The sequence below is a fragment of the Peromyscus californicus genome, unplaced genomic scaffold, assembly GCF_007827085.1.
Source record: "Peromyscus californicus insignis strain IS unplaced genomic scaffold, ASM782708v3 Scaffold_14__1_contigs__length_90479793_seg_2, whole genome shotgun sequence".
NCBI lineage: Eukaryota > Metazoa > Chordata > Mammalia > Rodentia > Cricetidae > Peromyscus > Peromyscus californicus.
In genome coordinates, this window is record NW_026294436.1 from 29,060,814 (window position 1) to 29,132,902 (window position 72,089).

The window sequence follows — 72,089 nt, forward strand, 5'->3', positions numbered from 1 at the left end:
ATGTAAGATCTAGACTTTCAAGGCTGCCTTTATTCTGAGTAAAGCACAAGGGACAGTGAAGACACTGACAAAACACATATGATTTTATGTGCATATGCATACATACAAATGTGTATATGTATAACTCTACACATATATATGCATACATACAAATGTGTGTATGTATAACTCTACACATACATATATGCATACATATACATGTGTATATGTATAACTCTACACATGCATATATATGCAAACATACAAATGTGTAGATGTATAACTCTACACATACATATATGTGTATACATACAAATGTATATATGTATAACTCTACACATACATATATATGCATACATACAAATGTGTAGATGTATAACTCTACACATACATATATATGCATACATACAAATGTGTAGATGTATAACTCTATATATACTTGTGTCCACAGCAGTATAATATCTAAAAAATTATTGGCTGCCTAATTAGCATGGTATTCAGTAATTCCTTATTTATTACAGACAAACATACCCATGTTTACATAATACACAAATCACCAGAACTTTTTCAATATTTGTTAGGTGGTGTCAAATGGAAGCTACTTAGAACAAAAACATCAGTTCTGCACAATTTGTTCATATATTGCATTCATGTTATCTATAAATAAAAGATCACAGTGAACAGATAACAGTAACAAAGACAGTCCATCAAGTATCTCACCTATTCAGATCACATATTATACTTCCAAACAGAGGGAAACAGTTTGCTTATATAACTATCATCCAATTTTACAAAGATATTAAAACATTCACTTATAAGGTAGAAGGTATGATTTGAGCAAGTTAACAAATTTGGGGGTATTAGAAATGGTTGGAGCATCCCCATTCAAAGTCGAGGACAAAGAAAGGAAGAGGAAATGGAAGGAAGGAAAGGAGTAAAAGAAACAGGTGACACCTTTGCAACTTCAAAAGCACAAGTAGTGATTTGTAGTTACCTCTGTTCTGTTTGGGCTCCTTCTGGATGAGTGTTTCTCAACCTGTGGGTCGCAACCCCTTTGTAGACTGATCAACCCTTTCACATGGGTCACCTAAGACCATCAAAACACACATATTTACATTATGGTACATAACAGTATCAAAATTACAGTTATGGAGTAGCAATGAAAATAATTTTATGGGTGAGGGGTCACCACAACATTAGGAACTGTATTAAAGGGTCACAGCATTAGGAAGTTTGAGAATCACTGATATAGAAATATTTTAATGAATTTTCACTAAGTGGAAAAAACTTGCCAAGGGCACCAATATTTACCAGGGTAAATAAAATTATCCCTTATCTCTCTGTGTTCATATTTTTGTGGGGAGGGGTGGTCTTTTTGTTTTGTTTTGGGACTTGTTTGCTTGTTTGTTTTCAAGACAGGGTTTCTGTGTGTAGCAGCTCTAGTTGTCCTGGAACTCAATTTGTAGACCAGGCTGGCCTCAAACTCACTTTTCAGTGCATTCATGATTTCAATTCCAACATAATCACATGAAATACACTTCATCTTCTACACAATTTTGACAATCCAGAATCTGTGAAGACTTAAGCTTCTCTCTTAATTGTAGCTGAAAGTTTTCCTGTGTCCCACCTGGCCTACAGTCAGGAAAAAATCTTTCCCACTCATGTGCCCCAAGTAAACACACAGAGGCTTATATTAATTAAAACTACTCAGCCATTAGATCAGCCCTATCACTGACTAGCTCTTACATTTAAACACAGCCCGTCTTTGTTAATGTATATATTGCCACGTGTTCCGTGGCTTTACCTGCGTGCCATTACATGCTGCTCTTTGGACAGCAGGCTGGCTTCTCCTCACTCAGCCTTCCTCTTCTCAGAATTCGATTTGTCTGTTCACCCTGCCTATACTTCCTGCTTGTCTACTGGCCAATCAGTGTTTTATTAAACCAATGTGCAAAAGCATTATCCCACAGCATTTCCCCTCTTCTGTTTAATTAAAAAAGGTTTTAACTTAACATAGTAAAATTACATATAAGAGAAGAGTTATCAAGCAAGAATTACAGTTGCAATATCTAGTCCATTCATATTTGGCAAAATTAAATAAAATATTCTATCTATCCTATATTTGTGAGTCTAAAGTTTTATATCTAATTTATCTTTTATCATAACCAAGGAAAATTATAACTATCTAGTCTTCAGCTACATCAAAGACCTCAGAAGAATACAATAGTACCTAAGTAAACAGGAAGAGCATTGTAAGCAACTTCCAAAAATCTAGAATGACAGAGACAGCTTGCTGCCTCGACAGTCATCCAAAGTTCCTCTGTAATGTTGGGGCATCCATCTTCAGCCCATAGGCCTAGTCCCTCAGTCATTTTTTTTCTGTGTCCTGTAGAATGTCTGGCAGCTTCTTATGTGAAGCAGGAACCTAAAGGACCATCTCGCCCTGCAAAGTTCAGTGATCACCTTCCTATGAGTCCTGCATGTCCAGTTGATACAACATTTTGTCGAGCAGTCCAGGCAAGGACAGTTTCTTGCCCAAATAGCCATTTTTGCCAAGAGGAAGATAAACTCCATATGGAGTGTCTTCAATGCCCATCTTTCTCTTTGAAATAAATCAGTGCTGCCAGGAGCAGATGTGTCTCACTGTCCAGAAAGTCTAAGTTTTTAAAACATTTTAAATGCCATATTCTGTAGATCTTTGAAGTGTTTGAGGATTGCCTACCTGATTGAAATATATCTATATTTACCTAGAAAACTTAACATGAATATAAGTTTGACTATCATAGAAGACTAATTATTAATCTGTATTTTTAATTATCGATCAAAATTTAAATGAGTTACATAAACATAATACCTTAAATAAGAGTAGAAATATACATACAGTATAACAAAATCAACTTTAAATTTGTATCAATAAGCTAAAATCTATACCAGCGTAAAACATTTTAAACAAGTTGCTCTTTAAAAGTGGATTCAATAATCTATCCTTTCATCTTATCATATCTGTATCATATCCCCCTTCCCCCCTTTTTTCTTTAGAAAGATACTGACCAACAACAATTTGTAACCAACAACCTAAACAAAGGCAAATATCCATAATCCATTTTTTGGAAATGTGGGCACATATTTTTAGGCTAATTCCTGCTGATAGATGGTGGTGGTAGTCTTATGGGGAGCCTGAGAAAATTTGAGATAATGGTCAAGTCCTGGGAAAACCATCTATAACCTTTGTTGATATGTACCATCTGTTAAGGTCTGGCTTGATCAAATCTGATCCATCTTAACCTGGAACAAATCCATAGCCTCTTGCTTCTTGTGGAAACAAAAACAGAGCCTCCTTTCCAAAGCAGCATATCCTTAGATCCAAATTTTGAAGTTAAAATACCTTTAAAACATACATATACATTAATCTAACTGAATAGCCTTTACAATCAAATGTCCTTCTGCAGTTAAAAATATCAAAGACAACACAATCCAGATTCTCTGTGTATCCATCTTTACATGGCTTATTTTTTGTATTACCTTTACTTTCTCTTTAAAGACATTTTATTTTATTTTTATTTATTTGAGGGGGGATTTTTTAAATTTTTTTTCTTTTTGAATTTTTTTCTTTATTAAGAAATTTTCTACTCACTCCACGTACCATCCACAGATCCTCCCTCCTTGCTCCCCCATCCCCCAGCCCTCTTTCCCAAGCCACCCCGCATCCCCACATCCCCCAAATCGAGGTCTCCCATTGCAGAGATGAGCTCTGGGTATCCAACTGATGAGAGAGAGGAGGGATTCTGGATTCTGCAGGCGAGGAACGTGGAGATCAGGATGGGAGGACGTGCAGAGATGACCGGCCACATGAGTGGAAGGAAGACCATGAACTGTGGACTCGTGGCTGTGGAGCCCCCGTGGGACTGTACTAGGCCCTCTGGATACGGAAGACAGTTGTTTGACTCGAGCTGTTTGGGGAGCACTCAGGCAGGGGGATCGGGATCTGTCCCTGGTCTATGGGCAGGCTTCTAGGAATTCAGTGCCTGCGGTGTGATGTCTTGCACAGCCTTTGTGCAGTGGGAAGGGGCTTGGACCTGCCTAGGCTCAGTGTAAAGATATTTATTTTAAAACCATTTATTTATATAACTGTCTATATTCATTTGTTCTCCCCTTCCAAGCCTATGTACATTTTCACACACACTGTGAACCATTTAAAGTTTTATTCCATCTGAATCTGCCGTATTGTGAATCGATTGCTTTAAACTGCAGTGGCTAAGACTGAAATGGCAGCTTTGGCTGCTGGCTCCGCCCACCTCAGCTTCCCAGCATGGCAGAACGGTGTTTACCGCCAGCTCTGGGAACCATGCTCACTGCTGACTCTGGGAATCAGTGGGCCCAGGCTTCCATCCAGTAGTGTGTGTTCCAAAAGTCTCTTTTTTGTTCCGTTTTTGTACTAGCCAAAGCGTACAGTGCGCTGTGCGGCTGGCAGACTCCCCTGTGTACAGTGGCAGGAATCTACCACGCTGCACTCAAGCCATACTGCGAACCCATCATACTGTAGCTCACGGCTGGCCTGCGAGACACAACTAGGAAGCTGTTTTTAGCTCCGTTTTAGAATCTTTTTTTCCTTAAAGCTTTCTCAGGTTTTAGGTGGAAACTCTTGCCCCACGTTTTGGTGCTATTTATTCAGCTACACTTAATGGATTATGTTTGTCTTTTTTTCACTATTAGGAAGGCTTACATTGCCAGGCAAGGCTCCTTCTCCACTTTACCTGTAAAGTATCTCACACCCAATCAGAAAGAAGTTGGCTACCACCACAAAGAGCCATGGAACTATTATATGAGTGGGCATGCCTTGCCTGTCAAGCCATGTTTGGGGAAGCTGTAGGCCTAGGAGGGGAATTTATTTCTGGTGTTTAAACTGTCAATCAGAAAACTGCCTTTCAAATATCTATGCTTATTTCTATAATCAAAACTCACAGTCAACCTTACTCGGAAAATACTATCCCTTACAATGAACAGTAAATGTAGAGACATATTCCCATGATGCTGAGAATAAGTGATGGTCATGAGCTCAGGACTAAATTAGACAATTACACCACCTCCTCCAAGGCCTGGAAAATATAAATAAGAAGAGGTTAGAAGTGTGGTTAAAAAGATAGGGTGAAGGGCTACAAAAGGTCATTCTCTAGGCTCCTAATAATCATTGCAACAATTTACTTCCAAAAAGTAGTTACCTGCACTGGGCTCTCACAAGTCAGGCTCTATCAACATTCAGTCATGAGGGGCTGGAGAGATAGCTCAGTGGTTAAGAGCACTGGCTATTATTCCAAAAGACCAGGCATTGTTTCCCATCACCAACATGGCAGTTCACAGTGAGATATAATTCCAGTCACAGGGGAACTGATGCCTCTTCTGACCTCCATGGACACCAGCAAATACATGGTGCACAGACATACATACATACATACATTAAAAACATTCATACACAAAATAAAAATAATTAGAAAATGAAAAAAACAATTGTGAAAAGAAGGGCTCACAGGGTCGAGGTGTTACTGTTGAACTATATAAGCTACTGAGAGCTTACAAAAGAGACTGGGAATACCCATCTTTAGTTGTGTGCTCACTGCTGAGCCCACCAGGCTGGAGTGAATAGTTCCAAACTCAGTGGGTCATAAAACAAACATACGTGAATATGAAAGAGATATTTTTGTGGCCAGACTCAGATAATAGAAATATGAAAGAGAAATGGGGTGAGAATGATCAGTCCAAATTGTGTATATAGGTGACATTGTCTAAGAGTAAAATCATATATATACATGTATATAATTTATATATATATATATGTATATATATATATATCCTAGTTGTATGTGTATAATTTCAAATTGAAACAATTTTATTCAAATTAACACATTTTCTCCTTTAAAAACATGAATGAATGATAGGCATGATTTGAGTGAAAGCAATTTGCAAATCTACAGAGCAATTCCCATTAGCTATGAGAACACAGTTAGGAAATACAGATACATTGGTCTCTCAGACAACAATATTTACTCTTAAATCCAATTCTAGCAGGCATGAGCTAGTTGTATACCCTATTTTAAAAGGAAAGTTACTTCATACATGGTATTATTTGATCATAAAGTTATATTTGAAAAGGAGCTTACCTAATCCCTCTATTGATTTAACCTTAGGAAAAACATTGAGTCATCTCTGCCTCTCAGACCCTACAAATTTAGTGATGGATCATTTTTTTAATGGCTGAGTATTTTCTTTATCCATTTTTCTGTTGAGGGACATCTATGTTGATTCTAATTTCTGGCTATTATAAAGAAAGCATCAATGAACATGATTAAGTGTCTTTATGGTAGGAGAAAACATCCTTTGGGTATATGCCCAAGAGTAGTATAGCTGGATCTTGCGATAGACTGATTCCCATCTTCCAGGGGAACTACCACACTGTTTTCCATAGTGGCCGTATGAGTCTGCACTCCCAGCAGCAAAACGGATAAGTGTTCCTCTAACTCCACACCCTCACCAGCATGAGCTGTCACTTGCTTCATTGATTTTAGTCATTCTGACAGGTTTAAGATGAAATCTCAAAGTCATTTTGGATTTCATTTCCATGATGGCTGAGGGTGTTGAGCATTTCATAAGTGTTTCTCAATCATTTGGATGTATGTGTAAAGGTGCCCTCGTGACATTCACATATTGGTAGTAACCAACAGTAATCTAAACAGACTTAAGGCCCAATCAACAGGAGGGAAATCGTAGCTAGTGTTAGAAACCTAGACACCCTCTGAATGGGTGAGATAGTCGATTGGCTTGATCTGTTTGGGAGGCCTCCAGGCAGTGGGACCAGGTCCTGTGCTCATTGCATGAGTTGGCCTTTTGAAACCTGGGGCTTATACAGGGTCGCTTGGCTCAGCCTGGGAAGAGGGGACTGGACCTGCCTGGACTGAGTCTACCAGGTTGATCTCAGTCTGCGGGGGAGGCTTTGCCCTGGAGGAGGTGGGAATAGGGGGTAGGCTGGGGGGAAGGGGAGGGGAGCAGGAGGGGGGAGAACAAAGGAATCCATGGCTAATATGTAGAACTGAATTGTATTATAAAATAAAATAAAATAAAATTTAAAAAAAGAAAAAAGAAACCTAGACACCTTTCCCAAGGCTAGTGAAATCATGGATGTTAGAAGAGAATGTACGACTACAACTTTGCTATACCAACATAATACTTTGACTACATTCTAAATCTCATATTTACACCTACAGATTCATGTAGCTACCATCCAACATTATAGATTCTCTTTATAGCCAACAGTCAGCATCACAGAAAACTAGAGGTGAATACAGTGCAAAGAACAATAGATTTGGGTAAGCCAGGCCAAGTGGATACATTCTTCGCATAATTTCTGCATTTATGGCTCAAAGAACAACACATAAGAGGCAGCAGAGAAACTGTAAGAACCAGGGTAACAGGGAGTCTGTTTTGTAACTGCCTGTCTTAGAAATGGCTACATAAACAAGAATGGAACAATGAAAATATCAATAGAATTACTAAGACAGAAGGGGGAAAATCTCCTGAGTTTCCACCTGTATACAAAAGTACAGGTAAGTAATGACTGCTGAGAGAGGTAGAAATATATAGATATATATAAAGAAAATGGGGCGAACAATTTGAGAGTAGCTATGCAATTTGAGAGAGGGTACATGGGAGGGGCTGGAGGGAAGAAGGGTGAATGATATAATTATATTCCAATATAAAATATAAAAATTAATTTGAAAACAACAAAATAAATGCTATAAAAATAATAGGAAAAAATCAGGTAAACGAAGGTCAAGGGTACAATTCCTGATCTCAAACAAGTCGTTTCTTATAGGAGAAAAAAAAAAAAACCACAGAAACACCACAAAGGAATACAAACACAGGTTATTAGGATTGTACAGAAATGACTTTTTATTCCTGTGAGTGTCTTTACTCTCAAATCCTTTGAATTTCAGCAGCACCACTGCTACTGAAGTACCTGAACTTCACTCTCACTCATAAAGGCATACTTGTCATTTCTGCGGTAATCATTCCTTACCAGTCACTAAATCTCAGCTAGCACTGCTCTCCTGCTCTGACCCAGGTGGACCCAACCATATAATACCATGACAGGATCTGTCTGCTCAACAAGTTGGTTTTCACTGCTTTGCAATATGGAGCAACTAGACCATGAACTTGACGACAGCAAGGCAAAGACAGCAAAAGGTCTGCATGGAGCAGTCTAGACTGGCAGAGTGCTACCAGAGCACAGTATAGATGATACAGACTGGAGAGGGTGGTTAAGCACCCTGGAGAGAGGTGTGAGAGGAACAAATGCATGAAAGAAGGGGAAATTTTACAACTTTGTCTACACTGACATTTCCCCCAATACTGTGATTTGGATAATATTACTTATGAATATAACCAAGTGTTTTGCTGGTATAAAATCCTCAACTATCTGCAATGTACTTTGAGAGACAGAAAAACTCCTCATTAATGATCATCAGTTAGGATACTTTGTAGAATTCTGTAAGAGATTACTATTAAATTGAAACATTGTTATCTAAGAAAATAATGTACTATTGTTTTTCTTAGACTATTAGTTTATCTCAAGTAATCACAGAGAATGGGAAAGGGATCCAGTACATAATTTCCTAGGCATTTCGCAGAGATAGAAAGGACAACAGAAGATTCAAACTCAAGTAAGTGAAGTTTCAATGTTCTAGAGATATACAAAAATAGGAGAAGATCATTTCCTGCTATGAAGAAATCTGAAATTTAATTTCTACACAGAGCATTATGTACCATTTCACACAGAAATCTAGAGGAAACCCGATCCTGAAGCACTTACAAAATTATTTTCAATAGCTGAACAGTTGTTGAAAACCCTCACTATTTAATTAAAGGATCCTTTCTTCATTCCTTTCCCCCCTGCTCCTTTTAGCACTGGAACAACATCCTTAGAAAATAGCCTTCTGCCACCACTATAATTTCCAAATTATCAGCACTTAAAATTATTTCATGTTTCTTTCAAGTGGTTTGCTAGTCTTAATTATGAACACATATTGTTCTTTTATTACTCTTTCTATTAAGATGTAGCTTGGATTTCAAGTTCAGAATACTTACAAATAATATATGAAAATTACTTGCATAAGGATTTGTTTGCTGCTTCAAATTTAATTTTAGCGTTGATGGTAATGTCAGTGATTAGCTATGTAGAGTACTAGTAAGTACAGCAAGCTCATTGCAAACATCTCCTAAAGGATAAAAGCAGAAATACTAAAATGAATTATTTAACCCAAGAATTATGATGCAAGGGGCCTTTCTTTGATGATCATCAGTACATATAGTCAGATTCACCTCAATTCTCATGAATAAATTTACTTGAATTGACATTGCAATAGTTTTAAATGACAGTCATAAAATTGAGAAAATAATTTGTATCAGACATATTTTTACCTTTTCTTCAGGAAGATGAACTTAAAAAATCAAGACATATAATCACTTAAGGTATATTCTTGACAAGAACAAACATTTAGGACCAGAATTCTGTACCAGAAAAGAAGCACCAATTTCAATTTGCAAAAACCCACTCAGGTGTGAAATGTGACTTTCTCCCAGAAGCCTCTATTCCACTGGTGTGGAGCTCACTCAGAGTCATATTCCCTGCCTCATCTCAAATAAAACAATAAAATGTAAACAAATCCTCTATACTTTAAAATTATCCAGCCATGACTACATTAATTGTGAAGCTTCAGTGACTTTATTTTCATTTTGAGTATTTTCTTAAATTATCAGTCCAGGTGTTTTCATTTGGTGCTTTCTTATTAGTCATATTCTTAACCATAAATCTCTGAAATGCTGCTTTCAGAGAGAAAATGGCATGAATATTTCACAAATTTACTCAGCAGCCAGTTGACAGGTCTGGTAATTTCATCAGTATTTACAGTATATTTTTCTGCATGAGACAAAATAAATTTGTTTTTCCCATTCAGTATAATTTAGTTTCATATGAATGCAGTCTTATGAACTATCATAGGATAGTTTATGGCAAAAAGTACAGAAGAAAATAAACCTTTCCTCACTCAGGCTTATTAACTCACAAACACCAAAGGAAGGAAAGGATTAAGAGCATACAATCAAGAAGAGGGTTAAAAAGAAAAATGATTGAGAAATAGTCACAAATTGTTGATGAATGGGAGAAAAGCACTCAACTTATTATGGCTTTCATTTATATGATGAAATATCGTACAGAAAAATGAAGCATCTTGCAACTCAAAAACTCTTCTTTATCATGTCTGCATCAGAAAACTTTTAGAAATAATAACCATTTTAAGCAAAGTGGCAGGATATAAACTAGCACATACACATCAGTATTCATATTTGTCAATAACAAACTCACTAAGGAAAAAACATCAGGAAAAAATCCCACTCACAATTCCTTTGAAAAATAAATAACTTGAAATAAAGATAGTCAAGGAAGTTAAAGACTTACAAGGCAAAGTTTAAAATATTGAAGAACGTAATTCAAGACAGCAGTAAAAGATGAAAAGACCACTCATGTGCATGGATTGAAAGAATTAACATAGTGAACATGGCTATCTTATTAAAAATAAAAAACCTATAGATTCAGTACAGTCCCCATCAAAATCCCAGCATAGCTATTTCCAGATGTAGAATAAAACAATACTAAAATTCATATAGGACCACAAAAGATCCTGCATTGCCAAAGCACTTCTGAACAAACTATGTGTGATGTTGAACATGTTACTGTAATGATTTAAAGTTTTACTATACACACATAACAAAAACATTATGACACTAACACAGAAACACAGGTAGATCAATTAGTTATTGAAATATTGACAAATATTTCAAAAATGCACATTAGAGAAAGACAATCTCTCTAACAAATGGTATTAAGAAAACTGGATATCCATATGTAGAGAAACCAAACTAGCTCCTTAGCCCTTAGTCTGCATATAAATCAACTAAAAGGACCGAATACCTAAATATAAGACCTCAAACTCTAAAATTGTCAGGGGAAAATGTTGAAAATATCTTAGGATATATGCATAGGCACAAGCATTCTAACAGGGATCTGGTGTCTTGGAAAATAAGAACAAATCCACAAACGGGACTGTGAGAGATTAAAAAGCTTTTTCCCCACAGGAAAATAGTTAATCAAGAAATACTCAACAAGATGAGAGAAATTTTTGCTATATTTAATAAATGATTGTTATCTAGAGTGTACAAAGAATTCAGAAACCCAAACAAGAAAGCAAACAACCCAGTCAATAAGCTGGCTAATTGAATAAACAAGTAGTTCTCAAAGGATGAGGAACAAAAGAGAAATAACAAACAAACAAACAAAATGTTTACCCTTAGTCATACTATGCAACAAACTGTGACTTAAAAGAATGAATCAGGGGAAGTCAGGGGACTATGGAGATCCAGAAAGGGTAGCTCCGCAACTAACAATGTACAGAAGGTTTCTAGTGGGAGCTATCAGAGGAGTTACCTGAGCCAAGGAATAGTAATGTAGGAGAGGCATTTCCTGTGTTATTTTCAGACTTGTGCAAATGCATTCTTTTATTATCTCAAAAACAAGAAAATGTCAACATACAATGAACAGGTCCTATATCCTGCTACTTCCAAATCCATGGAAAATGTCCACAGTTTTATTTACATAGCATGGTAATCTATTATGCAAATGGACATGATAATAAAACTATTATCTCATTGATAAACATCCAGGTGATCTTACACTATTGAAAAAAAATGTTTTCTTAATGAAAACAATTCAACATCACTAGTCATTGGAGAAATGCAAATCAAGGTGCATAAAGATTACATCTTCCCCAGTCAGAATAGGGAGGGAAGCTATTAGGAAAACAAATAACAAATTCTGGCAAGGAGATAGAGTAAAAGAAACCCTTTACAATGCTGATCAGAAGATAAACTCTTCCAGATACTACAGATGTCAATGTAAAGGTTTCTTTTAAAAATGAAAATAGATTTAACGAAGGGTCCAGGTATAGCAATCCTGGGTACATATCATAAAGGACTCCAAGTCAACATATCATGGACATAATTGAAAGTCAGTAATTGTGTAAGATACATCATTATAGTTAAATGATGAAAGCAACCTAGGCATTCATCAAAACAGAAACAGATAATGCACTGTTATGCACATGCAACAGTAGTTCTTCCATCTCTTCCCTAAAGAAGGATGAGGTCAGCGGCTGGTGGGAAAATGGATGTAACTGGAGATAACCATATTAAGTTAGCATTAAGGCAGTCTCAAAAAACAAATATTGCATTTTTCCCCATTTGTGGTTTCTACATTTTGAATATAATCCTAAAATTTGTGTGTCCATACATGGCATAAAAGAAATAAAACTGTTTAGTAGGTCAAAAGAAACTAATAGAAGAGATAATATGAGTCTGAGTCATTGGGGAAATATGGTCAACATGTAATATACTCTATAAAAACATTTATGGAACAAGACATTTTTTAAATTGTGTGGTTGGATAGTAGGTTCAACATTTGCTCCCGTAAGGGCAATATATAAGCTACAACCCTTTACTGGGATTTAGATTCACAAAATATAAAGTATCTGAACATATTTGTTTGATGGTTCTATGATACTACAATGTATACTGACACACACTGAGCCCAATAAAATATGTATTTATATATGAGTATTTCTCCTCTAATTTTTCAGTTTATTTTACTTTTTCCTTCTATTAAAGCCAGTATGTATATGTATGTGTATGTTTATGTATTCCTATATATATAATGTTAGTGACTACATACAGGAGACAACTGTAAATATGTTTTGGCTTATCAGTAATAGTTTTCTTTAAGAGTTATTCCCAGTTGATTTTATACACTTATTTCTATCAATGAATTCTGGGTTTAAAATTTTTGTATTCTGACTTACAGCCATGCTTCTGCAAACCTTGGTGATTAGCCAGGTCTAAAAGATGGCACTTGACCAAAAGAATCTATAAATTTCCGTGTAAGCCAAAAATAGTAATAAACTATGCTTATAGTTGCCTACTATGAATGTATACTAGTTAAATTACTGACCAATCTTAGATATTATATGTGAGGATAAGATGAAGATAAAAATGAAAACTAGCCGGGCGGTGGTGGCGCACGCCTTTAATCCCAGCACTCGGGAGGCAGAGCCAGGCGGATCTCTGTGAGTTCAAGGCCAGCCTGGGCTACCAAGTGAGTTCCAGGAAAGGCGCAAAGCTACACAGAGAAACCCTGTCTCGAAAAACCAAAGAAAAAAAAAAATGAAAACTAAACAAATCCAAAAGCCATATATAACATCATCCTAAAAACCTGTGCCAAAATGATCCACCAAGACAGTAGAAAATTAATAGCTTCTCTTCAAATTTCATAATTATCCTGATACCATAGAAATTAATCAATATAGAGTTATGTTAGTTTGAACTTAGTATTTTCTACTGGCATATAAACTTAGTTAACTCTCTTAATATTTTGCAAATTAATTTTCATAGAATATAAAATGGAAATAACCATAGGAGTTGTGACTATCATACAGTTGTAATATGCTGAGAGATAATATTAGGGGCTTGAAATGATATACTACAACCAGGTAGTTCATAATGAAAATTATGTAGTATTCGGTACTGCTGATGTTTAAAAGATTTTCCCTAGGAAAGATAACACGGCCTTCTGTCATTCATGAGTGTACTCCCACAACTGAAAACATCATGGAAGAAGAATCAAGATGTTCTAAAAGACCCTGACACTAACACTACCATGTGCAATTCTCTTAAAACTATTTTTTTCATTTGCAAGTTAAGAAAGTTTATCATAATTTAATAAGGTAATAAATTATAATTGAAGTATCCCATCATTAATGTTTTACCAGGGTGACAATTACACTTAACAGTCTCTCTCATTGCTCCCATTTTCATGTACAGGGCTAAAGCCAAGGCCAATGTTAGACAAAGCAATGAAGGACCTAGTCTTCAGTGACCCAATTCTCCCTTCACTCCTCTCACATTACTCATACACTTATATGACCCTTTCATAATCAATCTGCCTTCTGTATTCAAATCTGTTTAGGCATCATTCAACATTTATGGAATATATATTAAAAGCCAAGCACCCAAAGAATAAACTACCTCCTGCCCAATAAAAATCAGAGTTGCCGTACCAGCACATTCTAGACAGAGAATAAAGCGCTCAGTCAAAGCAGGACAAACACTAGGAGAAGGAGGCAGCGGGCGATGCCGTTCAGCTGTGACATAGCATCTGGCTAGCAGACAACCAAATACTAGGAGAAGGAGGCAGCGGGCGATGCCGTTCAGCTGTGATATAGCATCTGGCTAGCAGACAACCAAAGAACTTCCCGTTGATACATGTTTCCTCCTGCTTCTGATGATAATCAAAAATGAATTTTGCTCATATTTCAGTCGCAAGTGCTAATAGGAGAATCTGTCCTATTGCTAAACCTCATGTAAGTGCTTGATTTTGATGGTCAAGGCAGCTCTCTGCTCAGCCGTAAAAAAAAGGGAACATGTGTAGCAAGGAAGAGGATTATCAATGTTAACAATATGATGAGGGTCAGGTTTCACCAATTTCAAAGCTCTAATAGTCCTCCTGATTGCTGAGATTATAAATATACCTGCATTTCACTCATTTTCTATATAAGGAAGAATGTTGAATGTATAATTTTAGTCATTGTCAACATTTTAACGGCCCCGATAGTTAATTTTGCTACATGTTTAAATAAAAAGTTTTGCAAAATTGTAAAGCAGATGAAAAAAGAAATATGGAAGAGATGGCATTTAACTCTAAATGTTTGAAGTATATACTATACTGGAAAAGATATACATTGATGGGTAAATGTGAGGAATTAGAGTTGCATCGCAAGTGACAGAATGATTTAAAATAATACTAGGCTACTTTAAAGCTTCATAAATTGAACAATGGCAAAATACAGGTGCTTTGACTTTAAATAGAATTAATTTAGGATAACATGAAGAAAATGCATGCATGAAAGTGCATTTTGTTAAAAATATATTACCATAGCATTCAAATTCTGACATAGAACTATTAAAATACTACTAAGTTCACTCCATTGTATCAGCATAAATTACATTTCAGTTGAGTCTATATCACAAAAGTAAAGTCTGAAAAGAATGTGGTTAAGATGTGTCAAGACACAGCTTAACTATATCATAAAATACTTTTAAATTTAATATACATACATAATTCATACAGTTATATATTAGAGCCAAGTATGTAAATCTTTACTGCTTGGCATATATACAAACAGAATTTATTAGCACATAATATTATTTTCAAATCTTCATTGGTTCCAACGAATTTAATCTTCATAATGTGTGTGTTTTTGTGTTTTCTTGTGCATATGCATGTGTATCTGATTGTTGGCATATATCTGATATACAATGAACATGGAGATCAGAGGACAATCTCCCTTATCAGTACTTTGTGGGTGATATATTGTGCACCCTAATAAGGCTTTCCTGGGGATCAGAAAACAGAACAGCTACTAGATTAGACATAGAGGCCAGACAGTGGTGGCACACAAACCTTTAATCCTTTCACTCAGGAGGCAGAGATCCCTTTGGATCTCTGTAAATTCAAGGCTATGCTGGGAACAGAGCCAGGCATGGTGACACACATCTTAATCCCAGCACTTGAGATCTCATGTCTTGCTTGGGAAGGACACACGCCTTTAATCTCAGGAAGTGATGGCAGGAAGCAGAAAGGTATACAAGGCATGAGGACGGGGAACTAGAAGCTTTTGAGCAGTTCAACTGAGACCTTCAGTCTGAGGATTCTCGGAAACAGGATTGGCTGAGGAGTTGGCGAGGTGAGGTTGACTGTGGCTTGTTCTATTTCTCTGACCTTTTGGCCATCACCCCAATATGTGGCTCTGGGTTGTTTTTTTGTTTTGTTTTTTGTTTTTTGTTGTTGTTGTTGTTGTTGTTTTTAAATTAATAAGACTTTAGCAATTCGTCTTACAGTCCTTGCCTTCTAGTATTTGATGCAAAGTCTCTTGTTTACCACAGCTGTGCAAACTAGGCTAACTAGCCTCAGAACTTCTGGGACCTTTACTGTCTCTGCCTCCCATGTCCCATTGGACCAATGGGATACAGATGTGCAGCGCTGGATCCGGCTTTTACATGAGTTGTGAGGATCCAAGCTCTAGTCTTCACTGAGCCATCTCCACAAACAGAATTTTGAGATAATACATATCTCAATTATATCATTTTACTTCATTGGCCCTTCTCTTTCTAATTTTAGTAATGGTGCTTTTAATAAAATAGAAATATTTTCTCATTCACTTAATTACAAATAAAGTTATAGGACTTAGGTTTCAAATATATTCACACTCAAATAAAACTATAAACACAGCAAGGAAGGAGAGAACACTGTTCCGCAACTTAAATCTGATACAGGTACCAAGATTTCAACAAGGATGATTTTGGTACTGGTTCTGAATAATGACAGTCATTTCTACAGCAACATCTTTAGATGTCTCACCATTCTTCAGTTCAGCTATGACTCTAATATTTCATCTAAAGCTACAGTTCTAGTCTCACTCTAATATTTCTCCTATACTTACACTCAGTGCTCACATTTGATTTGTCCAACTGCTTCTCTATTCTTCCTCATGGTTTGGATCCAAAGAAAACTTGTCTAGACCACTGCCATTCCCAATCTCAAGGGAAAAACATCCAGGAAAATTATGCTTGTTACCACAGTTTTTCATAGGTTGAAGTTGCTGCGATGTCTCCAAGGCTTTGCTCTTTAAACTCTAGACATTAAGCAAAATCCTAGGGTCTTATCCACCCTTACTCACTCTGATATGGCCCCTTTCTTTCCATGTTTTTCTATGATATACACCTCCTTTTGCAATGGCTATAAGTAGAAACACAGAAATTAGTCCTTCTCTTTGTTCATCCAGCCATTTAACACAATCTCCTGTCCTGGTGACAGTGATTGGAGCGTATGGTTCTGTTTCTTTTTATTGAATATTTGTTGGAGCTTTTCCCCTAATTTTAATGTTTCAATGAAGTATAACTGAAGTACAATGAATTTCCCCCTCCCCCTGTATGTTCATGTATTTGTGTGTTCGTGAACAATTGATGCATTTCACACAGATTTTCATCCATGAAACAATCACACAGTAGTGCTTGAGAAACATTCCTCTGTAATAATCCCTAGTCTCTTAATTTCATTTGTCAATTAGAGAGTAAGGCTGAAAGCAGAAACTTTCATGGAAAGGCTCATTTTTTAATTCTTTTCTGATATTAATTCTCAATTCATAATCTTACTTGAGTTAAAAAAAAAACATTTTCAGGAAATCAAACTTCTCGGCTTCTCAAGTACTCAAGTCTTGCCCACTGGGGAAATAATCTTAATGAAAAGATTATCTAAAACAAATGGAGTAGTTGAATCTTATGATATATTGTTAGTGTGTAAACACAGTCACCTGATGTATTCTTTCCCATTTCAAATGGATATATTCTAAAAAGGAAATCTAAATGAATTTCCATCAAAAGATAGTTAGAACTAAATGGTTCAAATATTTCCTCTGCTTAGGATAGCTCCAAAATTGATCCTACAAAAAATAACTACGTCTTTGTTTGTTTGTTTTTTTTTAATGTCCCAATTGAGACATTTAGTCATCTTCTACTACATTCGCTGATTTCAGTAAACTGTTTTTCCTAATTATTGTCACTAGTCATGGGTATAAATTTTAAGTACATATATGTGACTAAACAGGTTCATGCATCACAAAGATCACCTCCAAAGTAGAAGATCTCTTGATATTCTTTGTTTCAATATGTAAGAAAAATACTACTTTAAAGTATGTTAACAATATTTGTCTTATGATACCATTATTCAAACCCCAAATTCTTCCTACAATTAAAAAAAATGTGTAAAGTATAATCTCAAAACATGCTTAATCAAAAAAGGAAAGAACTGTTTAGTAAAATCTCCTGTGTCTTCATTGTATTTAAAGCTCTATGTAACAGACTAAGGGGGAACAGAAATGTGATTGTGGAATGGGGACTATGTGTCACCAAGTCTCAAAATTTAAGAGAAATAGGAGTGATGACTCTTCACATTCAAAGCTGACATCAGTTCAGAGGTTAAAATTTACTTGGAAATGTCAACTTGTTTGCTAAGCACAGTCTTCAAGACTTTATGAATTCTAGCAGGATTGATTATTTCTTCAGTTATTATCATTTTCCAAAACTGTCATCATACATGAACTATTGTTAGGCATCTGTCAATTTTCTTTGCAAATGCAATTCTCCAGACAGCTCCTGCTGAAGCCCCAGAATGTTTAGAACTTTGGAGTTGAGTATTAGGTGTCATCTATACTGATGGCGACAACAGACAGAAAACCCAACAAACATCTCTCTTTTGTCTTGCTTTACTTTGATACAAGGTCTTACTCTCATGTTTAGGCTGGCCTGGAACTCTCACTGAATAGTCTAGGCTCGTGATAAACTCACTTCAAATCTCCTGCCTCAGCCTTCTACTAAACCTGGATATACTTTTTAAATTAATGATATTAATATGATAATTAGCACTGATTAAATTCCTACAATATTTAAAAAATTATTCCTTTCCTTATTTCACTTTAAGCAGAACCTAATGAATTAATGTATATTTACCTGTCCTATAAAGAGAACTAAGCTCCATGGAGAAGAACCATCTCATTTGCCTTTTACATAGATTAGCCAAAATTAAAACTTGGCTGCCTTGCTCTACCTACTCATTTTATTAACTATCATATAACTTGTCTTCCTTCAAAGTCTGTGCCACATACTCCATTAGAGATCACAAAGGAAGAAAAAAATGTCTGTTAAATAAACTATCCATCTTTAAACACACAATCACAGTTCTTTGAATTTGTGGTTTGGCTTGTGTGAATATGTTTCCGTAACAAAAAATGTAGGGGTAATCTCTCCAGTTTCCACTCTGCTTAAATAAAACCTATAGGGTTTTGTTCTGTCATATCAACTATCTCCTAAATCCAAGTTCACTGTAATCAAAAGGCTGGTAGACAGATGACAGCACTATAGGCATCAAGTTTTCAGTTGAACAGGTACTAGGTGTCATTAACAGCACAGCTCTCTGTGTACTGAACAATTATGTGAGTGACAGAGGAAACAGTTCTCTTAAATACTTGCATACTAAGTGTAGTGTCTTTATATTAACTAAATACTTCACATGATATATTGTTTAACTGTCTATGGTGAGAGCAGATACCTAGAAGTAGTCAGCTAATGAAGATCAAAGCTCAAAGCCCATGATTGGTTGAACATATTGTAATGGAGCTTGTGGTGAGGGAACAAATGACATTGCAAGGGAAGGACCCCAGATCCCATCCACAATGCAAAAATGAGTAAAGAGGGGTCTGGAGATCCAAAATCCTCTCAAGAATATACCTCCAATGTCTGAAATACCATCTAAGAGGATCCAACCCATATTGCTCTACCATTTCTTAAAGTGCCCCGTTAATAAGACTAATTCTTTATCAAGCAGACCTCAGGCTTTGGGGAGACATTAAATAAATATTCAGACTGTAGCACAGGAACATCACAACAAGATGACAGATGGCTGCACACCAGCTCCTCTTCTAGTGTGGTGACAAAAGGCAAAGATTTTGTTACCCCAGAATTTAATTACTTGGAACAATAACAGCAACAACAAAAAGTGTGTTTTTCATATAGTTGAAAGAAAGGATAGTGACAAGAAAGAAAGTTAAAAATAGAAAGGAAGGAGAAAAGGAAGGAAGGAAGAAAGGAAGGAGAGAGAGAAAGATAGAAGGAAAGAAAGAAAGAAAGAAAGAAAGAAAGAAAGAAAGAAAGAAAGAAAGAAAGAAAGAAAGAAAGAAAGAAAGAAAGAAAGAAAGAAAGAGACAGACAGGAGACAGAGAAGGGGAAAAGGAAGGAAAGAAGGAAGGAAAGAAAGAAAAGAAAAAGAGAAAGAAAAAGTTAGTTCTCTGTACATTTTCTTATATTACATAGAGGAAGACTGGTGTGAGGTGCACACCTATACACACACACACCAGGAAAGGGAAGCTTTTATAGTCCTACTTGACATCCAGTGAACTAGGGACACGTCTTAAGTGACTAGGCAGAGACACGTTCAAAAGTCCCTGTCAAGAAGCAACTGAAGATATGAGGCCTCTAGAAAAGGTTTATGTTTAAATCCGAGAAGACAGAGAGAAGTAAAAATAAACAAATGAATACCAATAAAAAGTAAACATGAACCATAGCCATAGAGAACTGAGCAGACACATAGATTTGGGTCAGTATTAATGATGAGCTCTTCTATGCAGTCTCCTATTTGAAATTCAAGAGGTGTCTCAGTGTGGCCTAATGTTCCAGGAAACAGCAGCCACGCTGCATGAAACCAGCTTGAAGCATGGAAGACTGGAGAAGGCTGACTTCAAATGAAGAAGGGTTTTTAGGCCAGACCACTTATGATATCCTGAGAATTTTTTTCACAGAACTACAAATAATCAAAGATCACATTACACTATTTATAAATGGGGTCCCCAGCTCCCTCAATCTCCACCCCACCTCTGCTGCTACCGACTCTTCAACCTCCATCTAAAGAAGTGGGGCCACCAAATAGCAGAAAAGGACTCATCTGGAGCGGAGGTGCCCTCAGTGTCTCGTGCACGTTTTGTGCGTAATGATACTTTTCAGACTTGTGGATCCTTGATGACACACTTTCTTGTGATGGAGCATTTGCAGTAATGTCTGGCTTAAGTGAGATGCCTACTCACTGGGACTACATCCGGTTTTATCTGTAGCTCTTTAATGCCCTGGTTTATGTATCTTAAGGCACTATGGCCATTACTCGGAAAAGTAACTGGCAAAATATGTCATACAAATTAGCTGTGTCACGGATTCTCTTCCTGTAAATAGTGACTGGCACAGAATCTATGTTGCATTAAAGGAAACAGCAGACAAGGAAAATCTCCTGCTCTGCGACTTTAATAAATGATTACTCAGAAAGTGTTTTATCAGTCTTACACTTGTTTTTGTTTCATGCGGCATCAATACCGAATCACACCTTTCCAACACAAATGCACATTTTATGTAAGAATAAGGGCCCATTTAAGACAGGGCTTTTCATGGAAAATTACTATCCAGTTTTTTAAGCCTAGTTTAATATCTTAAGGGAAAATGTAGTAGGTAACTTGTTAATATAACCTTGTTAAGAGTGCAGTTGACAGGAGACTTTATATTTTTCCTTTACCTGGAAGATAATTATTTTTATTTCCTTAGGAAGATTTATTTCAAAGTATTAATCTGGGTTTAAAAATGATGATTAAAATTTTTAACAGGTATTTTTCAATCAAAATTGGTTTGATTTATATAAATTTTCCTGTGGCTATAGACTTATACAGAGTGTAATCTTTGGAAGCTAGCTATCTAAAGATATACATAGTAATAGAAAAAAATCTTAGACTCACATTCCATCCAATTAAAGTCACTAATTCTGTCACTTTGACAGTCAAAGGGTGTTTCTGTGGCTCTTCCTTTATTCAAGCTCTTCTTGTAAGACTGCTCAGATCCTATAGAAATAAACCACACAGTTCTTTACACTCTTAAATTTGGTTGCATGACCTTGATTGTCTGCCTCATAGTGCTTGTAAGAAGGTCAGGCAAGAAAATATGTCTATAAACCTTTAAAAGTAGATAATGTAATGAGAATTCCAGAAAGAGCTAAAATCTACATCACACCCTAAATATGTGTCCCAAATGTACCAGTGTGAATTATATTGCTAATCCTCACAATAACCAGGACCAACAGAGTACCTTAACAGCCCCATTTTTACACATCACACCTAAGCCATATGAAGTATTAATGTGTAGGGATGGAGAAAGGGCTTGATGGTTAAGAGCACTGTTCTTTCTTCCAGAAAACAGAAATTAGATTCCCAACCTCATGTAACTCAAGCTCCAGGGAATCTGATGAACTCCTCTGGTTTCTGTGGGCAAAGCAATACCTGCAGATAAAATACCCATACACATAAAACAATAAAATATTCCTTAAGAAATTTCCTTTTTATGTAATCAAGAGGGAAATGCCCCTTAACTAGTGTTATCATTCCTAAGTACATTCTAGCTACATGGCCGCACATGCACTGTCCAGCAGCCACGCAAAATGCTTAATCACTCCAGGGCCTTACATCCTACGTTATAATTCATGTGCCTCATGGTCACATAATTAGAGCAAAGCATGATCATGTAATCTATGTGCATGCTTGGCATAGCTATGTAAGCCCATATGCGCATGCACAAGGTGACCCAATAAAAGCAGGCTCCACCTACTCCCTGACCCTCTTGCACTAATTCATTTCCCATAGGCCTATTCACATTCTCCCTTGCCCTCTCCTAATTAAACTGTTATAGTGGGTTCCATTGTACCTGGTGTTCTCTCTAGCCTGGTAAATAACACCGCAAATAAATAACAACTAGTCCCATAAAACAGTCATTAAAAAATATATTTAAAATGTGAAATTGGAATCATTAATTTTTACCATAAATGTACATCTTATCTAAGAATAAGAAACCACTTAAGATAGAACTTTCTATGGAAAATCATTATCGAGTCTTAAGCCTATTTATTAATATTTACTAAATAGATAAAACTGTGTTATTCTTGAAGTTTGGATATTTGGTCAGCAACATTACCTTGGAAATTCCACTTAAATTGGAGAAAATTATCCCAAAGATTGGTAACTGGAAGAGGTCTTGACTATCAAAGTGCTGATGAATAAGGAGAATGTGTTTATCCACAGGTGTAATTCAGCATAAGAACGTTGTTGTGTAGTCATTTCATGAGAAATGAAACACTATTATACAGCTTAAGACTCAGGTAATGAAATCAAAGTCTCAGGAAGCCCAGGACACATATAAGAACCTCCAGAGGTTCAAAAAGGAAAGATTCCCAGTTTCCTTGCCAAAGTACTCAGCAATCACTGGGGAAAAAAGACTATGAAGCTGCCTGTAAGTTGGAGAAAACTGTCTGTTTGTTTGGTCAGCAGTTCCCCATAGTGTATAGACATTTGTTCACATCGCCCCAGGAAATGTTATAGGAGGAGAGACACACAATTGACAGTCCTCAAAGAAGCAAATAGGAATTCCAGCTCCCAAAGCACCAACAAAGAACATGACTATAGACAAAAAGGTAAGGCAACAAAAACAGACGAGTATGGGCAGCAACGGGGGAAGATTAACATGGCAGACAAAGGTCACCTATTAAAACGTCTTCATCCAAATTCCCAAGAATGATGAGAGTCTAAAGACTTCCTAGGTGATTGGTTTTGGTTCTCCCTGTTCGTGGCACGACTGAGGTTGCTTAGCTCACATGTTTTTCTCTCTATTCTGTTTTTAGGAGGATTAGTATTGTGGGCAGGGAGAGACTAGGATTTAGCTCTTGCTTGTCTTTGTCACTAATTCTTTGTGTTTGGGGAAGCATATTGCAGTCTCCTAGACAGTGATATAAATGAAAATAGTCGTTTAGTTTATTCAGTGGGTAAACCATATTATATTAATAACCTCTAACATAAAATTTCAATATAGCTGCATTAAGAAAATTAATGAATAGTGTATAGACTTCATGCTGAGAAATGAGGAAGACAGAAAATCTGCTTTCATCATTTTAAATATAGTGTGAGCACAGATTGCAACTCACAGAATGCCAAAGAAATAATGTGAGATTACAAACTAAAACAATTGAGGACGATATGTGGGGGTGAGAGTGTGGAATGGTACCTTCTTGATGCAGACTGTTTTCCCAGGAGCTTGTTGTCATTTTGACTTTTAAATGCCACTATCAGAGTAGTCTTCCAAATGCAACTCCAAACCTTGTTGACCTTCTGTGACAAAGTATGCCAATAATCAGCATTTGAAAAGAGAAGATCTACTGTCTCTTGTGTTTTCAGTCCATAGTCACTTGGGCTACTGGTTTGGGGCCTGTGGCAGCACACAGCCCATGTGTTAGGAAACTCTGCACAGGAGCTTAACCACAGATGACAGTAAGAAAGCAAAGAGAAAGAGGAAGGGCCTGATTCTCAATAATAACACTCCTTTGAGGTAGGCTCCCTGTGACTTAAGTTCCTTCCATTAGGCTCTACCTGTAGAAGGTTGTTGACAGCACTATGGGTTGTTGACCAGACACTTATATCAGCCTTGGAAAGTATTGAAACCTTGCTCTTTACAGAAAGGTCATTTAAAGTAATGTGCGATATAGATAGATAGATAGATAGATAGATAGATAGATAGATAGATAGATATAGATATATATAAAATAAGTAACTGCTCTGTTTTCTCCAACTTTTAATCTTTTTTATTAAATAGCTCTAATTATCATTCTATATTCACACAAGGTAATAAATAGATTCTTCAAATACCCTTAAATGAGATTTTGCAAATTGCTTGGCTAAATTCCTTCATTTTTCTTCCTTACCTTTTGCACTAACTACAAGCAAACTCAACTTCAAAAGATTTTTCACATTTTCAGAAAGAGCAAAAAGATTGTATTTTCCATGTTGATGAAGAGTTCACAGGCTGTAAGAACTGGAGATCTGAGAACAGAGTCCTGCTGTTTTGAAAATTGTGTGGGAACCCCAAACAAGGCATGCCATCTGATCTTATCTACTGTGGTGTTTCTTATTGCTATGTATAATACTTTGGTTCATTTTGTAACCCCTTCCTTCACACTGTCCGACAACCCTGACATCCCGACCATACATTCTCACACAGCCCATGTAAGCATGGGTAGAAGAACTAGCAGGTCCTACTGGGTCGAAGACAGACCATTATAACCCTCCAGTAGAGATGTCAATGTTCAGTAAGTACCAAAGACACAGATAGGGAAATTATGCCCATGATGAAAATGGAATTATCTGTTTTCAGGTCAATATCTGAGATTCAAAGTAGATGAACATGGTGATCTCATTGATCCATACTAAGACGACAAACAAAATGAGCAGAGAGCATAGGCAGAGGATTGACTTTCTGCAGGCCAATCCAGCATTTCTTTGCTAAAATGTCAAACATACTATTCTAAGCTTCAAACATAGGGCTAATTCTTATGGATTTCACTTCAGCGGTATTACTAGTTTCAGGATTATAATTAAGCTGGAACAGTAGGGCATGGGATATATCATCACCCATACAGATTTCAAAAAGCCTCTACATATACTGCTAGTTGCTAGAGGCTTATCACCTTGGTATCACTGGGTTTTATATCATTTCAAAGAGAAAAGTAATACATTTTGTGAGTTGTTAAAATTTCACTTTCAAGAAAGTTTTCATAATAAACACCCATAAAATATATTAACAGAGCCTACTTCATATTACCACATGAACACAGCTTTCCTGCTCATATTCAATATCTATATGGCTAGGTAGTGAGGTTCTAGAATAGTTTAAAAGCCTCCAAAAAACACACACTAATCATTCAGAGTACTGTGTTCCATTATTGCTATTATTATCATGGAAAGTCATTACGTGTGTGTATGTGTGTGTGTGTGTGTGTGTGTGTGTGTGTGTGTGTGTGTGTGTGTGTATGTAAAAGTTCATGTTGCATGGTAGCATCTCATGTATAGGATGTGAGCTCCTTCCTTTGTGATTTAACACAAGGAGGGATGTGTGTGGATCTGGCCATTACGTGAGTGACTTAGCACAACAGGAAGTTCCTCAGCTGATAAAGGAAATAATTTAAGTTCTAGGCTTTGACCTGGGATTCTCAGTTCTCAAATATTACAGGCATTGTGCTGATTGAAATAAAGCCAGCACAAAGTTAGCAAAGAAAAATACGAGAGGAAGAACAGGAGAGGTTCTAATAGTCTCCTCATTTATAACAAAGGAAAGTTCAGTCTCCAATTTTAAGTGATGCAACAACAGTCAGTGACTACTTTCCTGAGAGAAATAAAACAGACTATCCTTGTACCACAAGAAATGGGCTTTGTAGTATGCCTATTAAATGGTTGTGTTTTATTAAGCCATCATGTTTGGGCAATGGTTTCTTGGGCAGGATTATGATGAAATGGAAGAAGGAACCTCAACAGATGTAGGTATAAAGGAAGTTAAGAACTGTGGGTGGCTCCTAGATTTGGCTAAGATATAGAGACCCATAGTTTTGGAGATAGTCCTTAATGTTCTTTAGCCATGGTGGAAAAATAATATCAATATCTCCATCCCCTTCCTTCCCTATCCTTCCTTCTTTTCCTCTTCTTTAAATTTTCTTCTCTGGAGGTTTTGTTAGAAACAAATAACCAGAAACAATGATTGGGCAGAATGGGGAGGCTGGGGCTGTTGCATCACAAATTCAAATCCAGCCTAGTCTACAAAGTGAAATCATGCATTCCTGTGCTTTTACAAAAATGATAAAACAAAAAGCTATAAATTATTTCATTAAAAAATATGAAGCATTGTCATCTGAGTGGAATTAGAGAACAGGTGTGATCTATGTGGATGCCTTGGACACATCATAACCATACAGTTCACATTCATCTAGTGATGCCTGCCATGATGCTTTACTAGGAATATTTTGCATCTCTAAACATACTGAGAAATGTGTACATACTTCATATGCACAACTTCATGCCATGTGTTTGAATCTTTCTTACTCAGTCTTCATAAAACCTGTGAAAAGAGCTGCTATTGGAAATTTATATTAGTGATCCAATACAACATAAGTCACAAGACAACATTACAAAACTGATTGCAAATACAGGTTTTTGTACTCATCCCTTAACAGATGAAATTTGTTACAGCTTGCTGATAGGTTTCACAAATGAAATGTTCCCTCAATACAACAAAAATTATACTTTTAAATAAATAACATAGACACAGATACATATACTCCTTTCCTCTAGCTACTGTTATTTACATCGCTTCTTTTATCTTCTTACCTCTTCCTTTAGACAGTATGTAACTCTCACTCATGGGCAGTAAGTTTCTCTTTTCAGTTTTCAAAATACATGCCTTAATATATTGTAGATATAGTTACTTATGATGTAATTTGGTTGATTTTATTGTTGTAGAAGAATTGTGCTGCTTTATATTGCAAAAGACTTGGTGTGTATATAAAAGCAAATGAAAATCACAGAGAGGAATGGCTGTGTGTGTCTGGCTATATGACAATGAATATTTAGAAACATTCCAATCTGTGTAGAGCATAGCAAAACAGAAATATTCCTGGCCTAGAATCTGTCTTAAAACCATCTTCTATCAACCATATTAAACTTCCTCTGAAATATCATTTGTTACTCTCAAATTCTATTCCACATAAAAAGCAACAGTGCTATTAAGGACAATCCTACATTAATAATTCTATTATAAAAATACACTAGTATTTTTAATGCCACTGGCCTTTGATAATTAATTCTAACACAATTAAACTTATCATCCTAACAACCTATTCTGCAAAATAGCAAAGATATGATATTTACATCAATGGTGCTTTGAAACTAAAATTTTTCCTTCAGGGATAAATAGTCACAGTTTCTAGTCTATTTTCTTGACAGGTTATAAATATTCTCAGAAGTAACTGCTTTGATCTTGCCTTAAAAACTAGGGGCAAATAAAAGGGAAAGAATACTGGGGCTACATGCATTGTCACATGAATTGTGCTATCACACTTGACAGTTTAATTACACTCTTGTTATTTGCATTTCTCCTGTTACTTCATTCTTTAGAATCCTAGCTAACAGCTTTCTACAAAATGATATTTTGCAGCCGATTTGGACTTTTTTTCTGAATAAAATCTTATCTTACTTTCTTATTGAGCTAGATAAATTCAATCAACAACAACCATATGCCAAAAGTTTTGAAGTTCGTTTGAATCAACAACTTCTCAATGTCTCCATTCTTGGTTATGCATAATGCATGTCTACAAATCAAAGAACATTCCATAACAGACAGGGAATTCAAGGGAATGTCTATGGAAATGCATTGGGGGAAATAATCAAATTGTGTTCAGCAGACTTAGAAAATGGTTATATACCATTTCCTCTACCATCACCTACCTAACGATAAGAAAAATGTCATCCAATCAATGTGCAATTTCCCACACAGGCATTCATTGATGCATAAATTATTTGAATACTGTATGTTCTGTGCCCTTTAATAAATGTTAACTACTTTCACATTGTAACCAATATGAAACATGTTATTTTAGTCCTGTTTAAGGACAAGCAGAACCACCTCTGCTTGTCACATGGTACAACACAGATGAATCTAAACTGGCAAAACCCCACTTTCTAATTTTTCCATATGATCAACTATTCCAGTTACATTTCCACCATACTCTGGAGGACTTCTGTGATGCTGAGGAAATGAAGCCAAGTGCCACGTAACATGAGTCTGTGTAGATTCTCTATTCTGGCCAAAATCCCCACATAATCCATATTCTAGAACTGAAGTGTGGATGCCAAACCACCAAGCAAAGTCACAGACTCAAGAAGCTGTGTTCTACGGTTAGCAAATTATTCAATCAGTAGCTCTGGGTGAGGTGTTTGTTCTGTGAATTTCTGATAAACATCCTTTCTAACAAAGGCAATGCTGCTTATGGGTCAAGACCACTGAATGAGAAGGATTCCCTGGGGAAAACTGGACCCTTCTTAAGAGTGTTTTGACAAAACTACCTGTCTACTATTAGGGAAGAGAGAATTTCTGGGTTTTATTCTCCCTCCTGTTAACTGAAGAATTACATAACTTCTGAGACTAAGTCAAGAAGCAATTTTCTTTTCTTAGTCAAGGATTAAGGAAGAGATGAGGGGAAATAAAGAAAATAGAAAATAAAGAGCTTCGAGGTCTTCTGGAAGATGAACTGTCTTGGTGTGATAGCAAATACATGCATTTTTTTTTTCCTGAAAAGAATGAGAGACAGCTTCACTCTGCTGTTTCTACTAATTTGCCCTTCAATATGTTTTTTTCTCAATTTTAGGGGCCATATATAATTGTACAATTAGGGTAATTTGTGAAAAGATTGACGGGCAGTTTCTCTTGGGGACTTACAATTAAGTTCCTTATTCAAATGTAAACAGAAAGTCCCTACAATTCCTGTTTTCCTATGAATGCTCCAATAAGTAAACAATTATGATGCTACTTTTAAGAAGAACCTTTCTACAAATTTAGAACAGTTCACAGAATACTATCCTAATTGTTAAGTTTATTTTACTTATGGCAGAGTGTTTGATACAAATGCGTTTTAGCTACAACTGCAAGTCACCTGTCAAGATCTAATCAGTCCTTAAAGTAAAACCATCAAGATACTATTAAAGTTATCAAAAATGCTTGGCAGCTCACAACAAATTCAAGGCTTTCTATATATGTGGTTACTCTTTGTCAAGCCACAGGGGAATCTCAGATCACAGAAAGAAATGGAAATTTTTCTGATCCACATGTTAGTTATTTATGTACCTGAAATCCCCTAGCTTTGGCATAGCATACATATATAATTCAACATGAAGAACTATATGTAATAGTTAGTGATCATGATAGCAAGATGACTATGTGAGGTCAGGAAAGATAAACAAAGTACCAGGCCCTAGAACAAGTAATGTTGGTATGAGTAACAGAAATGGTTATCCTTAACATGAATAAATGGGCCTGCCTCAATGATACAGTTAGCTTAGAGAATAGTGTATTAGGTAGAACACCACACATTTAGTCTCCAGGATCAGCATAGAGCAGGGGTTGAGAAAGGCAGGCCGGGCGGTGGTGGCGCACGCCTTTAATCCCAGCACTCGGGAGGCAGAGCCAGGCGGATCTCTGTGAGTTCGAGGCCAGCCTGGACTACCAAGTGAGTTCCAGGAAAAGGCGCAAAGCTACACAGAGAAACCCTGTCTCAAAAAACCGAAAAAAAAAAAAAAAAAGAGAGAAAGGAGCTGTGTGTCTCACCATTACAAGACAGTGACACATATTTCCTACCCTGTTACCTCAGAATCATGGATTTTGAATGTGTTAGCTTTCAAATGATCACAACATATTACTGGTCAAATAAAATTATTTAAGCAGCAAATAAAATGGCATGTCTATATGAAATGCTGACAGGTTATTAAACTATTTTTGTATTTTAAATGAACATTATCTAAAAGCACTTCTATCCAGTTAAAATGGGTAGTTCATGTTCATTCCCATCTTCATACAATAATTTTTTTATCATATCCTTCTTATACAAAGCTCCCACCTGAACACTCTGCAGCGTTCTTGTTTGAGTGATTTGATATGTTACTGTTCTATCATTGCTAGATAGAATGCTTTGCAACTTAACATCTAGTTATTTAAGGTAAAACACTAATGCATTCATATATAGTATTTATGAAGCTAGCTAAAATCTCACTTTCAAAATGTTACATATAGAGTATTAAAATGTAAATATATTCTATAACCATAAATGTGGTATGTATGCCAGTGAAAAAAACACACACCAATGAAGCGCAGTTTTAATATGATTGAAGAAGAAGTTGTTATTCCATTTTGTGTGTCCCTGGCAGTCTCCATACAGAATAAGAAGTTCACATAACCACTGGCCATTTTTCACTGAAGGATTCTGCAGATGATGACAAAGAGATAGTGTCCCTCAAAAGGGACAAAAGTGCACTGTAAAATATATGTAGAGAGATGTGGCCTCAGCAGGCCCAGCAATGGGACAATTTTCAAAAGAGTAATGACTCTGATTGTTCTGCCAAAGCCAAAGAGAGTGAGAATATCTAGTAAACTAAATGTCTTCTTCTGAATGGTTGGTCTTTAAATATGCCTTTATACAATCTACACCCTTTCACTGTCTAGAGGAAAGCACGTGACAGTCTGAAAGGACACAATATATGTATCTGCACCTTGGCATCTCAAAAATCATTATATTTTAAATAAATTGGACATGTGTTAATCTCTAAGCAACTCATTATAGCTAAGAGCTGTTTTGGAGACTATCAATATTCCAAATCAACATTTTACAGCTTTATCTCCACTGGTTAGCTTTGATAGTTCTAGAAGGAGGCAAAAAGTCATGATCCTTCTTATCCCGGTTGTAAACCCTCTGACATACTACACATCACATCACAGCACAACACAATACAAGACTGGCTGTCTTGGAAAGACATGACCACTGTAGCAATAGTGGAACAACACCAAGGTAATAACCAACCACTTTGAATGGATTTAAGGTCTACTCCACAAGATGAAATGAATACCTGGCACCATTGTTGAGCCAAGAACCCTTAGCTATACAGGTAACCTACATCTATTATTCTGCTAAATGGTCAAAGTACTAAAATGACTTCTAGTGATTTATTGTTGTACTTAATGAATAATTCATGGCTCAATGTTCATCAAAGAAGTTTCTATCTGCAATACATGTTTAACACAGAAAACCAGAATTGGCCAAGGAGCAGAGAATAAGAACCAGTAGAATTCTCAGTCCTAAATGGAACATACATATTATATTCCCTCTTCTTAAGGTTCAGGGATCTTTGAGGAAGATGGAGTGAAGAGACTGTATGAGCTATAAGTAGTAAATAAACAGAAGGAAAAGTGTCCTGCAGACCCAATAGGGCAGCTGTCCTTTTGAACTCACAGTGTGCATGACAGAATTCACAAGCCCATTATTAATTCACTTCCAAGCACAGAAAAAAAAATGAGCTCCCTACATTAGATGAAAGAGTAAGTAGAGGAATGATTCAATTTTGAGCTTATCCAGGCTAAGGCGAGCATTGTTTGAACTATCAGGATAAATTAAGGTCAGAGAATTGCAGCAATAGTTGACTAAAGCTTTTATCTTGTACATAGGTAAAATGAGCCTTTGTTTTAGTAACATCAAACCCAATCCTGCAGGAACAGAGTTAATATTAAGTTAAAATTCTATCTCATAAAAACACAGGGGACTTTAGTGGGCATGTTTTCTACTATCTCAGTTAGGCAGCCATGGATATAAAATCATGAGCACACAAACCTGTTTACACAGATTGCATCTGTGACCAAAATAACTTCATTTCCACAAAGAGAGAAATACAAATGCACATATAAGCTGAAAGAGCCAGACTTTCATCCTGCAAACTTTTAAAATAAGTTTTCAAAAATTTGGATGAAATATACCATCTATTATTCTTGTATATACATACAGCTAGTAAACAGTCTTTCCTAAGTTAAATTAGGGCTACTTTAAGATCGTAGGAATTATTGTAAAGCCTTGTGTCACATCAATATCACTCAAAATACAAGAATAGAATAGGATTCTTGAAAAGCAGCTGTAAAAAAAGACATTTTTTACAATGAATTTTGTGATTGCACTTTACTAGACATTTTGATTCAACATAGCTCTAATTCTAGGAATTGATATAGAAGGGATGGGATGTTTAAGTCACTGGAGTTAACACGCACAATGCCTACTTAATACAATAAGGTGTCATTAAAATAGCTGCTGTCTTTCTAAGGACATTCTAATTTTAGTATTTTGTAGTCTAATAAATGAAAGACACTTAAAGCTATAAGATTAGCAAAAGTCAAAATTTGCCAATTCAAATAGTCTTTAACCCAAAATCCAAATCTTTTTTTTTTTGAGTTCTGATATGACAACACAAGTAGAAAATTCCATACCATACCTCATTTGTAGACCAAACATAGATGCACACATATATACAAATAGAAAAATAGGATATAACATGTACTCTAAGTTTTTTCCCATCCTTACCCCTGCACATTTCCTTAGCTCACTGCTTACCCTTTGGCTACTCCTTTTTGTTCCCCAAGGCAGTTTCTATTCTACTTAGTGTTATTATATATACATGATCTTATTTATCTATAAAAACCCTTGGACCCACAAATGAGAGTAAGTATGCGGTGTTGGTTTTGTTGAGGCTGCCTTAATTTGTTTAATATGAGCAAATTCATTTGCTTCTGCTTTTATGCAAATAATGTAGCTTTATTCTCTTTTACAACTGAAAATTTTCATATATATTTTTTTCTTTATCCATTTCTCTGTTGACAGACACTTATGTTGGTTCCATAATTTAGCTATTGTGAATAATGCTGTAACAAATATTTATACGCAAATATCCCTATGACATGTTGACCTCTATAGACTTATGGGTAAATATCCAGGACAAGCAAAGCTAGGTAATATGGGAAATCCATCTGGGGGTTTGTGAGAAACTATAGACTCATTCTGTAGTGCCTGCAATAGATTACATTCCCATCAGCAGCATATGAAGGTTCCCTTTTGTCCGCACCCTCACCAGCAGTTATTCTCCTAATGACTAGCATTCTGACTGAAATACGGAATCTCAATACAGTGTTAGCTTGCATTCCTTTCACAGGTAATGGGGTTACCAGGTTTTGATATGTTTACTGACCATTTGTACCTTATCTTTTGTTTCTTTTGCCAGGCAGAAGCTTCTTAATTTTACGAGGCCCCATTTGTTGACTCCTGTCATTATTTCATCAATGATTTAAAACCTAGTAAAGAAGTCCTTGCTGACACCTGTATCTTGAAGTATTTCTGACACTCCCTTCCATAAATTTGAGTCTTAATAAATAACTATTGGATTTGTGTTTTGTGTAGAGTGCTTGTAGAAGTCCAGTGTTTCCAGAACCATCCACTGAAGAGGTTCTTTCCACAACCACATAGTTTTGGCATCTGTCATAAAGAATGTGCCTATGGTTGCATTGGGTTTGAATTTTTGTGACAGTATCAGGCTGATTTTTGCTAATAGGGCTCTATATTTTAGGTGGAAATCAGGTAAGGTGATATATCCAGCATTGCCTATTTTGCTTAGATGGTTTCGGCTATGTTGGATCTTTTCTGATTCTATATTAGTTTTAACATCTTTTTCATATTTCTGTGGAAGTGGAATTGGGATTATGATTGATATTATATTGAATCTGCAAATGTTGTATGGCCATTTTTACAATGTTAATGCTTCTAATCAATGGACATGAGGTTATTTCCATCTTTTAATAAATTTAATTTTTTTCTACACATTAAAGTTGTCAATAGAGGTCTTCCTCTTCCCTAGCTGACTATTTCAAGGTATACTTTTTTTTTTTTTTTTTTTTTTTTTTTTTTTTTTTTTGGTTTTTCGAGACAGGGTTTCTCTGTGTAGCTTTGCGCCTTTCCTGGGACTCACTTGGTAGCCCAGGCTGGCCTCGAACTCACAGAGATCCGCCTGGCTCTGCCTCCCGAGTGCTGGGATTAAAGGCGTGCGCCACCACCGCCCGGCCAAGGTATACTTTTTTGAGGTAACTGTAAACTGGATTATTTTTCAGACGATTTCATCAGGATGTTTATTATTAGTATATAGTAAGGCCATTTATTTGTATATATTAATGATGTATCCTGCAACACCAGTTACAGAGTTCACCAAATTTAAGAGCTTTCTGGTGATGTCTCTAGACTCTCTTATGAACAGAATCAAATCACTGGCAAGTTCTTGCCTCTATTTCTTTGTTTCCTATTTATATCTCATTTATTTCCTTTCTTGTCTTATTACTCTTGATAAGACTTCAAGCTTTATGTTGAATATGAGTGGAGAGGATGGAGACCCTAGTTTGTTTTTCCAAATTTTACATTGCTATAAAAACTAGAGCTATTTAGGCATCACCTACTACTCCCGATAGCATTTATCCCAATTTCCCTGGTTTATTCCCCAGAAATTCTAACAGACCATGGCTGTCAGTCACACACTACCTTTCTAGTCTTCCACAATACTTTCTTTTTGAAATATAAAAATTCTGAGAGCTAAATGCTTTTGCCTTGTGAAATTCAGACAATACTTGTAAACAGTATTGGAACTTATAAAGAGAAATTAGTAGAGCCACTATATTTGAAAACTACTCTCTAATAAAATATAAAATACATGTCAAAAGTCTAAACACATACAACCTTGACACAGAATTTTGTTATAGTCTATATTAAATGCCTAAAACAGTGATATATCTTTGTGCTTGTACAACAATAATATGCATATAAAGATATTTACCACAAATTATTCATCCTATCAAAAGTCTAGACAAATTACCATCTTTTAACATTGTGACAGCTAATAACATAACCTAGTAAGAAGAAATAGTAGATGACTATTAGAAATAGGAAAGTGGAGCTCTTTATGGAGGAGGAGGAATTTGGAAAAAAAGTCTTTCAATCAGAATGGGAGAAAACAGTTGATGTTACATCTCAGAAGGATTGGCATCATTAGGGTAACTTTCCCTTCCCAGGGAGAGGGAGTTATTGCTTAAGACAGATATTTATACAATTTGCACTGTGCTTTCAGAAACAGACTGTGTTTGCATGTTTGTTTTGATTGATACTCTCCACTTCATATATCATGGCAGGATCTCCCACTTGAACACAGAGATTGCCGAATTAGGTAGCCCAGTTTGCTGTTTTGTTCCAGGGGTTTCTAGTCTCTGCCTCCCACTGCTACAATCACAGGCAACATGATATGTCCACCCAGACTTTACGTATGTGCTAGGAATCTATATTGTGATCTTTAAACTGTATAACAATCACTTTACAAACATCATTAAACAAGACCGCTCATTGTGATCATACTGTCTTCATTTGAAGGCAAGCAAGGAGTGACATATGGGATCATTTGGAGGAAGGGAAGGGAAGGGATAAATGTAATTATATTATAATCTCAAAAAAAGAAAAGAAAAAATGTCTAAATGATAGCTACTGTTAAACATGGTGGTAAATGACCCAGTGCTCTGCAATTTTGAGGCAAGAGGAACATGAGTTTGTGCAAGGATCAACTATGTAGTGAGAGGTAAAGTTTGGCAATGTAGTGAGCATCTGTCTTGATAGAAGTGGGCCTGGGATGTAGTTCAGTGGTAGAACAGCTTGCCCTTGCATAGCATAAACAAAACCCTAGGTTTGATTTCAATAATGCTAAAATTTACATATGCATTATATATTATAGACAGTACATATATACTTTAAGCATACAAGGTTTAAATGGTTTCTAAGACATAAAGTGATAATTTAGCCTAGGGTGAAGTATAGTTAATGCTCCCCTAGTTATCATTCTATATTAAGGCAGCATCTACACAGTGGTATATCTGGCTAGTACTGGAATATTTGGTATGTAGATCCTAGGGGAAAGCTGTTAGATCACTGTGGATATGGCTTTGCAAGATAGTTCTCGTAAGGCTAATATACAATGAACAAACCTAGTCCTAAGCATTCTCTTTCCCTCGTCTCCTGAGGGAGGAGAAGGCATATAGTGCACTATGTATTACTGTGTTTGTCATTGGCTCTCAACAGTTTTAAACTACTATAGATTCTAGGCCCTTAAGCTTCTAAAACTGTAGGCTTAAGAAGACTTTTCTCTCTGTGTCTAATCCATTAGATTCTAATGTATTTTGTCACGTAGTACAAAGCTCATACACAATACATATCAGATATAACAATTTAAATTTCATGAGTGTGTAAATAAAATGCATCTGTAAGTCTATAAATCCATAACAAGCCTTGGAAATACACATATGGACTGGCTTTTGAACTTAATCAGAGAGCATTAGCGAGGCTGCAGGTGGAGCGGTGGGTCTAGTAAAGAAAGATCTTGCTTTTCTCAAACTTCCTTGCATAAATATACATCCAAAAATTGAGAGAGACAAAAATTTTCCTTAGTGTCTCTCCCAGACACACCAGTGAGGTACTCAGTGATAAGAAAGAATTTCCTTCACACATAATATGTATAGTATCCATGTATATGAACTGATGTAGAACCTACCTTTAGTATACAGAGGAAAAGAAACCTTAGACAAAAAGGGCAATTTGAAAGCAGGGCCAATATTTGTGTTCAGTTATATTTACCTTCAAAGCCTGTGGTCTAACTTCTGTATGACACATGCTCTTTAGAGGCTAGATACTAATATGTATTTCTACACTTTGTTTTGAACTTTTGAACAGATGTTTAGTGTTGAATTTAGCCCTCCCCCAACAATTTCTAAATGGATGGTGCCCTTCGTAACAAGGACTCCTGTGGTGATATTTTATTTGTGCTGAAATGTGATATTTTATTTGTATGTTAATAAATAAAGTTTGCCTGGAGATCAGAGGTCATAGCAAGTCCTAGGCAGAAGTCAGGCAATGGTGGCACATGCCCTTAATCTGATCACATGCCAAGCAGAGTCTCCATGTGTTCAAGGACACAGCCAAGCGTGGTGACATACTCCTTTAATCCCAGTACCAACCATAGAGACCCATTGGCTGAATTACTACTTTGTTAATTGCTCTTAGGTCTGTTACCATTCGCCATTTACCATATTTTTTAAAATAACAAATAAAGGAGAATTCCAAGGGCTGGTTGATTCTTCAATGTGCTGAGCATTTAACTGCTCTTGTACCAGCTCTTCTAAAGCCTGCAGTTCCTCTGTTGTTAAAGGGCATTGCTGAAACCATACAGGCTTGTCTTATAGTATCCATGTATATGAACTGATGTAGAACCTATCTCTACTATACAGAGGAAAAGAAACCTTAGACAAAAAGGGCAATTTGAAAGCAGGGCCAATATTTGTATTCAATTATATTTACCTTCAAAGCCTGTGGTCTAACTTCTGTATGACGCATGCTCTTTAGAGGCTAGTTACAAATATGTACCTCTACACTTTGTTTTGAACTTTTGAACAGATAGTTAGTGTTGAATTTAGCCCTCCCACAACAATTTCTAAATGGATGGTGCCCTTCATAACAAAGACTCCATTTCTGGTAAGAAAGAATGAAAAGCCAGAGAATGGGAAAGAGTGCTGGGAAATGCTGTTTTCCAGACATGCCACTGTAGCCAGATTTCCTGTGTCGCAGCCTGCCTGCAGTCTGGACAAATCTCTCCCACTCGAATCCCCCAAGTAAACACACAGAGGCTTATATTAATTATAACTGCATGGCCATGGCTCAAGCCTTTTGCTAGCTAGCTCTTATACATTAAATTAGCCCCTAAAACTATTCATCTACGTATCGCCACATGTTCGGTGGCTTTACCCACATCTCATTACATGTAGCTCCTTGGGTGGCTCCTGGCATCTCTCCCAGCCTTCTTCCTGTCTCTTTCTTTGATTTCCCGCCTGCCTCTAAGGGGCCTTGCCATAGGCCAAATCTTTATTTATCAACCAATCAGAGCAACACACATTCACGGCGTACAGAAAGACATTCTCCCATCATGCCATAGCAGTAGCACTCAGGAACTTACAACAACTGTGATTACCTGTACAAGACTAGGGAAGTTAAAAATTCCAGCACTATGTGTGGGAGAAACTGATCAGTAGTTAAAAGAATTTACCCTTAAGGACCTGAATTTGTTTCCCAGTACTCACATTTGGCAACTCATTATTGCCTGTAACTCCAGGTTTGACCAACACTCTCTTCTGGCCTCTCTGGGCACCTGTACATGCACACACACACACACACACACACACACACACACACACATACACAAATAAAAGTAAAAAAAAATAGTTTTTCTTTTTTTGTTTGTTTTTGTTTTTGTTTTTCGAGACAGGGTTTCTCTGTGTAGCTTTGCGCCTTTCCTGGAACTCACTCTGTAGTACAGGCTGGCCTTGAACTCACAGAGATCCGCCTGCCTCTGCCTCCCGAGTGCTGGGATTAAAGGCGTGCGCCACCACCGCCTGGTCAAATGGCTCAGCATTAAAGGCTAGGCTCACAACCAAAAATATAAAAAATAGTTTTTAAAATTGTAGCATAGCTCTCAACGTCCCACCCCGAGCTGAGGACCCTACTGGCCTTGGGTAGCTAAGGGAAAGTGTGAATCATTTCCTGTAGTGGTGGTAGCCACTGGTACATTGCCTGTGCCTCAGGAGATGAATCTACCCCAGTTCATATATGGGAAGCATTGCAGGACTCAGTGGGATAGAAACATACTATTAAAATTCAAAACTAAAGCACATAGGAAATGCAGTGGGAAAGGATAAGTCCTGGAGTGGTCCTAGATGAGACTAGAGGGATAGAGTGAGGGATGGAGCTTATCAGCATTTATTGTCTAAATGGGTGTCATTTTCAAAGCATGCATGAAGATAAAAATAATTTTCAAATAGACCTCCCTTGTTCTTGTTGGTTATTTGGGGGGCTTTTTTTCCATTCTTTTGTTTTCTGGGTTTTGTTTATGTTTTCTTATTGCTGTTGTTGTTCAACTCTTTCTTCATTGGGTTGGAAGTAAGAGCCATTATCAGCCCTGTGTAGAAAGCTTTTCTGAAGCGCAGGACTATTCACATCCTGCATTGTGCTACTTTTGTTTTAAAGCTCTCAAAAATAAATAAATAAATAAATAAATAAATAAATCAATCGAACAGGGTCAACAATTATTGTGATTATTTACACACAGTAAGAGGTAGTGAATCATGGTTGATATAGCTAGTAAGTAATAATGTAGAATCCAACCTCTGTTTATAGCTTCACAAATGCTTTTGAAGTATGACTTTACTGAGCCTCTTAACCTCTGCAAATCTTCTCTTGAAAAGGACAGCTACAAAATGTACCATCCTCTGTGGGATATTATGAGCTGTCATTAATTAATGTTTTGTAGAGCACTTTTAGATTTGCTTTGAATGATGCTACATCAATGCAAAGTATCAGTGAGCCACTTCAAAATCAAATTGTCACCTGCTCCAGGGACTCAGGCAAAGCCTGTACTTGGCTGATAATGAAGCCAGTTCATTGTGCATGTTCTGTTTTTGTGTTTTGTTTTTGTTTTTGTTTTCCTGAAGTTAGTCAGGGTGGAGTTTATCATACTTGCATTTTAATGAGGCTATTTGCAAGTCTAAGAATTATATAAGTAAATACTTTTAATTCTCAGTTACTTGAGCTGAAAAGTTAATTCATGGATTAACTGTGGTGCAAATGGGCAGGGTCCTTGATGCTTGCTCAATGCTCTTCAGTAGCCAGGCAGTGACTGACTGACCTTGTAGGCCCTGGTCAGGGGGCAGAGTAAGAACAAGGATGCCTAGAGAGTCTCTCTGACAGTGAGGGGAGGTCTAGGCTTTCTGACTGTTCTTTCTCTGTATATGATTCTTCTGTCTTTAAGAACCCCGAGGCTCAGCCTTAGCATCTCCATAAGCAGCCAGCACAGAGAGAAAGAGAACAATCACATCATCTCAACTGTAGTCAACTCTAATAACTCTGACTGTGCCCTAAAAGACAACACTGCTGTACCTCAGTGGAAAACAGAGGCACAAATTCAGTAGTCCATCCAATCATATCATCTGAAAATAGATCACTGACTTATTTTAGTCACTCTATAGCCTGAGGTCACCTGTCTACTCACTGAACAAAACTTCACACTTCTGTATTCACTAGTATTAACAGAGGCATATATTCTTCTGTGTGTAGGGGGAAAATTAAAGCAATTTACTTCAATAACATTAGAGAGAAAATAGTGAATTAAAGTCACTGTCTACTGCTCTTACCCTGCTATGGTTTCGTGTGTATCATACAGTCCCTCCAAGTTAATATCCCTGGCGAACTGACATTCATCATAGTTCATCGAGCTGAAGAGTCTACTTCCTATCACAATTGTTTACAAAGCTCATTGCTCACCACTTTTGAAAAAACAGGGTAATTTATGTAAACTAGAACAAAAAAACATTCAAATTAGGTTTTATCATATAAATAACATTTCCCAGCAACTTACCAAGTTTTAACAAAATATTTTGCATGTAATTTCAGGAAAAACTTAAAATACAGCAGGAAGTGAAAAAAATGTGTTTAGCCTCAAAGGTAAGAAGTTATGCAAATCAGATAAATAGTGATGAACTATTTATGGCAAAATTTCTTTAATGAAATCTAAAAGAAACTGCATTATAATTATATGTTGCTGTTATTTGAATTTTCTTTCAACATGAGAAAATTAGATATTTAGTATTAAAATATAATTAGAGAAAATTAACACTAGAAATTCCATTAGAATTTGGGTCATATTTCCATTAAGTTTATTATGAAAATAATATAGGTTTAAGTATGAATATTTGCTAGTCAGTATCAAACAAAGTTTTGTTTATACAGTTTTTGTACTGTACAACCAAAGTTAATGGTTGTATTGATTGAAAGTATTTCTACATTTTTATATATTTCCTATTAGAAAGAATATAGGTTGAATTCAAGAACAAAAGTAGTGTAGACTATCATTCTGCCCAGCACAATCAGAGTTTACAATTACAGGCAATCTAAGCAACAAAAACAAAGTAAATCTCATAACATTCAAAAACAAAGTAAATTCTATAACATACAAATGAAAATGTCCATGTGAATACTGATAAGTAAGCAAGAAACTAGATAGTATCTATCACCATAAATAATAACAAAGCAAAATGGACAGACTTAAATACGACTCAAAACTATGAAGTCACCAAAAATAAAAAAATAAGGAAAATGGTTCATGACATAAAAGTAGGCAACAAATTTTTACAAAAGAACTCAAAACCTAGGGTAACAAAATTCAAAGCTAACAAGCCATAGGTATGAATCAAATTGAAGGGCTTTTGTACAGCTAAAAGAAGAATTAGCAGTGAGGGGATAACCCATAGCACAAGAAACAGTAATTCACCTAACCAGAAGTTAATATCCAGAATCTCTCTCATCTCTCTCTCTCTCTCTCTCTCTCTCTCTCTCTCTCTCTCTCTCTCTCTCTCTCTCTCTCTCTCTCTCTTAAGAAGGAATCTTAAGAATGGTAAACAAGAGAGGATGATATAGTATGTGTGATATGAAAACATAAAAGAAGACTTTCTGTGGAAAGAAAAACCAGAAAGAATGATGGAAGGGGGGTGTGAGAGGTCAATGAAAGAGAAAATTAATAAGGAAAATAGAACAATGATATAAATTGATGAAAAGATTCTAGTGAAACACATCAGTTTGTGTGCTAACTTTAAACAAATAATAAAAACAACTATTTCTTTCTTTTATTAAATTTTCTATTAATTTTACATACTAACCACAGATCCCACTCTCCTCCTTCCTCTTGCTCCCCAGTTAACTTTTTTTTTTTTTTTTTTTTTTTGGTTTTTCGAGACAGGGTTTCTCTGTGTAGCTTTGCGCCTTTCCTGGAACTCACTTGGTAGTCCAGGCTGGCCTCGAACTCACAGAGATCCGCCTGGCTCTGCCTCCCGAGTGCTGGGATTAAAGGCGTGCGCCACCATCGCCATATTTTTTAAAGACCTGAATAACACATTCTCAAAAGAAGATAAGATAAGAGGACCAAAATCACACAGAAAATATACATTAGTAATTTTTAAAAATGTAAATCAAAACCACAAAGAGATATCATTTCACTATAATTCAAATGACTATTTTGAACACCCAAAGATAATTTGTCATGGGAATGTGGAGCAAATAAAATCCTCATATACTGTCAGTGGGAGTACTAATTAGTAAGGCCATCATAGAGAATGAAAATGAATTTGGAGGGCATTAAGTAGAATAAGCTGATATTAATATGTTTTCACCTTAAGAAACAGTTGGACATGTATTGAAATTTTCAGAAAGTATCTGTACAAGTAAAAGTATTTGCATATGTTAATGAACCTGTTTTGATCATTATATACAACATGCAAATATAAAAATATCATACCTGGCTCTAAAAGTAAATGCAATTATTGTGCATTGATGAAAAGACAACCTTAAAAGTTGTGTTCTAGCATCTAAACTAGTTCATAGTACAAAATAAGAAAAAAGAATGTTTAAAGACTTTAAGGTTATTAAATTTTTAAAAGACAAACATTTTGTATGGATTCAGAAAAATATACTATTTAAAGCAGAAAAATTTTAAATGACTGAGACATCAATTATTTTTTAAAATATTCTTTTCCCCCAAACTTTATTTATTATGTATATAGGGTTCTCCCTGCATGTATGCCTGCAGGCCCGAAGAGGGCACCAGATTTCATTACAGATGGCTGTAAGCCACCACATGATTGCTGGGAATTGAACTCAGGACCTCTGGAAGAGCAGCCAGTGCTCTTAACCTCTGAGTCATCTCTCCACCCCAACATCAATTATTTATTGGTGAAAATTTAAACATTAAATAATTATATATGTTGCTAACATTAGTGGAGACTTGAGAACAAAAAGCTGCACATGCTATAGTAGGTAGAGATCATCATAATTTCAAGTTTTTTAATTGGTAGAAACACACTCCTCTCTATCTTATAACTGTTCTTGTATCCTACATGCAAAATGAAAATTAAACTTTATCTTTTTCTTCACCAGAGGATTGATCAGATTTTTATAAACTTGCTTTTAACACAGTAGTTCTCAAGCTTTCTAATACTGCAACCCTTTAATACAGTTCTGTATGCTGTGGTGACCCCAACCAGAAATTATTTTCATTGCTACTTCATTACTATAATTTTGTTACTGTTATGATTTATAATGTAAATATGTGAAATACAGCATATCTGACATACAACCCCACTGAAAGGGTTGTTAGACCCTCAAATACGTGGCAGCCCACAGGTTGAAAACCATTGCTTTAGGGAAACATGTATATTTTGCACTCTGTAGTTGGTTGTTCTTTACTCTTTACTCTTTGGGGGATCCATCACCCAGCTCCCAAATAAATACACATGGAGACTTACTATTACTTATGAATGCCTGGCTGAAGCATGGCTTGTTTCTTGTCAGCTTTTCTTAAATTCTCCTGTCTTCCTCTTACCTCTGGGCTTTTATCTTTATTTCTATAGTTCTGCTTCTTACTCCGTGGTTTGCTGTGTAGCTGGGTGGCTGGCACCTGATGTTCTCCTTTTCTTGCTCCTGTTTGATCTTCTCCTCCCAGATTTCTCTTCCTATTTATTCTCTCTGCCAGCCAGTCCCATCTATCCTTTCTCCTGCCCCACTATTGTCCATCATGGTGAAGAAAGGCTGGAAGCAGCATGTCATATTATACCCACAGTTGAGAACAGCAAGCAATTAATGCATAAGGTTCTCAGTTCCCCTTCTTAGTTGATACATTCCAAGATCCCAGTCAGGAAATGGTGCCATGATACTGGGCAGGTTTTCCTAACTCACTTGAACTAATCAAGATAATCCTCCATAGGAATGCTCAGACCTGTCTCCTAGATAATTTCAGATTCTGTAAGTTGACAATGAACACTATCATAACTCTCCATCACTCTCTTCACACTATAGGTGTCTCACTCTTCCCAGACTCTGGCAACATTTCCATGATCTATGTTTATAGGATCAAGATTTTAAGCCTCTACGTGTCTGATCTGGACACTACATTTAACATACTGCCCTTCAGGTCTACTGATGGCACAAAAAAGATATTATTATTTTATAACTAAATTATACAGCATTGTATACACAGGAGAATAGACAAAGATACAGAGGTAAGTAGCTATAAATATATTTACATCAATGTATATATAGGCATCTCACATTTTTAATCAATTGTCACCTAGAATAAGTTCCTGTCTCGGCTTCTGTTAAATGTACTCTAATAAGACAGGAACGTGATCTCTTAATAGACTGAGCTCCTTTCATTAACATATAATATACACATTAGTGGTATTACTGGGTCATATTGCAGGGGTTCTAGTTTCTCATTTTGGGGGGATGAGAGAGAGAGAGAGAAACAGAATAGATATGCATATGAATGGCTTCCATGTGGAGGTCAGAAAACAGTTTTGGGATAATCAGTTCTCTCCTTCCATTATGGATTCCAGGTTACATGCTGAGTCCGTCCACCAAATTTATTTTATTTTGTTTCACTGAGGCAAGGATAGCCTCTAGTGAATGTTTTTCTGATTTTGCCTCCCCATTATAATGTTTAAATGTATGTACCACTGTACCCAGCTCAGTGCATCTTGGATTTCAGTTCCCAAATGACTAATGATATGTAACATTGTACTTTGGATGCTTAATCACCAGAGAATGTAACTATTTGATAGGAATAGAAGGATTATGAGATATGGTCTGTTGGAGGAGGTGTGTCACTGGGGGTAGGCTTTTAGGGTTCAAAAGCCCAAGTCAGGTCCAAGCTCTTTCTCTGCCTGTGGATCAGGATGTTGCCCTTCAGCAAGTTCTCCAGCACCATGCTGCCATGCCAGTCACTCACCATGTTCCCCACCACGATGTCAATGGACGAAGGCTGTGAAAATGTAAGCAAGCCCCAAATTAAGCATTTTCCTTTTTAAGAGTTGCCTTGGTCACAGTATCTTTTCACAGCTATAGAACACTAAGAAAGATCATATACTATTCTCTAATAAATAGTTCTATTCCTGCTTGTGCAGATGGATGTGGTTCAACTCAGTAGGTCACAGAACAAAGTAAAGAGATGCAAATATGGGAAAGAGACTTTTAGGAAAGAAATGTGAAGACTAACAGGGTGGGAAGGAGACAAGAAAGATGAGGATGAGAGTAATCAGAATTCATTATATAGTTATATATGATATTAATGTATATGAAACTGTGAAGGAATAAATTTAATAAAGATATAGAATTAAAATAACTCACTTTAAAAATGACAGATGATAATAAATACACCTCATTTTACTACTTCAATAAAATTTACTTATACACTAATGAGAGTAACTCTTTTTGATAAATATATATGCTCCATTTTGATACTACTGGCTATTCTTCCAGAAGATACAGGTTCATCTACAGAAGTCATGTGGTATCTCATAACTATCTATAGTTCCAGTTCCAAGAGGCTCATAATTCTCTATAACTCTAGTTGCGGGGTATCTTGCCCCTATGCATCCCCTCCAGGAATGGCACTAGGAAGAAGAGTTGTAAAGAGTCCAACATGTAGGAAAAGTCACCATAGACATAAAATAAAAATCTTTAAATATTTTAAATAAACTCATGACATTGAATTTAATGAGTGAATACAGTGAAAAATTGCTCTAAGATTTATGACTAGGACAATTTGAGGAATGAACTGACAATAAAAGGAAAGTTTAAGCTTAGAAACATTAAGAAATAATCAAATTTCAACATTATAAACATTTATAGTGTTGAAAGATTTATAATGTATGAAAGTTTATCTTATATAGCTTTCGTTTAAAATCCCAACTTTCAAGTAACTAGGAATCTAAAAAGTAGTATAATTTAAAATAAAAATGTTGGAAAAAAGGTATAACATTTATCATTTACTATCTATTAAAATAGAAAAGAACTGGAAAGTATTCATTTTCTTACTTAAATACAAGGCACATCAGTTTTCTTTATAAAACTTTAGGTTTTCTGTCAGGGTAAATAACATGAACAAGAAATGATAATGACTAAACAAATTACAGGAATATATGAAGTTTGACCCCCATATAACAATTCAAAGAAAATAGAATATGAAAATATTATTAGCTAAATTACCAACTGGCTATAAGTTCATTTTTAGGTATTTTGTCCAAATAAGTCATATTCTATTACCAAAAATTTCATAATCTTGAATAAAGTGAATGAACATTTCATATAAGGAAAAACAGCATCAGAGTATATAAATGTATTCTCTGATTTTCTGATACTGGACTTTTAAAAGGTCTGCACGTAACTGTACACACTGATATGCATACTCTCATTCTTATATTCAGTTTTGAAGATACAAAGACATAGCTGGTGAGATGACTTAGTGGGTAAAGGCTCTTGTTTCCAAGTCCCAGGACCCACATGAGAAAAGAGAAAACCAACTCCTGTGAGTTGTTCTCTGACCTCCACACATACACACAAACTATGACATTCATACAACCACACCAATACACACACACATGCACACACACGCACGCATGTACACACACACACACACAAAAAATATGAAAAGAAAGAAAAAAAGAAGTAAATAATGAATCAATGTAATTTAAAACCTTAAAAAGAAGAAAGCCCCTAGGCATCAGGGATCAGAGTCATAGCCAACACTTATATAAGTGCTGGAAGATGAACACTTTCAACAGCACCAGGAAATGTACCCCCTCTTTATTTCTAGGATTTCTTAATTACCTAACACTTCATTCATTGTGAATCCAAAAGTAGCCGTGAAAACTAATAGCAACACACAGAAAATTTACTGTAGCACAAATCTTAAAAGATCTTACTAATAAAAACAAATCCAGGGTGCTGTGGGATGGTCTGTATGTCAAATGTGTTGCTGATTGGTCAATGAATAAATCACTGATTGGTCAGTGGCCAGGCAGGAAGTATAGGCGGGACTAACAGAGAGGAGAATTGAGAGAACAGGAAGCTGGGCAAGAGAGACACTGCCAGCTGCCATCAGGACAAGGAAGATGTAAAGTACCGGTAAGCCACAAGCCACGTGGCAAGGTATAGATTAATAGAAATGGATTAATTTAAGCTGTAAGAACATTTAGCAAGAAGCCTGCCACGGCCATACAGTTTGTAAGCAATATAAGTCTCTGTGTTTACTTGGTTGGGTCTGAATGGCTGTGGGACTGGCGGGTGTCAGAGATTTGTCCTGACTGTGGGCCAGGCAGGAAAACTCTAGCAACAAATGGCGTCCAACGTGGTGGCAAGAGTTTCCACCTAAAAACCTGAGAAAAGATTCTAAAATGGAGCTAAAAACAGCTTCCTAATTGTCTCTCTCAAATGAGCGTCAGCCTGTGGTTTGAGCTACTGGCGGGTTCCTAGCGTGCGTGCATGCTCGACCTACAGTATGGTGGGAATGAGGCCTCTGCAAGTGGCACATTAAGCTGTGTGGTTGATTTGCTAGTACAAAACAGAAAAAAAAAAAAGAGGTTTCTGGGCTACACGCTGCTTTGATAGAAGCATAGACCCACTATTTCTGAGAGTTGATGGCTCCCAGAGCTGGCGGAAAACGTATCACCGCCATGTTGGGAAGCTGAAGTGGGCGGAGCCAGCAGCGCCAGTGCCTTTTCAGGCTTAGAAGGCTACAGTTCAAAGCAATAGGCTCAAGCTAATATAAAAAAATAAGCCACGTAAAGATGGCTACCACACAGAGAATCTGGATTATGTTCTCTTTGATATTCATAACTAAAGAAAAACATTTGATTACAAAAGCTGTTGAGTTATGCCAAAATGTGTATTTTAAAGGTACCTTGACTTCAAAATTTGGATGTAAGGATATGTTGCTTTGGAAAGGAGACTCTGCTTTTGTTTCCACAGAAAGCAAGAGACTATGGATTTGTTCCAGATTAAGATACATCAGGTTTGACCAACCAAGACCCCCTGAAAGGTCTCTGATGACACCATGGCCCAGATGATCCAACATCCAGAACCGTTTCAAGGCGACTGGCTCAGACGATACACCCTCATGGACTACTCCATAACCCTAAAATATTCTTTGTGTCCCCATAAGATACAGCGCCCCCCTCCAGCAGGAAGTAGTAAGAAAAGCTACGCCCAAATTCCCAAATATACCAAGCTGACTTTGGAGATGTGTAAAGGTTAAAACCTTCCTTTTTAAGAAAAGAAAAGGGAAGTGCTGTGGGATGGTCTGTATGTCAAATGTGTTGCTGATTGGTCAATGAATAAATCACTGATTGGTCAGTGGCCAGGCAGGAAGTATAGGCGGGACTAACAGAGAGGAGAATTGAGAGAACAGGAAGCTGGGCAAGAGAGACACTGCCAGCCGCCATCAGGACAAGGAAGATGTAAAGTACCGGTAAGCCACAAGCCACGTGGCAAGGTATAGATTAATAGAAATGGATTAATTTAAGCTGTAAGAACAGTTAGCAAGAAGCCTGCCACGGCCATACAGTTTGTAAGCAATATAAGTCTCTGTGTTTACTTGGTTGGGTCTGAATGGCTGTGGGACTGGCGGGTGTCAGAGATTTGTCCTGATTGTGGGCCAGGCTGGAAGATCAGAGAAGCAGAGCAAGCCACAGCCACCTCACCTTGCCAATTCCTCAGCTGATCCTGTTTCCTCAGACTGAAAGCCTCTCAGCTGAACTGTGCTGCTCAAAAGCCTAAAAACTTAACCAGCCTTTAGTTCCTGGTCCTCATGCCTTATATACCTTTCTGCTTCCTGCCATCACTTCCTGAGATTAAAGGCGTGAGTCATCATGCCTGGCTGTTCCCAGTGTGGCTTTGATCTCACAGAGATCCAGGCAGATCTCTGCCTCTGAAACGCTAGGATTAAAGGCATGTGCCACCACTGCCTAACCTCTATGTTTAATATTGTGGCTGTTTTGTTCTCTGATCCCAGAAAAGTTTATTAGGGTGCACGATATTTTGGGGAACACAATACCACCACATTTCTCCTTTTTTGTCTAAAATTTAAAAAAGCTTATAACTAATACAAGAAAAACTACATTCAGCAAGTATATACAATATATACAGTCAAGAATTACATTAACAATGTCTAGTACATTAACATTTGACAGATTCAGAGGAAAAATTCCATTATTATATAACAATGTCCAGTCCATTAACATTTCATAAACTCAAACAAAAAAATTTTATTACATATCCTATTTAAAACAAGTGTTCCTTTTTTAAAAGTAGATTCAATAATTGACCTTTTTATCTTATCATATCCATATTCTCTTTTTTCTTTTCATAATAGATTCAGTAATCTACCTTTGTCACTTTTATATCTTCCCCTTTTTCTTTTAAAAGTAGATTCAATGATCTACCCATTTATCCTATTATTTCTTTATCTTTTTTCTCAAAGTAGATTCAATGATCTACCTCATATCTATATTCTTTTTCTTCTTGTTTTTTCAAACAAAAACTCCAAATCTAATCTCCTTGTTCAGCTTTTTCCCTGACCATGAACAATTAACAACTTGTAACCAACCATCATAAACAATGACAATATCCATAACTTATTAAACAACCAAAACCTCCCATCCCACATCTTGGGAATGTGGGCGTTGTTTTCTTAAAATTACTTCCTGCTTTCTGGGGTGAAGGCATCTTTAGGGAATCCTGAAAAGAAAATTTTGGGGTTAATTGTCAAGTCCAGTATCATTTGTTCACTCTCTGGATAATGGGAAAGTGCAGGGTTTGTCACAAGTCCTTGTTCGAGTAATCTATCAATCTGGATCATCTCAGCTAGCCATCTTGAAATTGTTCTAAACAGTTTGTAGTCCAAAGTCGATCTTTCTGTGGTGTTAATGGCTTTACCATAGTCCATGTGGAATCATCTTTGTGGGGTCCTGTCATCCTTTTGAGATTTCAAAATTGCTGTTAGGCATGGTCATGGTTCCCACAGAAATTTGTGTGTGTGTGTGTGTGTGTGTGTGTGTGTGTGTGTGTGTGTGTGTGTGCCTCCTCTGTGGTTTCGAGTAATCACAGTCTGATAAATGTCTGTCTCTTGGAACCATGAACATTCTTCCCTAGAAGAGAAAAATCTTCACAGCAATTTCTCCCCACCATTTGTCTTGCCAAATTTTTCCAAACTGACCTTTGCTCATGCTTTCTTGTAACATGATGGTCCTGGCAATTCTTCTCTGAACAAGGAGCAGTAAACCCTTCGTCCCAGGTAGCAGCATCACCGCAGTCACCAACATGATGAGAAGCAGCCGGTGCCTGCATAGTCCCACCACTGTTTGTGGCTCACCCCGGCCAAAGCTTCTCCTTAGCAAGCCTCCTAGGCCTGCCTCAAACTCGAAATCCTCCTGCCTCTGCCTCCTTCAGTAAATACAACCAGTGTGCCACCACAACCAGCAATGTGTAGCTTGGGTCTGAGCTGGGGCCTGCAAGGTCACAGGCAAGTAGCTTTTTCTCAAATTCATACCAAGAACGTTGGGCACCAGATGTAGCACGAATCATAAAAGTTCTTATTAATAAAAACAAATCCAGGGCCAGGTACTGGGGTCAGTGCTGGAAGATCAGAAAGGCAGAACAAGCCACAGCCACCTCACCTTGCCAATTCCTCAGCTGATCCTGTCTCCTCAGACTGAAAACCTCTCAACTGAACTGTGCTGCTCAAAAGCCTAAAAACTTAACCAACCTTTAGTTCCTGGTCCTCACGCCTTATATACCTTTCTGCTTCCTGCCATCACTTCCTGAGATTAAAGGCGTGAGTCATCATGCCTGGCTGTTCCCAGTGTGGTTTTGAACCCACAGAGATCCAGGCAGATCTCTACCTCTGAAACACTAGGATTAAAGGCATGTGCTATCACTGCCTAACTTCTATGTTTAATATTGTGACTGTTCTGTTCTCTGATCCCAGATAAGTTTATTAGGGTGCACGATATTTTGGGGAACACAGTACCACCACAATTTACAATAGAAACTGTACTTGAGTCCATACATGAGAGGGATGCTCATCTACTTAACTCTAAAACTAAAAAACTAAAACAAAATATTTCAGATGCTGAAAATGTTTGAGATGTGTAAAAAATAGCATTAAATGGCTCAGCAGGCAAAGGAACTTCTTGCCCAGTTAATTGACCTAAGTTCAGTTACTGGGACCCAAGATGGTTTAGGGAGAGAAAGAGCTTCCCAAATTGTCCTCTGACCTCCATATCACATGTGTGCCATGAGACACCACACACAGAGACACAAAATACAAGTAATAGTTTAAAAAATGGTTCCTGAAACAATTTGAATGTGCATAATTAATCTGCATGGTAACCAGCCAAGCATATTAAATATATTCCATTTTGTTGATTATGTTCCTGTAGGAGGTTTAAACTTTCTACATACTGCAAAGTTGGCTCTGTGAGTCACTACCATCAACAAAAAGAGAACAGAAATCACTTTGTCCCTTCCTGGAAGATACCAGGCTGTGACTGCTTTGACAATTGTTTTCTTCTCTCTTAGCTGTGGAAACCATCGTGTTCAGTGAAGTTCCAGAACCAGGCAAGAGGACTCCAGTGCACACAAGTAAAACTCGCACATGTGTATATTATAGACATGAAATAAACTTTTATGTCTTTAAATATGTTAAAACAGCTTAGCCTCTAGGATCAACTAATAAGCCTGATTTGGAAAAATGGCCCCCAGTTCAGGTTTGTGCAATAACTGACCCTTTTGGGCATCCCAAATTATTTAGAGGAACTTAATACAAGCCAAAAGGCATTTTAATCTGTAAACAGTTTTAATTGGCATGGCACTGCTTATGTGGTTTTGACCTTTGAAGAAGCTCTACAAAGGATTCATGAGGCATTAGGGGAAATACACACATTTGCTTCTCATGCTTCAGTTGGTCTGTACTTGAAAAAAAATAAGAATTTGCTGTGCTCAGAATGTCAATTTACTTTAAATGACAATTTTTCTACTGAGTTTTTCTTAGACAATGGGTCTAAAAAGAGCCTTTGGGTTTTTTGTTTGTTTGTTTTGTTTTTTCACTTTTAGCTTTATTTATATGACCTGACAATTAAAATTTTAAATAATCTGAAAATACAATGCTCCGTCATGTTTCCTTTATACCTACTTTAGATGTGAAACTCATTATGTTTCAGAGCTGTCAAAAAGCATGTATTTATACTTAAAATTTTCCGCATCTAGATTGTGAAATGATCATAATGTGCATATCTTAAGGGACCCAAAGATTGGCTACTCTAACACACAGCATCATGAATCATCCTTTGAGAGGGACCATCTGATGCAATTCTCAGTTTCTCAGTGAAATTCATTTTATTAAATTCTAAACTGAAAAACTGAAATGGTTAATGTGTATGTTCTTACTAAATGTGTATTTATTTTGCTGAAATAGGTTAATATAATAAGGAACCATGGCAATAATCTATAGTGTTGGGAACCCATGAGCCCCACTGACCAACAGCATGAAAGGAAATGGCCCACATCAAGCACCAGACATTTAATTTGATAGCTTATGGTGCGTGGGAGAAGTACTGTCCACCCCTCACCCTGTTATAGAGTAATTCCATTTAAACTACTTTTATATATGAGCATGTGTATATTTTAGGAAGCCTCCACAATGGAAGGTTTCCACATATCTTTTCCAAACTTCTTTAGTATTATCTTTTCACAAACTCCCTTCTCTACCATGCCTTCCTATTTTGTATACCATTGGACTCTCCCTGATTTATTAATACCTTTCCCCCATTTACACCATCTGATTTTCATAGATTTCCATTGAAATCTTCCCCTACTTTATGGTCCCTCTGTGGTTACTTCACTTTAAACACATGTATCCAAAGCAGTGGTTCTCAACCTTCCTAATGCTGCAACCCTTTAATACAGTTCTTCATGTTGTGGTGATCCCCAACCATAAAATTATTTTTGATGCTACTTCATAACTGCAATTTTGCTATTGCTACTAATTGCAATGTAAATATCTGTGTTTTCTGATGGTCTTAGGTAACACCTGTGAAAAGGTCCTTCAACCCAAAAGGAGTTGTGACCCATGAGTTGAGAACCACTGAATTAAAAATTCAAAATGATCATCCACACAAGAGAAAGAACATGAAAGTTTTTGAATTTCTAGGTCTACCTTGTCTCACAAAGAATGATTATTTCCAGCTCCACCAATTTACCCATGAAATTCATAATTTAAATTTCTTCAGAGTTGAATGATATTCCATTGTGTATGTTTAACATAGTTTCATTATCCATTTATCTATTAGTTTTCATCAGGGATCTGGATCCTTTGAAGCTCTACCAGATGGTCCTACAGGTATTCACATAGGGGCAGCAAAAGGGAAATTTGTGCTTTAAAAAGAGAGCACAAGAAGTTGACAGGGAAAAGTGGGGAGAATGATATGGAGAAACTTGAGGTGAAGGAATGGGGTGAATTTTACCAAAATATATCACAAGCAGTTTGAAAATTCTCAAATATTTAAAAATATTGTGTCACACAAAAAATACAAATATCTTGGTCAAGAACACAAACCTCCTACTAAAGTTTAGCAAACATTCAAGCATGTTTTAATATCAAAACCTAATAAACTGTCTCACAAAATTGAAATGAAAAGAACACTATCAAATGCATTCTATTAGACAGTGTAACTCTGGTTCTAAGACATATAAAGGCACAACAGAGAAAACTACAGAGCAATCTTCTTGAGGGTTTTTTGCATCTGTATTCATCAACAAATACATGCAAACTCAATTTAATATTACATCAAGCAGATCATGTATCACAACTAAGCTGATTTTATCCTGAGAATTCAAGGTCTGTACATCATATGTGTCAATAAATGTAATACAGCTTATTAATAGACTTAAAGAATCACATGATTCTCAATCAATGCAGAAAAAAATTCTACAAATTTCAACACAACACAACAACAATTATAATAAAAATTCTTGAATAAACCAGAAATCTAGCAGGATGTAAGGCTTTTGCTCTCTCTGTTTTCATTCAATATAATGACAGAGTGATACAAAAAATGATATAATGGACAGCCATAATATGAAAAAGATATAAAGAAGAATAATCACTATTTCTATTTGGCATGATCTTATATATTTTAAGAAATCCATAAACTCCACCAACAATTTCCCAATCTCATACTTTTAGTCAAGTAACATTGTATAAAACCAACATATCGACATCAATAGCTTTCATGCATATCAGCAACTAACTTGCTGAAAAAGAAATCAAGAAAAATTTTGTATTCATAACCAACCTACCACAGACAAAAAAAATGTAAGAAGAAATGAAGAAGGTGAAATGTGTTTTTAAGGAAAACTTCAAAATCAGAAAAACAAAGTTGAAGAAGGAACTAGATAATGAAAATGTTTGAATCGACAAATTAATATTGTAAAAATGGTTAAGCTATCAAAAGCAATGTATAGATTCAATGCAATTCTCACCAAAAATTTATGACATGCTTCACAAAACTAGAAAAGTCACTCTAAAAGTCATATAGAAACAAAAAAACACCAATGATACCCAACTAATTTTAAGCAGCAAAAAACGAAGTTGGAGGTATCACATTATCTGACCTGAAACTAGAACCATAATGATAATCTCAGCAAGGGACTGGGCCAAAAACAGACATAAAGATCATGTATTAATTAAAGACCCATAGATAAACCCAGAAAGCTATGGATAACTACTTTTTTATAAAGGTGTCAAAAATCATTCACTTAAGGAAATATAACCTATTCAACAAATTGTTTCAGCCAAGGACGGTATCCTCCTGCAGAAGAATGAAATCAGATCCATCTCTCTTACTCTGAACAAACATCAATTCAAACTGCATCAAAGAATTTAATTCAAAACTGTGAATGCTGAAAATGCTAATATAAAATAGTAAAAAGACTTCAGGACATAGATGAAACAAATTTCTGAATAGAACCCTGAGAGAACAGGAAGCAGCCCTAAGGATTGACAAACGGGATTCCATGAAATTCAAATACTTCTGCACAGCCAAAGAATCTATCAACAAAATGAACAAGCAGCATACAAAATGGGAGAAAGTTTTTTTCAACTGTACTTCAGACAAAAGATTAATATCTAAAATATATAAATAATTTTTTAAAATACTGAAAAAAAACCTGCCAGTCTACAGGTTAACAAATGATCTGAACACACAGTTGTGAAAAGAAATGCAAGGGGCCAACATATTTTTGAAGCGTTAAGTATTTCTAGCTATCACAAAAATGCCAATCAAAAGTACCTTGAGATTCTATCTCACTCTAGTAACAATAGTCAGATAAAGAAAACAGATGCCAAAATGATGGTGATGATGTAAGAAAAGAGGAACCCTTATATACAGTTGATGACAATTAAAAGTTAGTGGAGCTACTATAGATCAGTGTGGAGAATTCTCAGGAAAGCTAAAAACTGCTAGAGCACCTCTAGAACAGAGGACTCTCCATCCTACTAACAAGACTCATGTCTATATATTTTTATCTCCATTCTTTCTACAATAGCTATTAAAAAGGAATCAGCCTGGATATACACCAACAGATGAATGTATTTTGAAAATATGATGCATTGATAGAAGAGAATTTTGTTCATCCATGAAGAAAAAAGGAAATTATGAAAGTTGCAGAAAAAAAATGGATGGCACTGAACAACATCCTTTTAATCAAAGTAATTGAGGCTCAGAAAAAAAAAAAACCTGCCATATGAGTATCCTGCGTCTAACTGTTAAATATAAGTATGCAGAAGAGAGTTAATATGGGTAAAGACTAGATATCTCAAAAGGGACCCATGTGACTGGAAACAAAGAAGAGTTAAAGGTGATGCAGATGAAGGGGAAGTAGAACAAAATGGAAGAGGAAATAGTAAGAGTGAGATGGTAGGTGCAACAGGGGAGAGCAAGCAGGGAGATGAAGAACAAAGGAGGGAGATAAAGGTAAATATGAAAATTCCACATGGAAACCTCATATTTTGTAAGCTCATTTAAAATATAAAAACAAGTTTTTAGATTTTTATTTTAATTACAAGTATGTGGGAGTTGTGTGCAAGTGACTGCAGTTTCCCAAAGGGACCAGAGGTGTCTGATTTCCTGGAGTTGGAGTTACAGGCAGTTGTGAGGCACCCAACGTGGGTGCTAAGAATTGAGCTTGGATACTCTGCAAGAGCACCACACATGCTTAACTGTTGTGCCTTCTCTCTTGTCCCAAAATAAACACAGAGGCATGAAATTCAACATTATACACAACTTTATTTCTAGTCTGGCTCTTGTACATTAAGCCATACATGTGTTTAAAACCTTTTATTTGCTTGCTTAACTTGTGTTTTGGAAATTTTCAGACTCTGTGTGACAGACAAACTTGCACCAGCTAATATTATACATCCTAACTAAGCATCAGGGGTAACCTTTCCTGAATAGTAAAGAGGAATGTTTTAAAGTAAGTGTGGGAAAATGGATATTATGAGTTGAACTATGAGTCATAGACTCGTGGCTCATTTGGGAAGAATGATCCTTCCAAAATGTGCAATTTTCATAGCTACCTGATCCCAATCTATTTCACGTGCCTAGAACCACAATAAGAATACTGGTGGGGTAGTGTTATTGTTGTTGTTGTGTTTTGGGAGGAGGGCAAATTAGCATGGAAAGAAAATGGCTCTAATTCTTTTCATTCCTGTTTCCAAGACTGCTTCTAACGTGAACAGCTATAGACTGATGTAGCTAGAGTTTTCCTACCTTGCCCACAGTCAAGACAAATCTTTGTCACCTGCCAGTCCCACAGCCACTCAGACCCAACCAAGTAAACACAGAGATCTACCTAGCTCAGTCGGTAGAGCATGAGACTCTTAATCTCAGGGTCGTGGGTTCGTGCCCCACGTTGGGCGTCATTTATAGCTAGAGTTTTCCTGCCTTGCCCACAGTCAGGACAAATCTTTGTCACCCGCCAGTCCCACAGCCACTCAGACCCATCCAAGTAAACACAGAGATCTACCTAGCTCTGTCTACCAAGTTCTGGGATTAAAGGCATGTGCCACCACCGCCATGTTCTTGCCATGGCTCTAATAGCTCTGACCCCCAGGCAACTTTATTTATTAACATACAATTAAAATCACATTTCAGTACAAGTAAAATACCACCACAGACTGAAATTTGGGCTTTTGTTGAAAGGATAACCTAGAGTACTTTACCCTGAATCACTTAATTTTATGAAATTAAAAGTGTTTGTTTGGCCCCATTTCCCAAACACTTGAACCTGGCCTTCAAGTGCAACAATCCACTGCATGTTATAAATGACAGGTTTAGAAACCATAATTCGGTCTTCATATAGGCTGAGCTCTAATATGACAAGGTCATGAAAAGATATTTTGAATGTATTTCATATTCTCACACTGTTAGTGGTTTGAATCAACTGCCTTTCTCAAGTCTCCTAAAACCTCAGGTTTCTCAACATTCTGCATCCCTTTCATCACTGCTTAAAAGTTAACCAACTCTTGTAAATTTATCACATTCTGATGATACCATGACAAACTTAGCCAAAAGTAAAGATTAACACATTTTTCTAAACTTTGTTCTCAAAAGCCAAGTGTTCGTTCCACATATATCCGGCTTCCACATTGTTAGAGACAATGCTTTTACTATAGGATTTGCCACTGAATGGGATGATCAATGTCTATCAAGATACATGCTAAAAGGTATCCTAAATAACTCCTTTTTCTTCTTACCCAGTAGTAACAACACTCTAATCCTGGAACTAGATTTGTATTTTCTTACAGAAGTGCCTTTCTCATAATTATAAAAGTCCTTACTAAGTTTTAAATATAAACCTAAGTGGGCTGACTGATCATTTTCTGATACTACCTTTATGATAAAGACAAGATTTTGACATCATTGTATACCAACATCCACATTTTCCTTCATGATTACTGCTACTGATTTTAGAAATCTTTCCTTTCAGGGGTTAATGTATTCTGCTACTGATGCACTTTTAGGCTTATAATCAGTGCACATGTTTATCTTACAAGTTTAGAATTTGTATGTGGTTATATTCACTTTTTTCCATATGGGTATTCAATGAATATTCAGCTCATAGTAAACATTACTGTCTTAGAATCTTCAATACCTTCATCAAAATGAAGATTCTGTATACTTATTAATTTACAGACATCCATTCTTACATTTGCCATACTCAACAACCTATGAAATGTCACACTTTTAATGACTCTGTCTATGTATTGTTTCTTGACACGTATGATATGTTGTTAATCCTTTTCTGCTAAAACTATTGACAGTCATCTATACATACATTTTAAATTTCCATATAACTAATGGAATATAGTTAACAATTCTAAAGTGTAAGGATCTGCTTTGAAGTGTAAAGACTAAAGGGAAATTTCATGGCAATTTATGGAGAAGTAAGATTTATCTGGTATTTGGTGTCTGATACCTGAACATTATTCATTCCTCTGTTTACTTAGACTTTCCTTAATTTATTGCAGTAATATTTTTCTTTGAATTAGAGGCTTAGCCTTTCTTGCTGTTAAAAAAAAAACTGGGAAAGGTTCCCCCATGAGAATACATTTCATTTCCAAATCCTTCTCTCCTGATTGACCAATGCTTTGTTTCTAGTCTTTTATTTGCTATTAATGTCTACATTTCTATTGATTTCAACAAATGTGCATAGAACAACAATGCGTGAAGAGTCATCATCATCTTATTTTTTCTCTCCAGGTAGTTTTCCAACTTCCTTACAAGTTTAGATGTGCTGTTAGTGCTGTAGTCACTTTTATATAGATTTCCTAGAGCTTAATTTTAAAAGACTAATCAGAGTTTCAGCTATTATACAAAGAGAGAAAGCTATCAGAAATTCCACAGTTTTTCATTGGGTATCCATCAGTAATATATTAATTACTTTTATCATTGCTATAACAAAACACCTGGCAGAAACAGCTTAAGGGAGTAAGGATTTACTACAGTTCTTGGTTTCAGAGGGTTGCATGCCTAGTTGCTTAGCCCATCCTCTTGCACAAAAGCATCAGAGTGGTAGGGGTCTAGAGTGACAGAAACTGCTCATCATAAAACAGATAGAAAGTAGAATGCAGTCAAAGGGAACTGGGGTCTACATTGAACTGTTTAAGCCTAGTAACACATTTGCTCTAGCCAGCCCTAGCTCCTAAACTTTCATAAATTTCCAAAATAGTATCATGAGTTTAGGAACCAAACATTCAATACACAAGCCTATGGGGGATATTCCAGACTTATTTTGATACTATTTGATTTATATATTAATTACTTTAACAAACTCATAAAGTTAATTCTTAGATATCTTTGTTTGATCCCCTAAATTAAAACTAATACTGATTCTCTTTGTTGTACCATTAACTCTTCTACTTTGAATATTCCACAAACCAGCAAAGTTTAATATATTTTAAGTTATTTAATCCAATAAAATATTAAGATATATAATGTATTTCTAAACCTTTAAACGCTATTGATGAAGTTTTCTTTATCTCCCAAATGGATTTGATGAAGATTAATCTGTAATATGATGCTACTCAAAGACAGGGATTTAGTAAGCGAAGAGGCATGAGGGTAAAGCTGTCATATATGGTATTAGTGTCTTGTAACTAACTAAAGAGACTCTTTCTGCCAAGGGAAGGTAAATTGAGCAGCCAGCCAGCCTACACACTACAAAGAGGGAACACACAACTACCTGATCTGTTGGTGCTTTGATCTTGGCATTCACAAGTTTTAGAACTGTGAGAAACAAACACACACATTGTTGAAACCACCTAAGGTCTGCTGTTTTCATTGTAGCAACTAAGACAGTGTATTGAGTGCACAGAGAAGGTTTTATAAGCCTAGTTACCCTGGGGTCTGAATATATTCCTCAGCCAATTTCTGTTAAACAACTACTACCTGTACTCTTGGAGACTTGAAAACACATATTAAAAGAAATACGAAGTGGCCAGATACACATGTAGTAGGTTATCACATCAAGTCAACTTCGGCTCACATTTCTTAGTATTACACACAAATATCCTGAATTATGTTTTAAAAGTTAAATGTGCTGTCTTCATCTGCCAGTTTCTAACTCCTGATTTACTTAAACTGAATTAAATACAAGTACTTGAAAAGCTGTGACAGACACCACAATCAATATTTAGACATTATCCAGTTCCTATGCAGCACTGTTGTCTCATTCCCAGGCAACTTCATTAAAGGCTTTGAAAATAAAATATCTTGGTTCAACCTTGCCAAGGGACCTGCTCTGAGACTGAGAAATAATAATTGGAGGCAACTTATCACACAAGTGTGTGGTTGTTTAGTAATAAATGAATAATAGTATATGCGTTTAGCATAACTCCATAAAATTCGACATCAGGTAAAATGAAACGGCAGAATTAAATAACTGAGCTCATAATAAAAAAAGTGAATTTCACATAATGTTTTTCAAATAAAATATCTTAGTTTCCCTGACTTAATACTCACCTCTTTCAACCTTGAATTTCCTCTCTCCAAATTCTTATGATATCTTGACTGAGCTAGGGAGACATTCTTTGAACTTCTATTGATTAATTCTAATATACATGACTATCATTTCTCTGTAACTCCAGAATTAAATAATGTCCCATATAAGATGTATGTAAGTATATCAGTAATTTTTATACAATGAAAAAGATAATAAATGTCAAGTTCATCTTGATCATCTACAAAATATTCAGTGAACATGTGATATATTTAAAAGTTTAAATAGTAAAGGATAGCCATAAAAAAGGGATCTAATGCACAGATAATCCTTACTAGAAAAATATGGTAAAAACATTAAAGTTACCTTTTCTAATTGCATTTTAAGCGTTTTGGGTAATTTCTCTAACATCAGAGACATTTGCAGCACTAAAAATAATGTTTAGTCTTGTTTCCATATTTTCAAATGGTTCAGGGAGATGATCTTGTGTCCCATTATGTTTGGTGCATATGTGACAAAATGCTATTTAATGAAGTCTAAGTAATATTTACTTTTAAGTTGCTTAGGATAAAACCTTACTTGAAATTGTCAAATTCTGGATGTGGAAAATGTTAAATGATTAAAATATTTTTCTATATCAGACTTAGCACAAAAAAACAAAGCAATATAAATTAATCCATTAATTAGGATAAAATAGGCAGGAAGAGAAAGAAAGAAAATAAAAAGAATATGGCGTAAAAGGAAGTAAGCAAGGAGATGGAGAGAGGACGTCAGAGAAGGGGAGAGTAGATAGCAAAGAGAAACGTCAGGCAACTCACCTAGGTTCTCTCACTCTCACATGCCGAAGAGACAACATGGCTTTAATACTCACCAACTATGGAGCAGAACCAGTAAAATGTAATCTTTGTTATATAAAGTTTAAAATCCCTTGTTATCTGAGTTAGGATTACCTACAAACCTCACACTCTAATATAACCCACCCTCAATAATAACTCCCTATAATTGGCAATAATACCAGCCGTTCCCACACCACAAGCCACACTATATGTAAGCCCTGACCTTTCCATGCCTTTCTACCTCTGCATTTTATGCCTTCTCTAATCTTCTTGATACTCTGCAGTGTTGACTCTGGCCTTGACTTCTCTGTCTAATGCTCCCTTGTCTGCACCTCTCTTTAGGAAACACTGAGCTTTGTCTCTGGTTACCCTGGTTAATCAAGCAAATGTCTGCCCTCCAATACTTGCTCTGTGCCTCACACAAACACCAGCTTGCATCGTAAGATATTGAACTAAATAATGAACACTAGCAAGGATAGGCAAATGTAGTGACTCTCAGGAAACAATGGATGCTTATAGTTATGAGAGTCAGTCATTGTTCATTATTGTAACATGAAGTAAATAATTAAGTCTAATTATGAACATAATTCCTATTTTAAAAGTCATATATAAATCACATATTCCTTTGTATGTGGTAAAACTGTTAAGACATTTCTCACATTTTATAGTAGTTTGTTGGTCATAGATACAGACTAACATTTAATAATTGCAAAATGAACTCTCTATGAAGGAGCAAGAATGCTGTGAATAAGAAGTCTACAGAGGGTTCACAAAGTTCAAAAACATGCCAATTCTTTAGAAAATAAAGTCTGTAGAGCTCAGGGTTCTGTTGCTGCTGATCTTGCAGGAGCATTTGATAATTAATCTGAGCTTTGGGGAATTTTGAATGTTGGCAAATACATTGTAAATTTTCAATCTGTTGTTTGATGGGGCATCCCCAAATAGAGGTCGTTTTATAGGAAAAATACTTGAGCTAAGATTTATCGAAATATAGTTTGATTCCAAATAAAGCTTATGGGTTCAGCTGAAAACAGTATGAAATCTTTCTATGTAATGATTTGATTATGCATGAGCTAGCTATGGCTATAATTCAATTTTTAAACTATTAGATTATATTTAATTTTGTAATATTAACTCTAGACTCAGCAGAAGCAAAGGGTTTGTCATCATCTGTCCATGCAAAGCAAGCTTATCTTTGAGTATCCATGTGACAACCATGTAAAGCCTTCTTGTGCTTTAGGAACAAATATAACCATAACAAACAGCTATAGGGCAGAATTAAGTACCAAAAATGTATTCCATGAAATTAAGTACATTTAATTGACATCTTAATGCCCAAACTGAGAAAGATCCAGAGTACTTTCAGAGAGGCAACAAAAATTAATTTGGAGAGAATAGGTGATTATGATTAAGATTATAGCTTTAAATGTATACATGATGGGTAAAGAACATATAAAGCTATACAAATAATACAAATATTTGTAAGTATTTATATTGATCAGAGAAAAAAATGCCACCATCAATTTGATATAGATGTATTAAAAGGAGAAACATGGTTTATTAAAGTCTAGGAAAATTTTGAAAAATATTAATCTTTCATTATAAATTCAAAGTATCTCTGCAGGTGTACTTAAGGGAATTTTATACAGCCTTAAATAACAGTGAAATTGTGGTATTTGTAGGAAAATGGCATGAAACTAGAGATCATTATGTTAAGCAAAAGAAGCCAGAAAAGAGTATTCAATAGTGCCTGTTTTCTCTCATATGTAGAACCTTGATTTACACAAATATGTATGCATGTATATACATATACACATGCATATACACATATACAAACAGATACACACACACACACACACACACACACACTACTCACACACATTATACATACACATATAAAATCAGAGTAGAAGGGAAGGCACTTAATCAAGAAGGAGGAAGATGGTATTAAGTTGTTAAGATGTTCCCAAATGAAAGCAGAGAAAGTACTGTTTGAGAAGAAGACAGGGAAAAAGAGATGGAAGATAACAGTAGAGTAAGAGCAGTGTATATATATATATATATATATATATATATATATATATATATATATATATAATTATATATAGCAACATTTTTACAATGAAAGCCATTACTTTGTATGCTACCGAAAAAATGTAAAATGTTTAATATTTGAAAAATAAAGCATAACTGTACACCAATATTAAAAATATTACAGACATCAATATAAATCATAAGTTAACATAAAAAAGTATAGCCATATTTAATTATACTTACAAGGAGATTCAAACGCTACCTTTCAAATATTATGCTTAATGATACATATGTTTATAACATAGTTTAAAACTTTACAAAAAAATGGTAGAACTTCCAAAACTCAAATCATGAGGCACAAATTATGTATAAATATTAGGAAAGATGAGTCTGGTTTGATCTACTGTTATCAAAGACATTTTTAAATAAGCATAGAACTAAATGGTTACAATACAATGTGACACTATCTACATGCCTTTCAGGATGCAGAAGTCCTCCTCCATATATATATAAACCCTGACATATATATGTCAGGGTTCTCTAAAGGAAAGGAGCTGATAGATCACACACACATACAGTATTTATTAGAGTGCTTTACATGTTGATAACTGCATAGTCCAACAATGGCTGTCTTTTAATAGAAAGGCCAAAAATCCAGTAGTTGTTCAGTCCTTGAGACTGGACATCTCAGCAGTCCCAATCTGAGTTGGATATTAGAGTCTGGAAAGATTCCCAGAGACCTGCTGCTTTTCAATCTATATTAAAATCCCAGTTGCAGCAACAGAGCAGATGTACTTGCCATTGTGAATGAAGGCGAATAGGCAAAAACCCAAAGCTTCCTTCTTCCATGTCCTTTAATGTGGGCTGCCACTACAAATTGTGGCTCATATTTAGGGTGGGTCTTCCCACCTCAAATAATTTAATCAAGAAAATATCTCACATGCCTGCTCAGTCATTTGGGTTTTGTTTGATTCCAGATAGAGTGAAGTTGATAAACAAGATTAGCCATCATAGCAGAATACTAGGGCTGGCACTCATTCATAGGCAATAATGACTCTTTGAACTTTATGTGAATTAAAAGGCAATTTCCCATGAAAGGAAATCCTATTTGAGACCAGGCAGATGGCTTCCTGGATAAAGCAATTGCTGACTGTACTTGTGACTTTCCTACTGGGAAGTTAAAAATCCATGACCAAGGCAACTTATAAAAGAAAGGGTATAATTGGGTGTATGGCTCTAAAGGACAAGAATCCATAATAGTGGAATGAATGCATGGCAGAAGAAGCAGCTGAGAACTCACAGTTCAGACCACAAGCAGGAGGCAAACAGCTCACCAGGATGGCAGGAGGCTCATGAAAGTTCTTCTTTGTGATACATATTATCCAACAAGGCCATACCTCCTAATCTTTCCCAGCAGCTACCCTAATAGTGTAGCAAGGATTCAAATGCCTGAGACTGATGGGGCACATTTCTTTCAAACTACTACCATGGTCAAGCTGGGCAACCTTAGTTCAGACCCCCAGATCCCTCACAAAGAGGAGTAAGAGCTCCGCTGTATACTCAGTACTCCTAGAACAAGATGAGAGGCAGGCATAGGGGAATGGCCTGGAAGGTCACTGGTGTATATCACAGAGACAAGGAACAATAGAGATCATATAAATAAAGGTGGAAAGTGAGAACCAAATACTGAAATTTGTCCTCTGACATCCACATACACCATGACAAAACACACCCATTATACACACAAATACACACACACACACACACACACACACACACACACACACATATACACACACACAAGAAAAACACTCACACCTGAGAGACAGGCAAGATAACAGATGATAGATAGATAGATAGATAGATAGATAGACAGATAGATGATAGAGAGATACATACATACACAGATACATAAATGATAGATAGATAGATAGATAGATAGATAGATAGATAGATAGATAGATAGATAGGCATGCATATAATTTTTTAAACTATTTTTAAACACTGTTAGGAGTCTATGTTTTGTGGCTATATTATGCTTTAGGTATTGTTACCATGGATAAAAGGCTAAACTTGAAGACTTCATCTTTTTAAAATGATATATTTATTTAACATAGCCTCTAGTTTGACTTGACTCATTTTTAAATTACTAAGTATAAATAACACATTTTTTGAGGATTTAGAGGAATTCACTTTTGTAACTGTTCATAAGACCACCCAATCATAGAGGCATGCTTTCCATATCTCTCCCTATTTCCTTCCTAATTAAAGTGGCCAAAAGGAATCAAAGCCTACGAGAAGGACCTTGGCTAGGTACTCATCATGGGTTCTGGGTATTGAATTGCTGGATCCTGATGTTTCAGACAAAATTCCTTTGAAATGTTTCACAGTTACTCTATTAGCATATTTATCATTGGCATACATTCATTAAATTCAGTGCAATCTCCAAGATTCCCCACTGAGAATAAAGAAATAAATGCTGCTACTGTAGCGCACACATTGAGAAAAGTGATACATATCAGGTCAGATGGAGAAGAGATTAAAAATACTAGGGGAATAATTTTGTCAGTGATTAGCAATTGCCATGATGCACATTTGTAATGGGTATAAGAAATAATTTCTAAATCATAAGAACTGGTATCCATGTAATCGTTGTAGAAAGAAATGAACTCAGTGACCAGAAGTGTTCAAGCAGATTCTAAGTGACCATCTGTCAGGGATGCTATGAAAAGGAGTCTCTCATCGAGTGGGAGGCTACGCTAAATTATCTCCAAGGCTATTTCTAACTCCAAAGGTTCTATAATTCAATGAAGGAGAGCCCGAGGAAAGCCCCCAAAGAACTATTAAGTAACTCTGTATACCCAATATATCTATCAGCAGTTAATTTCAAGCAAACCATTAACTTCATCTAAGCATTTAATTTGTCTCAGAAATTTGAAGAAAATGGTAATAAAAGAAGGAAATAGAAAAGTCTCTTGCCTGCATGGTTGATCTACTAAAATTGGCTTCAAATTGTGCTTCTCGGATCTCTAGAGAGCAGACAGAATGCTCAGAGCTTCTTTAGAGATAGCTTTCTGGCAAAGGTAATTTGGAGGCAGAGAAGGCAAACTAAGAGGTAAGGTGCATATATGCCCCATGAGCCTAGCCTTTACAAATTCAACTTCTGAACCCAATATATTATTTGAAAAAGGGAACACAGAGATAAGGTCAAGAATTTTGATTATTACTCAAATAATTCTATTAATAATGCTTTAAATTAGAACTCTAATAGGAAATTACAGACTATCACACATGTCTTGTGAGAGATACTTTTTTAAAAATTAGTTCTACATCAAGACCTAATCATTTAAATATATTATTTGATCATCTATTTCAAAAGTGATATTTTAGTCTATTGGAATATATGTACCATAGGTACTTATGATATTTTGCTTACAGCTATATTTTTTGAACCCAGAACAATTTTGTATACAGAATAATCATTAAAAGGAAACTCATGGGATGAAAAAAAAGCCATGAAAAGGAAGCACTTGAAAATAGAATAAGAACATATTGGAAAGAGGAAGGGGGTCCATGGGAGTGAGACAGGGACAAGGTGGAAGAGAGAGAAATGTGCAAAACCCTTATATACATGTACAAAAAGGATACAATGAAACATTTCAAAGTTTAATAAACTAATTGAAATGTCAGTTTTTCTAATTTAAGGAATTTTTAAAAATATTTTAGTGAGAATTCCTTTACTTAGGAATATTATTCACAGAAGATAAATTCTTCCTTAATTCTGAGAGAACACAGTGTTGAAATAAAACATTTGTTTCTTGAAAGTCACTAACTGTGGAAGCAAGAGGTTACTAATGAAGATAAGCTCTTGGATATGAAGGGGGGCACCTGTAAGCTGAAGTACTAGCCTGGTGTTCCTGTCTTTAACCAGCAAAAAGTACTGCTGATGAAAAGTAGAAGCAAGGCCATGTTATGATCTGGACACTAAGAAATTCAAGGATCCCCAAACAAAGTCCATCTTTCTCCACTAGTTTATCTTACTATTCTTTCTTGGAACATATGGAATTATAAGATAAAGGGTAAGGCCGGGCGGTGGTGGCACACGCCTTTAATCCCAGTACTCGGGAGGCAGAGGCAGGTGGATCTCTGTGAGTTCAAGGCCAGCCTGGTCTTCAAAGCGAGTTCCAGGAAAGGCGCAAAGCTACACAGAGAAACCCTGTCTTGAAAAACCAAAAAAGTTAAAAAAAAAAAAAGATAAAGGGTAAGGCTGGAAAAGCATTTTTTGATACTAATTGTCTAAGTGGAAGCTCTCTGATTCTACACCCCTAAGACTTCAAACAACAAAGTAAACTAATACCATTAATTCAGCCCAGATTTATCTCTGCTCCTCATTATATAAGAATGATGAACCCCTAAAGTAAAATCACACACAACAATGAAACTACCTTACTGTGCCTACCTAAACAACTACCAGACCAGACATTATGGGAAATTTACTGACAACGTCAGTCCCCACTGTTATTTTTTTAATGCACAGTTAATATATATAATAAAATTTCATTAGAAATATTAAGGTAATAAAATGTTAGACAAAATGACTATTGATAACACTGAGAAGCAAACAAAGTAGTTAATAGTAGTTACCGATGTATGGACATATATATATTAACTATTTACATATAATTCTATGTACATTATGCAATAATGTCTTTTGAAAATAAGATTTTTAGATTGGCCTTAAAAGATATGCTAAGTGATATAATAATAGTGGCATCAATGTCATGGGAATACCCAACTACTTTACGAGTGGATCTAAGACCTGTTCCATGAGATTATAGTCATACTTATCACTCTTAACCTGTGATAAGACATGTCACAGGTTCTAGGATAAAACCCAATATTAATATTCTGCTAAATCCACATAGTATTAAAATGGCTCTTAATGACATATTGCTATACCCATAGATCAGAAAGAGCATCAGTCAACCATCTTAAGAGAACTTCTCCTTGTAGCAGTTAAAGGTCTGAACTTTCCCATCTTACAACTGGGCCTGAGTTTCAGTTTCCTAAAAGGACATCAAGGGAGATAGCATGTACCTGGCCTGAGCCAGCTCCCACAGTACTTCAAGGCAGTGACCAAATGAACAGTTCTGTAATCTCCCTAAAATATACCCTGCCTTGCCCAAGTATGCCCCAAAATGGTAAAACTATAACCATAGCCAACTAAAATTGTACTAATGTAGCTACAGCCTGATTAACCAATTATGTTTGAGATGATCTAACTGTTCCTAGAATTCCTGTAGCTGACCTTAAAAGGGGCCTGTGTGCTCTTATCAGGGTCACCACTAACTACAAGTGGAGGCCCTGCATGCTAGAATAAACACTCTTGGTCTTTGCATACTATTTGAGTCTGGGAACTTCCTTCAGTGATTCTCAGACCCTTACAGCAGATGGCAATTAACATTATAATGTAGAGACTCCCAACTGGTCAACATGCAGAGAAGAGAATAAGGTATAGTGCACAGCCATAAGTGGAACATCCATTTCATACTCCTCCCCCTTATGGCTCAGGGATCTTTGGAGTAGAGGTGATAGAAAATTTTTAAAAAACAGAGCTAGTCCTTATAATCAAGGAAATGGTGTTTTTCAGATACAGCAGAGCAGATGCACATCTGTCTATGGACTCAACGATTTCAACAGCAAGGACAAGACCTGAGCAAGCTCCAGTCACACAAAACCCCAGCATAGAGAGAAGACGGACTTAGCACTAGCTGAGGAGCTATTATTAGCCTTTGAGAGTTTCTGGCGAGGGAAGATTAGTCTCCTTTAATGATGGGACCCTTGATAGATTGACCAAAAACCAGGGTACATCCTACTTCAAAGACTAGCTGGGCAATAAAAATTAGACAGGGAAAACAGAAGAGACCTCAAAGATGAGTGAGAAGGATGGGTGGGTTAAGAAGAAAGGAATTGAGGGCCTGAACATGCCCCAGATAGAGTGTATGAAATTCTCAAATTAATAAAAATACTGCTAAGTAAATAAATAAGTAAATTTAAGTAAAACTAAAAAAAATTTTTTAAAAATCACAGAAATTTAAAAGTGGGAAAAAAAACTTTTAAATAACCTGAAGAACTCTAGAACTAAAATGTCCACTTAAAGTGAGGAAATCATTTAATGGACTTACAGAATATTAGATGCAAAAAAGAGAAAGAATGGTGAATTCAAATAGAGGCTAATAAAACATGATTCAAATGGAAATATAATATACAAACTAGAGAAAAGCCTGTGTCTGTCTGTGTCTGTCTGTGTTTGTGTGCGTATGTGTGTGTTCATGAATGTAAATCCAGGAGCAATACCCAAATTCATTGTCCTTCAAATATGAAAGCAATAAAATAAGTGTTCCAATAAATAGTGAAATAATTTCCTCTACATATCTATAGATCTAGAAATCCTCAGAAGCATCTTCTTATCAAAGGCAAATAAATAAAACAGAAAAGATCCCAGACTAAGGGGAAAAAGAAAAGAAAATGATAAAACAAATTGGATATACAGAAAATAAGATGTAATTTTTATTTGAGAATTATCAACAAGGTAAAAGGATGTATTTGATATGTTCAATATACAAGAGTAAATTATATGTAAACAATAGCACAAAGCAGAAATGGCAGTCATATGCAGTCTTTATTTTGACCACAAACGATATCAGTTCACAGTACTGTAATAATCACTCAGCTTCTAGGGTAATCACCAAGAACCTAATACCAGGATGAATAGTAAAAGTGCTAATGGAAGAATCAAGTGAAATACAAAAACATCAAAGAAAAGGAACAGAGAGGAGGCAAAAGGAGACAGAATAGTAAAAAGATAAATAAATTTAAATTTAAATATATTAGGAAGAGTTAATTAGGAAGAGTTAATAATTAGGAACATTAAGCTAATATTCTTGTAAAAATATAGAGAACACTACATAGCACTTGGGTGACATTTGTAAGTCACCCTTACTATAAAGAAATGGCTAGCCGGGCGGTGGTGGCGCATGCCTTTAATCCCAGCACTCGGGAGGCAGAGCCAGGCGGATCTCTGTGAGTTCGAGGCCAGCCTGGACTACCAAGTGAGTTCCAGGAAAGGCGCAAAGCTACACAGAGAAACCCTGTCTCGAAAAACCAAAAAAAAAAAAAAAAAAAAAAAGAAATGGCTAAAAAACTAAAAACAGTAACACATACAAAGTGAAAGAGATAAAATATGCCACTGTTAGTAACATACAAGTTAAGTTTCAATATAAGACATTATCAGAGAGTATTTCATAAGAAAATAAAACAGCCAAAGAACCAGAAATAGGTTTCTTCACATCCAAATATCCTAAACTTTCCTCCATCCCCTCTTCATAACACAGTGGTAACTGTACATAATGTTTTCTCAGCCTTCAAATAAATCTGCTGCTGATCATCAAGAACACATACACCTGTCTTATGAAGCAGTTTCCCTCAAGATTCAAGCATTCCATCTGGCAAGGAAGCTCCTTGAAACAGAAGATAAACAACTCAAAAGAGCTTCAGGAAGTCCCTGAAACTAACCAATATGTCACTCTATTTACTAGTTAACTAGCCTCTGGAAAGTTTTGAGGACTCCTGTCATTGAACTGTCCAAGGGCAGAGGCAGAGACAAATCAGAGTGGTCATAAAGCTTTATAAAAGATGGGTGCAGGTTATGCAGAAGATACTATGCTGATACAGACAAGCCCAGGTTTCTTTAAGATTCCAAGAGGGTAGTTGAGAATGTGCAAGGGTGTGTAAGATTGTCCTGTGCAGTACACTGTAAATTGGAAACACATCGAGCACATCAATTTTCTCTGTGTTCACACAAAAGTACTTTAGTAGTATTGTCAATTAAGTACAAAACACATTTTACATACATAGTCTAAATCAAAACATATGAGTGATGCAGACATGGAGAGACTGAACAAAATAAAGCACAACTCACTAAAATACTATTTGACTTAATCAATGCACACTCCAAATGTACTTAATCATTTCCTGTATGATTTCCAGGAAAATTAAATCAAGGAAATCATGTCTATCTTGGGCCAGTTAAAAACATTACTTTTATATTTATATAGTCACTTCTTTTGAGGTACATGACAGCCCTGGGATATACCAAAGGTGATAAATATCAAATTTTTAATCCATTTTTTTTGTACACACCAGAGAAAAGAAGTTCTCACAGATGTAGGTACCTAATTTTTAATCAACTTTTTTACATACACCAGAAAAAAGAAGATATCATAGATTTCATAGATATGTACAATTCAAAATATCCAATGAGATCAATAAAATCAGTCATTAGTCTATTGCCATTTACAGCTATGTGAGTTTCCTCTCTTTCCTTCACCTCTTTTCTCTTTTCTTTTGTTCATTTACTTGAAGAGATGGAAATACTTAGGCAGCCAGATACATGTAGTGAGAATAGAGGAGTCTATTAATAAATAATCATG